At 42.6% G+C, this 72,089-nt stretch overlaps 2 protein-coding genes across 2 annotated transcripts in view; both read right to left on the bottom strand.

The window, feature by feature from the left end:
* LOC138661759 (cytochrome P450 2C8-like) overlaps positions 1–23,981 on the bottom strand; it is a 26,861-nt gene extending 2,880 nt beyond the window's left edge. The window contains exons 1-6 of the mRNA XM_069746655.1: positions 23,611–23,981; positions 13,360–13,522; positions 10,946–11,095; positions 9,166–9,326; positions 1,488–1,664; positions 1,142–1,283 (exon numbers count right to left, since the gene is read on the bottom strand). Coding sequence (XP_069602756.1) covers positions 1,142–1,283; positions 1,488–1,664; positions 9,166–9,326; positions 10,946–11,095; positions 13,360–13,522; positions 23,611–23,790 — 973 coding nt within the window. The 5' untranslated portion in view covers positions 23,791–23,981. The remainder of the gene's footprint in view (positions 1–1,141; positions 1,284–1,487; positions 1,665–9,165; positions 9,327–10,945; positions 11,096–13,359; positions 13,523–23,610) is intronic.
* Positions 23,982–27,211: 3,230 nt separating this feature from the next.
* Positions 27,212–68,005, bottom strand: LOC138661760 (cytochrome P450 2A4-like). Its single transcript, XM_069746656.1, has 9 exons — positions 67,362–68,005; positions 64,586–64,748; positions 62,539–62,688; positions 60,051–60,211; positions 46,728–46,904; positions 46,215–46,356; positions 34,562–34,749; positions 33,895–34,036; positions 27,212–27,991 (listed from the first exon to the last, which is right to left on the bottom strand). Exons 1-9 carry the CDS (start codon positions 67,539–67,541, stop codon positions 27,807–27,809), a joined length of 1,488 nt encoding a protein of 495 aa, XP_069602757.1. The 5' UTR covers positions 67,542–68,005; the 3' UTR covers positions 27,212–27,806.
* Positions 68,006–72,089: the final 4,084 nt, after the last annotated feature.

The following is a 72,089-nucleotide window of genomic DNA, read 5'->3' as shown; positions in this document are numbered from 1 at the left end:
TTTATTGCAAAATAGCCAACCAGCGCTCTTCCCCGAATGTAAACCCCTGAAATGGGTATTATCAGAGGTTCTACTCGTCACCAACAAAGTTCAGACTTACTAGTATAAACCCTTTTGAAACTAATCCCATACATTCATTTTTTTAGATATTTCATGGAGGACCGTTTTGAATTTAATATTTTATTGGAAGCTGAGGTTTTTGCAAGTGGGTGTGAGAATTTCTATGGTCTCTGTTTGGGGCAAAATATGGAATCAATGATATTAGCGACTAGGGAATAAAGGTTGAAACAAGAGTAAAAAGCTGCAAAGTCACCGATATATTTTTTCTATGTGACAAGACCTTGGGCCTTGTCTGACCTCTAGTCTTAAGGTACCGTCACACTTAGCGACGCTGCAGCGATCTAGACAACGATGCCAATCGCTGCAGCGTCGCTGTGTGGTCGCTGGAGAGCTGTCACACCGACAGTTCTCCAGCGACCAACGATGCCGAAGTCCCCGGGTAACCAGGGTAAACATCGGGTTACTAAGCGCAGGGCCGCAGTGTAAATGTAAAAAAAACAAACACTACATACTTACATTTCGGTGTCTGTCGCGTCCCCCGGCATTCTGCTTCCCTGCATTGTGTAAGCGTCAGCCGTAAAGCAGAGCGGTGACGTCACCGCTCTGCTTTACGGCCATCCGGCGCTCACAGTCAGTGCAGGGAAGCAGAACGCCGGGGGACGCGACAGACACCGGAATGTAAGTATGCAGTGTTTTTTTTTTTACATTTACACTGGTAACCAGGGTAAACATCGGGTTACTAAGCGCGGCCCTGCGCTTAGTAACCCGATGTTTACCCTGGTTACCAGTGAAGACATCGCTGAATCGGCGTCACACACGCGGATTCAGCGATGTCTGCGGGAGATCCAGCGACGAAATAAAGTTCTGGACTTTCTGCTCTGACCAACGATGTCACAGCAGGATCCAGATCGCTGCTGCGTGTCAAACACAACAATATCGCTATCCAGGACGCTGTAATGTCACGGATCGCTAGCGATATCGTTGTTAAGTTGTTCAGTGTGAAGGTACCTTTACACAATCTACCCAGGAAGGAAGCTGAGTAATATAGAAATGCATTAGCAAAATGAACTCTGATGATCACCTTGTATTTCTGGATATTTCAAGAGTATAAGAAAACCGTATCTCAACGTCATACTTGTCGTCTCTGTTCCAGCAAAGAATAAGTCTATGATTGTCGCCTCTAGATTTTCATCATGGAACTCGGTGTCCAGATTTTTTTTTTCCTAAAAAAAAAAGTAAATCGTGAATTTTTAACAAGTAACTATAGTCAAAACCCCATATACACATATGGTGTAGACCAAATAGCAGTCTAAACAAGCACAATCAAAATGATAATGTCTTACTTTCAAAGCCAGTAAAATTTTGGATACATGTACGTTCTCTACATACCAAATGGTCCCATAATTTAATATTATCTATACGCTCACCTCTTCCATCTTTATGAGGAAGCAATCTAAGAAGTCGCGAGGACAGTTCTCATCCAAGGTGTCTCGGTGGGTTTTTATCATCTCATTAATAAATAGCTTCAGGCTTTTAACAAGTTTGAAGAACCTTTGATGAGGTCCAGGAATGTAGGGCATTATGCTTGGGAGTGTGTTAAGGAGCTAAATTTGGAAAGAAGCAAAAAAAACCACAATTGGTTCAGTTGTCTTCATCTTCATTATTCATCTTCACAAAACAGTTACAGAAGCACAATTACAAAGTAGCGGGCCCCAACGCAATTAAAAATCCTACCCCCATTTTTTACATTATAAACGAGCCCTTTGACCAAAATTAAACTTTGCTGAGGGTATGGATGGGTTGAAAATAACAAAATCTGAGGTCTTCTTTTGTGAAGATATCACCTTTTTCTTTGATAGGTAAACTGAAGCCTGTGATCACCTGCAGCAGTTAGAAGATTATTTTCTCTGATGATGCAACATTAGGCTCAGGAGAAAAATAATGACGTCATTACCAAAGGAGAGACCTGGCTTGATCCATGGGAGTGAGAGCAGCAGAATCTGCCAGATTTTACTTTTTTCACACAAGTTATATTTTATTTAGGCTGGAAAACTCCTTTAAAATGACACATAAGTATTTTTAATTTCAGTGCACCTCAGTATTTTGAGCAGACCCAAGTATCTCTGAGCAGTTTTTTTTGTTTCTATGGTGACAGACTACAAACAAACCCTGCGTTGTCAGTTCATCATATTTTCTGCCATCTACATCTTACTAACATGTATTTGGTAGAGTAGTTTACCAAGAATTTGGGGGACTGATAGCTCTCCCCACAGCTATACTCCTGTGTGTCCAGGAGGTGTAGACACTAAAAAGTAGGATAATTTTAATTCAAGACTGTCTACAAAGTTGCGTTAACAAATGACTAAGTGGATCTTTGATACATTTTTGTGCCAAGGTTGCAGATATTTGTGATGGAAGCCAAGGTGTCTTGACATACAGTACAGACCAAAAGTTTGGACACATCTTCTCATTTAAAGATTTTTCCGTATTTTCATGACTATGAAAATTGTACATTCAAAACCAGGGATTCAAGCTTGAGGAGGCTAATTTGCATATTCCAGGTGCCTTCTGGGAAAAGCGAAGAGTCTCCCTAAGCTAGAAGATCGTTGGGTACAGCCGGGACCAGCTGCTTGGAAAGAATCACCAAACCAGGGATTCAAGCTTGAGGAGGCTAATTTGCATATTCCAGGTGCCTTCTGGGAAAAGCGAAGAGTCTCCCTAAGCTAGAAGATCGTTGGGTACAGCCGGGACCAGCTGCTTGGAAAGAATCACCAAACCAGGGATTCAAGCTTGAGGAGGCTAATTTGCATATTCCAGGTGCCTTCTGGGAAAAGCGAAGAGTCTCCCTAAGCTAGAAGATCGTTGGGTACAGCCGGGACCAGCTGCTTGGAAAGAATCACCAAACCAGGGATTCAAGCTTGAGGAGGCTAATTTGCATATTCCAGGTGCCTTCTGGGAAAAGCGAAGAGTCTCCCTAAGCTAGAAGATCGTTGGGTACAGCCGGGACCAGCTGCTTGGAAAGAATCACCGAATTTTTGCCTGTAGGACATTAATGCAAGAGAGCTTGGCTGAGTAGATTACACAAGAAGGAAAACACACAGCAAGTCAGCAGGATCTAGGAGCAACATGGCAGATGTGACAACCTACATGGTGAGCTGCAGCATGTGCTACATGTTCACAGATCGACCAGAAGAAGAATTAAATTTCACCTGTCAGAAGTGTAGACTAGTGGCCCTTTTAGAAGAAAAGGTGCGGGGTCTGGAAGAAAGAATAGCAACTTTGAAACTCATCAAAGAGAATGAAGACTTTCTAGACAGAACAGAAGCATCCCTACTGGTCACAGAAGGTGAAAAAAGTGTCAGAGAACCTCCAAAAGCAGATGAGTGGAAGCATGTGACCAAAAGAAGCAAGAAGACCATGGAGAAATCACCAACCACACAACTGAAGAACCGATATCAAATCTTTGTAGAGGATGAAGATGGCACACCTAAGGACGAAGCAATACCAGCAAGCAAAAAAGAAAAGGGCACACAGCAACAAGTGACAGCAAAAAGTACAGCCAAGAAGCAACGAAGAGTGGTGGTGGTGGGAGACTCACTACTGAGAGGCACAGAAGCAGCCATCTGCAGACCGGACATAACTGCAAGAGAAGTATGCTGCCTTCCAGGTGCGATGATCAAGGATGTGACCGATAGGATACCAAAGCTCTTCAACTCCAAGGACGTCCACCCATTTCTTCTGATACATGTTGGCACCAATGACACGGCAAGGAAGGACCTACCGACAATCTGCAAAGACTTTGAAGAGTTGGGGAAGAAAGTAAAGGAACTGGATGCACAGGTAGTTTTTTCTTCTATCCTTCCAGTAGACGGGCATGGCACCAGGAGATGGAACAGGATCCTTGATGCAAACAACTGGCTAAGACGATGGTGCAGACAACAAGGATTTGGAATCCTGGACCACGGTGTGAATTACTTGTACGATGGACTCCTCGCCAGAGACGGACTACACCTCAACAAACCTGGGAAACACACATTCGCCAGAAGACTCGCTACACTCATCAGGAGGGCGTTAAACTAGAAGAAGAGGGGACGGGAAGAAAAACATTAGACTTGAACAAAGAAGATCCAGGAAAACATACTCAGAAGGGAGGTAAGAACATTTCTAAAACAATCCACAGCGAGGAGATTCGAACAAAACAAAATCCTCTAAACTGCATGCTCGCAAACGCCAGAAGCCTGACAAACAAGATGGAAGAACTAGAAGCAGAAATATCTACAGGTAACTTTGACATAGTGGGAATAACCGAGACATGGTTAGATGAAAGCTATGACTGGGCAGTTAACTTACAGGGTTACAGTCTGTTTAGAAAGGATCGTAAAAATCGGAGAGGAGGAGGGGTTTGTCTCTATGTAAAGTCTTATCTAAAGTCCACTTTAAGGGAGGATATTAGCGAAGGAAATGAGGATGTCGAGTCCATATGGGTCGAAATTCATAGAGGGAAAAATGGTAACAAAATTCTCATTGGGGTCTGTTACAAACCCCCAAATATAACAGAAACCATGGAAAGTCTACTTCTAAAGCAGATAGATGAAGCTGCAACCCATAATGAGGTCCTGGTTATGGGGGACTTTAACTACCCGGATATTAACTGGGAAACAGAAACCTGTGAAACCCATAAAGGCAACAGGTTTCTGCTAATAACCAAGAAAAATTATCTTTCACAATTGGTGCAGAATCCAACCAGAGGAGCAGCACTTTTAGACCTAATACTATCTAATAGACCTGACAGAATAACAAATCTGCAGGTGGTCGGGCATCTAGGAAATAGCGACCACAATATTGTACAGTTTCACCTGTCTTTCACTAGGGGGACTTGTCAGGGAGTCACAAAAACACTGAACTTTAGGAAGGCAAAGTTTGACCAGCTTAGAGATGCCCTTAATCTGGTAGACTGGGACAATATCCTCAGAAATAAGAATACAGATAATAAATGGGAAATGTTTAAGAACATCCTAAATAGGCAGTGTAAGCGGTTTATACCTTGTGGGAATAAAAGGACTAGAAATAGGAAAAACCCAATGTGGCTAAACAAAGAAGTAAGACAGGCAATTAACAGTAAAAAGAAAGCATTTGCACTACTAAAGCAGGATGGCACCATTGAAGCTCTAAAAAACTATAGGGAGAAAAATACTTTATCTAAAAAACTAATTAAAGCTGCCAAAAAGGAAACAGAGAAGCACATTGCTAAGGAGAGTAAAACTAATCCCAAACTGTTCTTCAACTATATCAATAGTAAAAGAATAAAAACTGAAAATGTAGGCCCCTTAAAAAATAGTGAGGAAAGAATGGTTGTAGATGACGAGGAAAAAGCTAACATATTAAACACCTTCTTCTCCACGGTATTCACGGTGGAAAATGAAATGCTAGGTGAAATCCCAAGAAACAATGAAAACCCTATATTAAGGGTCACCAATCTAACCCAAGAAGAGGTGCGAAACCGGCTAAATAAGATTAAAATAGATAAATCTCCGGGTCCGGATGGCATACACCCACGAGTACTAAGAGAACTAAGTAATGTAATAGATAAACCATTATTTCTTATTTTTAGGGACTCTATAGCGACAGGGTCTGTTCCGCAGGATTGGCGCATAGCAAATGTGGTGCCAATATTCAAAAAGGGCTCTAAAAGTGAACCTGGAAATTATAGGCCAGTAAGTCTAACCTCTATTGTTGGTAAAATATTTGAAGGGTTTCTGAGGGATGTTATTCTGGATTATCTCAATGAGAATAACTGTTTAACTCCATATCAGCATGGGTTTATGAGAAATCGCTCCTGTCAAACCAATCTAATCAGTTTTTATGAAGAGGTAAGCTATAGGCTGGACCACGGTGAGTCATTGGACGTGGTATATCTCGATTTTTCCAAAGCGTTTGATACCGTGCCGCACAAGAGGTTGGTACACAAAATGAGAATGCTTGGTCTGGGGGAAATTGTGTGTAAATGGGTTAGTAACTGGCTTAGTGATAGAAAGCAGAGGGTGGTTATAAATGGTATAGTCTCTAACTGGGTCGCTGTGACCAGTGGGGTACCGCAGGGGTCAGTATTGGGACCTGTTCTCTTCAACATATTCATTAATGATCTGGTAGAAGGTTTACACAGTAAAATATCGATATTTGCAGATGATACAAAACTATGTAAAGCAGTTAATACAAGAGAAGATAGTATTCTGCTACAGATGGATCTGGATAAGTTGGAAACTTGGGCTGAAAGGTGGCAGATGAGGTTTAACAATGATAAATGTAAGGTTATACACATGGGAAGAAGGAATCAATATCACCATTACACACTGAATGGGAAACCACTGGGTAAATCTGACAGGGAGAAGGACTTGGGGATCCTAGTTAATGATAAACTTACCTGGAGCAGCCAGTGCCAGGCAGCAGCTGCCAAGGCAAACAGGATCATGGGGTGCATTAAAAGAGGTCTGGATACACATGATGAGAGCATTATACTGCCTCTGTACAAATCCCTAGTTAGACCGCACATGGAGTACTGTGTCCAGTTTTGGGCACCGGTGCTCAGGAAGGATATAATGGAACTAGAGAGAGTACAAAGGAGGGCAACAAAATTAATAAAGGGGATGGGAGAACTACAATACCCAGATAGATTAGCGAAATTAGGATTATTTAGTCTAGAAAAAAGACGACTGAGGGGCGATCTAATAACCATGTATAAGTATATAAGGGGACAATACAAATATCTCGCTGAGGATCTGTTTATACCAAGGAAGGTGACGGGCACAAGGGGGCATTCTTTGCGTCTGGAGGAGAGAAGGTTTTTCCACCAACATAGAAGAGGATTCTTTACTGTTAGGGCAGTGAGAATCTGGAATTGCTTGCCTGAGGAGGTGGTGATGGCGAACTCAGTCGAGGGGTTCAAGAGAGGCCTGGATGTCTTCCTGGAGCAGAACAATATTGTATCATACAATTAGGTTCTGTAGAAGGATGTAGATCTGGGGATTTATTATGATGGAATATAGGCTGAACTGGATGGACAAATGTCTTTTTTCGGCCTTACTAACTATGTTACTATGTTACTATGTTACATTCACACTGATGGCATCAAAACTATTTATTAACACATGTGGAATTTTATACTTAACAAAAAAGTGTGAAACAACTGAAATTATGTCTTATATTCTAGGTTCTTCAAAGTAGCCACCTTTTGCTTTGATGACTGCTTTGCACACTCTTGGCATTCTCTTGATGAGCTTCAAGAGGTAGTCACCGGGAATGGTTTTCACTTCACAGGTGTGCCCTGTCTGGTTTAATAAGTGGGATTTCTTGCCTTATAAATTGGGTTGGGACCATCAGTTGTGTTGAGCAGAAGTCTGGTGGATACACAGCTGATAGTCCTACTGAATAGACTGTTAGAAGTTGTATTATGGCAAGAAATAAGCAGCTAAGTAAAGAAAAATGAGTGGCCATCATTACTTTAAGAAATGAAGGTCAGTCAGTCCAAAAAATTGGGCAAACTTTGAAAGTGTCCCCAAGTGCAGTGGCAAAAACCTTCAAGCGCTACAAAGAAACTGGCTCACATGAGGACCGCCCCAGGAAAGGAAGACCAAGAGTCACCTCTGCTTCTAAGGGTATGTGTCCACGTTCAGGATTGCTTCAGGATTTGGTCAGGATTTTATGCAGGTAAAATCCTGACCAAATCTGCACCTGAGGTCACTGGCAGGTCACCTGCGGTGTTCTTGCGTTTTTTGCTCATTGTAACAACATGTTGCGTTCTGAAAAAACGCGCCGCATGTGCGTTTTCGCAGCAAAAACACATGCGTTTTTTCCTGCATAGTGGAGACGGGAGTTCATTAAATCCTCTCCACTATGCTGTAACATCTGGACGCTGCGTTTTTGACGCTGCGGAAAAACGCAGCGTCAAAAACGCAGTGTTTCCTGAACGTGGAAACATACCCTAAGGATAAGTTTATCCGAGTCACCAGCCTCAGAAATTGCAGGTAAACAGCAGCTCAGATTAGAGACAGATTAGGTCAATGCCACACAGAGTTCTAGCAGCAGACACATCCCAACAATAACTGTTAAGAGGAGACTTTGTGCAGCAGGCCTTCATGGTAAAATAGCTGCTAGGAAACCACTGCTAAGGACAGGCAAGAAGCAGAAGAGACTTGTTTGGGCTAAAGAACACAAGAAATGGACCTTAGACTAGTGGAAATCTGTGCTTTGGTCATATTTGAGATCTTTGGTTCCAACCACCGTGTCTTTGCGCGATGCAGAAAAGGTGAACGGATGGACTCTACGTGCCTGGTTCCCACCGTGAAGCATGGAGGAGGAGGTGTGATGATGTGGGGGTGCTTTGCTGCTGACACTGTTGGGGATTTATTCAAAATTGAAGGCATACTGAACCAGCATGGCTGCCACAGCATCTTGCAGCGGCATGCTATTCCATCTGATTTGCGTTTAGTTGGACCTCATTTATTTTTCAACAGGACAACGACCCAAAACACACCTCCAGGCTGTGTAAGGGCTATTTGACCAAGAAGGAGAGCGATGGGGTGCTATGCCAGATGACCTGGCCTCCACAGTCACCAGACCTGAACCCAATCGAGATGGTTAGGGGTGAGCTGGACCGCAGAGTGAAGGCAAAAGGGCCAACAAGTGCTAAGCATCTCTGGGAACTCCTTCAAGGTTGTTGGAAGACCATTTCCGGTGACTACCTCTTGAAGCTCATCAAGAGAATGCCAAGAGTGTGCAAAGCAGTCATCAAAGCAAAAGGTGCCTACTTTAAAGAACCTAGAATACAAGATATAATTTCAGTTGTATCACACTTTTTTGTTAAGTATATAATTCCACATGTGTTAATTCTTAGTTTTGATGCCTTCAGTGTGAATGTACAATTTTCATAGTCATGAAAATACAGAAAAATCTTTAAATGAGAAGGTGTGTCCAAACTTTTGGTCTGTACTGTATGTCAGTCATGTAAGCAGAGGTTGGTATAAGGAGTGAAATCTTTTTATTTTTATAAATTCATGTTGCTAACATTGCACGCTTAGACATTTTGGAATTTACACATGCAATATTTACCTGTCCTGCAAAGGAGCCTGCCAGTTGTAAAATCTCATTAAAATATGATAAAAGGGTCAAGAATTTTTGATCTTCATAGTCATATCTTTCACCAAACACAATGGCACAAATGACATTAGAAACAGTGAGTCGCAATATGTTTTCTGGGTCAATCGGAGTGTCTGTAAGTAAATATAAAGAGACTGTCAGTCACTGGTATCACCTGAGTGTATAGTATAGGGTTAATTTACTGGCTTCATTTGATTCTACCACTTTATTAATCCTATCGTAAGCATTGATTTAGCCTTTTGATACCAGGGAGATAATAGAGTGCACAGTACAAAGGCACCTGCTAGACCAAGACATTCCAAAGTGTTGATCTCAGGATCTGCCAGTAAGACCAGTCCTCTGTGTAGGAAGAGGCTTTAACAAAAAAGGGTTCTTATAAGGTCTCAAGGGTATAAAAGATTTCTTAGGTGAAATTGTAATATGGAAGTTTTGCACTTGAGTCTATCTGGGCCTTGACAGGGAAGCGCTCCCCCAGATATGGTGGCAGTCTAGGCACAGAGGTGTTCCCATGCATGTGAAGGTGGACTTGGCAGGGATTCGCTCCCCCAGATATAGAGGCGCTCTAGGCAGGGAGGTGCTCTCCCAGTTGTGGAGACAGTCTAGGCAGGTAGGCGCTCCTCCAGATGTGTAGACGGTCAAGGCAGGTAGGGACTCCCCCAGATGTGGAGGCAGTCTAGGTAGGGAGGGGTTCCCCCTGATGTGGAAGCAGTCTAGGCAGGTAGGCTTCCCCAGATGTGGAGGGGATCTAGGCAGGAAGGGACTCCCCAGATGTGGAGGCATTCTGGGAAGGAATTTGCTCCCTAGATGTGGAGGAGTCTAGGCAGGGTGATGCTCCCACAAATGTATAGGCAGTCTAGACAGGGAAGGGCTCCCCCAGATGTGGAGTTATGAAGGCAGGGATGCGCTCCCCCAGTTGTGAATTTAGACAAGGCAGAGAGGTGCTCTCCCAGATGTAGAGGTGGTCTAGGCAGGGAGGTGCTCCCCCAGATGGGGAGGCGGTCTAGGCCAGGAGACACTCTCCCAGATGCGGAGGCGGTTTGGGCAGATAGTGGTTCCCCCAATGTGGAGGCATTCTAGGCAGGGAGGGGCTCCCCAAGATGTGGAAGCACTCTAGACAGCTGCTTTCTCAGATGTGGAGGTTGAGTGTAATACAAGTTTATTGTTATTGTCCTTTTTTACATTACTGTATTCATTTTTTATGTCTTGTATGTTTTGTATTGTCTTGTATACATCTTTTGCCAATATATATATATATATATATATGTATATATCCTCTTGTATGTATTTTTTGTGATCATTTCAGTACACTGTATAATTAACCTTTAGCTACTGTGTGTGAATCTATTTGTCTAGCATCTTCAGATCAATTCTAAAACAATAGAGATATCAGCCAAAATATGGACAATGGCAAGACTGCTTCCAAGTGGGACTGCTGATCTGTAGTCCAGTTTGTATAACAAGCTCATATTTTAACCGTAACCATAAACTTTAGTCTATCAGTCCTTGATCTATTGTGTATAAGGGAGGACTGACAGTTTTACCATCATGCAATAAAAAAATATATGAAAGAGAAGGGTTGGGAGTGTTGAATTTCAACATAACTGATCCTTTTTTTCTCCCAGTCCAAGTGTGCATGTCCATAGGGAAGTCTGGATGACTGGTTGCTGCTCAAAAGCCAAAACCGGTATGACTGGCCCAAGAACATCAGGTATATTTCTGACATTGCACCCACCTTTATCCTTCATTAATTTCTCAGTAAGACACTGAGCTTCTCCTTGAATTCTTTCTTCGATGCTTCTCTTTCCCCAACCAAAATTTCTCATAGTTGTCATTGAAAATCGGCGAAGAACTTTCCATCTTTCTCCACTGCTTGCAAAGATCCCTGTAAGTTCAAGCAAATGGTTAAAGAGATTGCTTGCAATTAAAAGACCATGAGTGCTGCTTTCCAAAATTGAAACTTCTAGATGAGGCACTTTAAACGAGAACATTATGAAAAAGTTTCTAACTCTATTTTTTTCAGATATACCTACAAAAGTGTTTGTTTTCTTTAGTAACCCCCATATACTGCTTAGATCTAGTGAGTTAGTTGGTTTTGCAAACTCAAAATATACAATTTATATATTTAAATATATATGCCTCACCATTAAGAAAAGGAAAAAGGAATTTTCAAAATCATAGGATCGAAGACGTGCTAATGACCTGAGAGTGATGAAAAAAAGGAGACAAAATTTTCAAAGCATCTCGATTTATTCAGTACCAAGTTTGAGCACTATGTGCAATAATTCATTTGCTTTAACCCCAAATTTTCAAACATCAAATCAAGACATTTAACGATGCAGGGCTGTTTTGTCACACCTGTCTAAATTGTCAAATTGGAAACAGATGCATGCCACATTGATATTAAAGACTATTGTTGAGTTATCCTTTTTGTCCGTCTTGCCTAGAATTTTGGATTGATTTCACATTTTTACCTGGGTTGAACACAAAATAAATGTAATTCGTGTGTCTGAGATTTATATTAGACCAAAAATGGCACAGGCAATGGACATGGTGGAGTGATAGAAAAAAAATATCAGGAAAAAATGTGAGAGCTGCAAGCATCAGCAACACCACCGACACTGCTGGCAGCAACCGTTCCAGTAGTCATAGTAGTCATACTAAACGCAGGTCATACTTGGCCTTGTTATCCTCTGGCAAATATATTAATGATTAGGAAGTGGAGGGAATAATGGAATGTCTATCAGACCACTCTTTTTAATCACAACAGGATAATGTAGCCTCTGACAGCGACACCATCAGCAGGAGTCAGTGTTTTTCTCAGTTCCTCTCTTCATCAACACTTAAAGGGAACCTGTCACCTGAATTTGGCGGGACTAGTTTTCGGTCAAATGGATGGAGTTTTCAGGTGTTCATATGACCGAAATCCGGTCCCGCCAAATTCAGGTGACAGGTTCCCTTTAATGTTGCATGGAGTGGAAATACAAGTCAATGTATTAGGTCACATGAACATTGTTACATGTGTACAAATAGTCTGCGTGTCAAAAATCACATCGTGGACTACTTTAACTTGAATTTCAGATCAGACTCACCGATTCCCACTGCTCTTTCGCTTATGTTGGACCCATTGGGTCTTAGATTTGAACCCCCGAAAACTGGGATTCAGGCATATAGGCTGGTGGGGCCAGTGACTATAATAGTGCACACAGAGTCAACGTGATTAATGTCATGCATTACTTTCGTACATATACGCCCACTGGAGGTGGACACCTAGACATAGTAGACTGTGTTTGGGTGTCTGCCTCCAGTAGTCAATTATGCCTGAAAATGATGCATGACAGAGTACACAGTGACTCTGTCTGCACCATTATAGTCAATGGCCCCGCAGGCGTATACGCCTGAATCCTGTTATGTGGAGGTTTTTGATGGATCATTTATGGGTTCTCCACCGGACGTCATATGCAAATTGCCTCTTCAGAGAAAAAGAGGACTTAAATTCTATAGCGCCACCTGTTGGAAGTAGTGATCCTACAAGTCACAATCAACCCTTAACAAGTCAGAGGTGGTTTGTCACTCTCCATAAGGAGAAACGTTACCCACCGGATGTCATGAATTTTTCATGAATCCACTACAATCTTAAACATAGGAAACTGTATTTAGCCTTTTATTATTTTTTTAAATTGTTCATGTAAAAACTGGACTCATTACATCTGTGAAAAATGGACAAACAGGTGACATATGAAAAACCGATATTTGGATTGAATACATATATAAAAAAAAGTTTCCCATTCTTCTCAGTCTTCTTTTTATCACAGACAGCTCTACCATTAAAGATCTCACCTCTTTACAGAGCAGTTACAACAGAATCAAGCATTCACAATAGGAAATGTCACAGCTCACCTCCTCCTCTCCTTTTGCACATGCTCATTAGATGCTTCAATACAAAAGATAGTACATTGCTGCTAATGCACATGTGCATTACCTGAGTGTAGAATATCCCCAGCAGCCAATGTGAAAATTGCTAAATTTTTTTATAACAATTAAGATTTGGTCCAAAAAATATCCAAAATATTTTATAAAAAATCCATGTAACATAAACACCTGAAATAGACAGTCATTTTCTTGATAACTATTCCCTTTGGGACTTACCAAAATTCTTTAAAAAGAAATCTCCTATTCCTGTTTCTCCCCTATCACTAAATACGTCGCCACAGTCCACCAATGCTTCCTTCACAGTATCGTATCCAATCAGCATTATTGTCCGATAGCTTGCCAAATAGAAGGTATAGACGGGTCCATATTTCTGGCTCAGCTTAAAAAAAAAAGCATAAAAAAAGGCATACAGTATATAACACATATGTATAACACATCTTGCTCAGTGCAAGAATATTTTACCCTTATAAGATGAAATTATAAACTTTTTCTGGAAAAAGAAGTGGTTATCTGGATAAGGTGAGAAATAAAATGAATGCTCACCTGATACACCTATTAATACATTTATTTTTTATTTTTATTGATACAAATTTTTATTTCTACATAATCTTCATCATCATTTTTAATGGGCATACAAAAATTCTTCACCCCTTCCGGTGGAATTCCTTACCATTGTGGTGGAAGCGCCATCATCTTGTTTTTATTTCCTGTGAGATGAGATATGAATAACATACAGACCCGAATTACGCTAATATTTATTTTAATTAATATAAAAGGTGTTATTTTAGGGCTCCTCTTTCTTAGAGAGTAAAACAGCTGGATATAGCCTCTCCTTTTTTTATTATTATTATTGTTATTATTTATTTCTATAGCACCATTGATTCCATGGTGCTGTACATGAGAAGGGGTTACATATAAGTTACAGCTATCACTTACAGTAAGCAAATTAACAATTACAGACTGATACAGAGGGGCGAGGACCCTGCCCTTGCGGGCTTACATTCTACAGGATGGTGGGAAAGGAGACAATAGGTTAAGGGTTGCAGAAGCTCCAGTGTTGGTGATGTGGTAGCTCCAGTAGTGGTGAGGAGGCAGCGGGGTCTGTGCAGGCTGTAGGCTTACCTGAAGAGGTGGGCTTTCAGGTTCCGTCTGAAGGATCCGAATGTGGTTGAAAGTCGGACGTGTTGGGGCAAAGAATTCCAGAGGAATAAGTGTGGTGGTGAGGTTGGGGAAGAGGTGGGATGGGATGGGGTTGAGTGCACAGGTGGTGAGGTGCGATTTGGAGAGGAGATAGTTAAACCCCCCCTTCAGTGATGTTGGTTAGTGAGGTTATAGGTTTTAGGGATTGGTCTGGTATACAAAGGGGTTGTGGTGGTTGACCAATGAAGACTTGCCTTGTTTGGTCAATCTTATTTTTAAAATGTGTGGCAAAGTCCTCAGCAGAGATGAGGGAGGTTGGAGGGGCAGTGGGGGGTGGAGGAGGGAGTTAAAGGTCTTGAATAATTGTTTGGGGTTGTAGGATAGGGAAGATACGAGGGTTGTGAAGTAGGCCTGTTTAGCAGAGGTGAGAGCAGATTTAAAAGCGAGTGTTGCCTGTTTGAATGCAGTGAAGTCGTCTTGTGAATGTGTTCTCTTCCAATGCCGCTCTGCAACCCTGGACACTTACCGGAGCTTTTTAGTGGTGTTATTGTGCCAGGGTTGTCTATTGATACGTCGCACTCTGCCATGAACGAGAGGGGCAACCCTGTCAATAGCAGATGCAAAAGTGGCATTGTAGAAAGCAGTGGCAGTGTCTGTGTCGTGGAGTGAGGATATGGATGCCAGTGGTAGGATAGAGTCAGAGAGCGTGACGGAGTCTAGGTGTGCAAGGTTTCTGCAGGGGGGTGCATGTTGCTGGACATGGGTGACGTGTGAAGAAGACAGGGATAAGAAAGTGAGCAGATGGTGGTCGGATAGAGGGAGAGGGGAGGTGGTGAAGTTAGAAAGAGAGCAGAGCCAGGTGAAGACCAGGTCTAGTATATGTCCGTCTGTGTGGGTGGCTGCAGAGGACCACTGAGTAAGTCCAAAAGATGAAGTAAGGGACAGAAGTTTGGAGGCTGTAGACTGAAGTGTATCAGTGGGGATGTTGAAGTCACCCATGATGATGGTGAGAATGTCAGCAGAGAGAAAGTGAAGAAGCCAGGTGGAGAATTGGTCAATTAAGGCAGTGGCTGGGCCCGGAGGTCGGTATATGATAGCCACTTGGAGGTTGGAGTAGATGCGGACAGAGTGGACTTCAAAAGAGGGGAGGATAAGGGAGGGTAGAGGTGGGATTGGGTTAAAGGTGCAGTTTGAAGAAAGGAGAAGACCCACTCCTCCACCATGTCTGTTGCCGGGGCAAGGGGTGTGGGTGAAGTGGAGGCAGCCATAACACAGCGCAGCAGGGGAGGTGGTGTCAAAGGGTGTTAGTCATGTTTCTGTGAGACCGAGGAAGGCAAGCTTGTGACAGAAAAAGGTCATGAATCACATGAAATTTATTGCAGAGTGCAGATTGAGCGGGCATACCAGAGTGCTCCAGAGAAAGGGAGCAGGGGGTGGGCGTCAGGGGCATGGGTTTTATGTTTGAAAGATTGCGGTAGTTCATATTAGATAGGGAGAAGTAGAAGAGGTAGTAATGGGAGGTATGAGCTGTGGGGGTTAAGGGTAGGGACATATGTCACCAGCAGTGAGGAGAAGCAGAGAAAGGGAGAGCAGGTGGGAGGAGAGTGGCCGGCTTGTTTTGTGTTTTATTGGGACAGATTTGAGGTTGAGGAGCAGACCAGCAAAGGAGTGCAGGGAGTAAGAGGGAAGGGGAAATGATTATTTGGTTAGAGAGTGCTGGGGTTTGTGGATAGAGAAGGAGAGAGAGGGTTAGTGGAGCAAACACTGTAAGGGCATATGTAAACATGGTGAAGGAGTAAGATGGGTTAATACAAAAGCTATAAGAAGTGCTTATTCGGCAGACATACCCAAAAGAGACAGCTACATAGAGTGTGGTCCTGACTCCTGCCGTGACTAACTGCTGTTGAAATAGCTGCACTTCACGATACTTAGCAGCCGGGATACTTTGCTGTCAGGGACGCGTGCCTGACCCGCACGCGTGCCCCACTAGAATGGTACTAAATTTATAGGACTAAGCAGAGGATCAGGTGAGAGGGATTGTGGAGCTGATTTGGGATAAATTAGCAATTGGCCAACACACCGGGGGAGGCTACATGATCAAAGTCACTGGGCTTGGCTACAACCATATGCTGTAACACATTGCACCCTTGTTGAATTTGAAATATTAGAATCGGGATATATATAGATATATACTGTATATATATATAGATATACATTACTTATATTCAGTGTGGAAAATCAGTATTTGAAACACTGCAAATTTGTCAAGTTTTCCCATCTTCAAGGAGTGAAAGTCAATAATTTTTATCGTAGCTACAATTCAATTGTGACAGACAGAATCCAAAAATGAAACCCAGAAAATCACAATGTATGATTTTTAAATAATTTAATTGCTTTTTATTGCATGAAATAATTATTTGATCACCTACCAACCAGCAAGATTTCTGGCTATCACAACCTGTTAGGTTTTTTTTAAGAAGCCCTCCTACTCTGCACTCATTAACTGTATTAATTCTACCTGTGTGAACTCGTTACCTGTATAAAAGACACCTGTCCATACACTCAATCAATCATACTCCAACCTCTCCACCATGGCCAAAACCAAAGAGCTGTCTAAGGACTCCAAGGACAAAATTGTAGACCTGAACAAGACTGGGATGGGTTACAGTACAATAGGCAAGCAGCTTGGTGAGAAAGCAACAACTGTTGTCACAATTTTTAGAAAATGGAAGAAACGCAACATGACTGTTAATATTCCTTGGACTGGGGCTCCATGCAAGGTCTTGCCTCATGGGGTATGGATGATTCTGACAAAGGTCAGGAATCAGACCAGAACTACACAGGAGGACCTGGTCAATGAAGAGAGCTGGGACTACAGTCTTAAACATTACCGTTAGTAACACACTATACAGTCATGGCTTAAAATACTGCAGGGCATGCAAGGTCACTCTGTTCATGCCAGAACATGTCCAGGACTGTTTGGAGTTTATCAATGACCATCTGGATGATCCAAATGAGGCATGGGAAAAGGTCATGTGGTCAGATGAGACCAAAAAATAACTTTTTGGTATCAACTTCACTTGCCATGTTTGGAGGAAGAAGAAGGATGAGTACAATCCCCAAAACACTGTCCCAACTGTAAATCATGGTGGGGAAACATCTTTATGCTTTTCTGTAAAGGGGACAGGGTGACTGCTCCATATTGAAGGGAGTATGAATGGGGTCATATTTTGCAAGATTTTGGCCAACAACTGCCTTCCCTCATTAAGAGCATTGAAGACAGATCACGGCTGGGTCTTCCAGCATGACAATGACTCAAAACACACAGCCAGGGAAACTAAGGAGTGGCTCCATACGAAGCATTTCAAGGTCCTGGAGTGGCCTAGACCTGAACTTAATAGAAAATCTTTGGAGGGAGCTAAAACTCAATGTTGCACAGTGACAGCCCTGACACCTGAAAGATTTGGAGAAGATCTGTATGGAGGAGGGGGCCAAAATCCATACTACAGTGTGTGCAATCTTGGTGAAGAACTACAGAAAATGACTGACCTCTGTAACTGCAAACATATGTTTCTGTTCCAAATATTAAGTTATGTAAAAATTATACAATCTGATTTTCTGGATTTTAAAAAGATTTTGTCTCTCACAGTTGAAGTGTATCTGTGAAAAAAATTACAGACCTCTTCATTTTTTGTAGGTGGGAAAAACGCAAAATTAGCATTTGTAAATACACCATGCTATGTAAAATGGTGATTGCAATAGATTTAGAGGATAGAAACTTTGATGGGAGAAGGATGAGTGCTTCTTTATTGGCTTGCTTAGGCCTCTTTCACGCTTCCGTTTTTTACAATCAGTCATAATCCATCAAAATGTTGAAAAGACAGATCCTGTGGTGATTGTAAAAAACAGACGCACTGGAGCCATTTTTTGATGGCTCCAGTGCATCCTAGAAGGCTATGTGCACACATTGTGTATGCGTCTTTGCTGCGGTTTTTCGCTGCAAAAGCGCATACACAACACAACCCATGTTAACCATAATTTTAAAAAAAATCGTGATATTCTTACCTTCCGGCAACCCGCGCAGCCTTCCTGATGCTCGCGATGCTCCCTTTCCCAGTAATGCATAGCGAGACAAAGACCTGTGATGACACGTAGTGGTCTCGCGAGACCGCTACATCATAGGGGCATTTCGCTATGCATCACTGGGAACGGGAGCTGCCAGCCGCATCACAAGCATCGGGGGGGGCCGCAGGAAGGCTGCGCCGGAAGGTAAGAATATCACGATTTTTTATTTTTTTAATTATTTTTAACATTATAACTTGTTACTATTGATGCTGCATAGGCAGCATCAATAGTAAAATGAAAGAGAGCGAGAGAGAATTTCCCTGACTGGAAATTCTTTCGCGCATGCTCAGTTTGAAAAGACGGCATCTGTCGCTGGATTCCTGCTTTTCACAGTCAGCGACAGATCCTGCGTCCATAGGCTTCCATTATAGCCAACAATGGACAGTGCAGGATCCGCCGCTGAGCGATTTTCCGATGTACACAAAAAACGTTTCTATGTGCGTTGTCTCCGCCCGACAGACAGCAATTTTACGATGTATCCAGTGCACGACGGATGACACGGGAGGCCATCCATCACAATCCGTTGCTAATACAAGTCTATGAGAAAAAAATGGATCCAGCAGCATCATTTGCTGGATCTGTTTTTTTCACAAAACGACGCTCTGTGGTGGAAAAAGAAAGATGGAAGTGTGACAGAGGCCTGTATAATTTACAGTGATTCTGATTTACTCCATGTAAAATTATGCTGTTCTAGGAGATTTTAATTACATCTCCATAGTTGTATTTTACAGCAAAAGCAATGGATCGTAAACAGCTTGCAACATAGCAAAGGGATCTCATTGTTAAAAGTTATCAGTCACAAGAAAAATACAAAAATGATAGATGTACCATGGAACACTGACGATGTCATCTGTTATGATCTGGTGGCCTTGGAGCAGCATGAGACGGACTCTGGAGAAGGTGGTCCCTGTACTGACCGCAAACCCTGAACCTAGCAGCGCAACTAGAAGTAGCCGTGGGGGGTACCTAACACTCCCTAGACCCCTCGGCACAGCCTAAGATCTAACTACCCCTAAAGACAGAAACAGGAAGCCAATCTTGCCTCAGAGAAACTCCCCAAAGGATAGATAGCCCCCCACAAATATTGACTGTGAGAGGAGAGGGAAATAACATACGCAGATATGAAATCAGATTTTAGCGTAGGAGGCCATACTAGCTAAAAAGAAAGAAAAGAACAGAGTACTATGCGGTCAGTATAAAAACGCTAGAAAATATCCACCGCAGAAAATACAAATCACCACATCTGACTAAAGACATGGGGGGTAAATCTGCATCTCCAGAGAAATAGCTAGGCTGCAAAAAATCCTTCACAGACTAAGCTGGGCACGACAAAAACATGAAAATGCACAGAACGATAAGGTCCACAGCAGGTGGACAGCAAAAACAAAGCCAGGACTTATCTTTGTAGAAAAACACAGCAAACTGGAGAGACCAGCAGGGAAGTGAATCCTTCAAGAACAATGGACAACTGGCACTGACTAAAGGATCCTGCAAAGCTATATACCCCAGTCAGTTTTGCAATTAGTAGATACACCTGTCCACTCCTGCAGTCCAGGCACAACTGCATTACCCTCTACAACCACCGGAGGGAGCCCAAAAGCTGAATTCACAACAGTCATCCAGAATAGGCTTAAATCTGGCACAATAGTGACATTACATAGAATTGGATGTCCCTAAAAAAATGATGAAAAGGCACAAAGAAAATTGGTCTGGAAGGCTGTAAATAGGCCTATAGCAACATTGTAGGAGTTGTAGGAATTTCTGGTACGTACTGGTTATGTACTGGATGTGACAATCATCTCCCGTACTCTTCTTATGTCTGGCCTGTGGCATAAGATTGCGATTTCTACAAAGAAAACATCCAAACCTGGGTATTCCTTGCTAAAACCTACGTCAAGTATGCCAAAGGAATGAGGGAAACATCATGAGATCAAGATTGAACTTTCTGGACATAATTCCAAAAGATCAGCACTACAACGACCCTAAGCATACATCCGAATCAACAAAAGAATGGCTTTTCCAAAAGACGATCAAAGTTTTCGAATGGCACGGCCAGAGCCCATACGGGAATCCAATCTGTGGATGGCCTAGAGAGGGCGCTGTACCCAGGAGTCTCTCTTACCATCTGACAGATTTGAAGCTACTGCGAAGAGAAGTGGGAAAAGTTTGCCAATTCTAGATGTGCTTTGCTGATAAGACTCCTACCCAAAAAGACTGAATGTTGTCAAAGGGTTCTTTCACAAAGTATTAATTTAACCCCTTTCTGACCTCAGACGGGATAGTACGTCCGAGGTCAGAAGCCCCGCTTTGATGCAGGGCTCCGCGGTGAGCCCGCATCAAAGCCGGGACATGTCAGCTGTTTTGAACAGCTGACATGTGCCCGTAATAGGCGCGGGCAGAATCGTGATCTGCCCACACCTATTAACTAGTTAAATGCCGCTGTCAAACGCAGACAGCGGCATTTAACTACCGCTGAAATGACGTCATCGCCGACCCCCGTCACATGATCGGGGGTCGGCGATGCGTCAGGATGGTAACCATAGAGGTCCTAGAGACCTCTATGGTTACTGATCACCGGTGGCTGTGAGCGCCACCCTGTGGTCGACGCTCACAGCACACCTCCATTTCTGCTACATAGCAGCGATCAGCAGATCGCTGCTATGTAGCAGAGGCGATCGAGTTGTGCCATCTTCTAGCCTCCCATGGAGGCTATTGAAGCATGGCAAAAGTAAAAAAAAAAGTTAAAAAAAATGTGAAAAAAATAAAAAAAATATAAAAGTTTAAATCACCCCCCTTTCGCCCCAATCAAAATAAATCAATTAAAAAAAAAATCAAATCTTCACATATTTGATATCGCCGAGTTCAGAATCGCCCGATCTATCAATTAAAAAAAAGCATTAACCTGATCGCTAAACGGCATAGCGAGAAAAAAATTCGAAACGCCAGAATTACGTTTTTTAGGTCGCCGCAACATTGCATTAAAATGCAATAACGGGCGATCAAAAGAACGTATCTGCACCAAAATGCTATAATTAAAAACGACATCTCGGCACGCAAAAAATAAGCCCTCAACTGACCCCAGATCACGAAAAATGGAGACGCTACGAGTATCGGAAAATGGCGCAATTTTTTTTTTTTTTTAGCAAACTTTGGAATTTTGTTTCACCACATATATAAAAAATAACGTAGACATGTTAGGTGTCTATGAACTCGTATTGACCTGGAGAATCATAATGGCAGGTCAGTTTTAGCATTTAGTAAACCTAGCAAAAAAGCCAAACAAAAAACAAGTGTGGGATTGCACTTTTTTTGCAATTTCACCGCACTTGGAATTTTTTTCCCGTTTTCTAGTACACGACATGCTAAAACCAATGATGTCGTTCAAAAGTACAACTCATCCCGCAAAAAAATAAGCCCTCACATGGCCAAATTGACGGAAAAATAAAAAAGTTATGGCTCTGGGAAGGAGAGGAGTGAAAAACGAACACGGAAAAACGAAAAATCCCAAGGTCATGAAGGGGTTAAGGGTGTACATGTTTATGAAACCACATAATCTTAGTTCCTTATTTTTCTTTAGTTTTCACTCTGAAAAGATTGAAGTTTATTTTTCAATCGAATTGTACAGATTATGCGTGACATTAAAGGTGAAAAAAAGTTCTGAAATGATTCTTATTGATATGATTTTATTAAATGAAAACAACTATGTAGACCAATGGTTTCCACGCACTTTTTGACTTGCATGGCCGAGTGTGATCTGAATATCGAAACAAACTCGGACAAGCTATGATTTTTTTTCGCCGGGCTGTGCATGACATGCGAGTGATGACATGTGCATGGCCCCATAAGCTAACATTGGTCCGAGTGTAGTCCAATGTTTTATCAGATTGCATTTAGACCGATAATATGATTGTCTAAGGTATCACTTTGTCTGAGGAATGTTTTGCCTAATTCAATGCACTTTACTAATTGCCGACCAATAATGTCCCAGATGTGCTCCACGGGAGACAAGACTGGAGATACTGCAGGCCACAGTTGCACATTGAGGCCTCACAGTAGCACCAGCAACATGTGTCCTGTGGTTGTTGGGTTGAAAATTGGCTCTTGAGAAACTATAGAGAAATGGCCGTACCACTGGTTCAACAACCAACTTGTGATGAGTGAGTATACTTGTTGCTCGGGTTTTCCCGAGCACACTCGGGTGACCTCCGAGTATTTGTTAGTGTTCGGAGACTTAGTTTTCATTGCCCCAGCTGAATGATTTACTGCTACTAGCCAGCTTAAAGGGAACCTGTCACCCCCAAAATCGAAGGTGAGCTAAGCCCACCGGCATCAGGGTCTTATCTACAGCATTCTGTAATGCTGTAAATAAGCCCCTGATGTAGCCTAAAAGATGAGAAAAAGAGGTTAGATTATACTCAACCAGGAGCGTTCCCGCTGCAGTCTGGTCCGATGGGCATCGCGGTCCGGTCCGGGGCCTCCCATCTTCTTACAATGGCGTCCTCTTCTTGTCTTCATGCTGCAGCTCCTGCGCAGGCGTACTTTGTCTGCCATGTTGAGGGCAGAGCAAAGTACTGCAGTGCTCAGGTGCTGGGAAAGGTCAGAGAAGCCCAGCGCCTGCGCACTGCAGTACTTTGCTCTGCCCTCAACAGGGCAAATCAGTACACCTGCGCCGGAGCCACAGCGTGAAGACAAGAAGAGGACGTCATCCTATGAAGATGGGAGGTGCCGGACCAAACTGCGACGCCCATCGGATCAGACCACCTGCCCAGGTGAGTATAATCTAACCTCTTCTTCTTATCTTTAAGGATACATCGGGGGCTTATCTACAGCATTACAGAAAGCTGTAGATAAGCCCCTGATTCCGATGGGCTTAGCTCACCTTCGATTTTGGGGTGACAGGTTCCTTTTAAGTACATGTGGGGGTTGCCTGGTTGCTAGGGAATCCCTACATGTATTCAAGCTATCTAACAGCCGTAAATCACTCCGAACACTAACAAATACTCGGACGTCACCTGAGCATGCTCGGGAAAACCTGAGTAACGAGTATACTCAATCATCACTACAAGCAACTCAATGCAATGTTAAGCAACCGGGGTCAGAAAATCCCTCCTTTCTTAATACTGTAGGTTCGGTAGCAGATTTTAGGTTGCTGTTATGGCCGTCTGTTTTCAGGAAATTGAACATCAGGTACAGTGTTCTTACCTTAATTAATGACTGTGGTATTTCAGACGTGCTAACCTGAAGGATATTCCCCAGGAGGGGCAGAGGTGTAGGTCCTGGGGGTAGGTCCTTCTGTTTTACCCTACTCCACCATTTAATGAGATAAATGAGGAGAGTGACTCCAGCAGTCAGGAGAAGCGTTGCTGCGATGTTCAGCGCCATCCGGAGCCCCGGTGACTCCAGCTCAATCTGTGTTGTGTCTTTGTATATTTACATACCATCACGTTCAGGGCAGTGTTCCAACATGTAATCAGTGAGAAGAGGTTGGGTGTGTGCAAAGTTCAGAGCTACATCAGGATTGTACAACACTTCCGCTCTCAGTGCTTGCAGAGAGGGCAGTCTCATCTTGGTGTGATGTCAGAGCGCTCTGGTTATGAAACATGAAACCCACCCTGCCATGGGGGAACACTGCAACTGGATCCTCATCCCTTGCACTATGGCTGCTGTACAGATTTGCTCATCACTGAGGACACTTTCAAAAATGTAATATAGGATTGACCCATTTATCTCAAACAAAATATAAGTACTAAGGATTTATGGTTTGTAACAGAAAACTGCATATCAATCAGAAACAGCAGAAGAGGTGGAAAGAGAGAGAGCGTCCATTTATACAGGATCCAGAAAAAAAGATGTGCGCACTATCACTGGGTTTGGTGCAGGCATGAACAAAATAATCCAAGTACAGGAAAAATCAGCCGCACTCAAAATGGTTGAAAGTTCAGCAAACTGTGTAGTTTCTTTATCAACATATACAATAAACATCACCGGGTGCTTTTTTAGGAGGTAAATGGGTGGCGGGCTATTCAATTCGGGTAACGTTTCGACCCCAGCGGGTCTTTATCAAAACCTCACTTATGCCAAAGAGGTAGAGGAGAGGAGAAAGAGCCGAGTTCCCACTAGGCGGATGCGCTTTCACACAACTCCACCGGAGCTGCCCCGGGCTTTCAAACTAGATCCTTTGATCATCTATAAAACACCTGGGCCAATACGCATGTGGAATTGTGGAAATTATAAGGGTAAGTTCACACAGGGCGTTTTTGCCTCATTTTTTGGGGCTAATTTTCAGCTGCTTTTTACAGTAACAGCAATGCCTATGAGATTTCAGGAATCTCATGCACACACATTGGGTTTTTGTGTGGTCAGAATTTTGTGCTTTGCAGCATTTTTTGGGCATAGGGTGTTATGATCCGGTGGCCTAGGAGCAGAATGAGATGTACTCTGGAGAAGGTGGTCCCTGTATTGACCGCAAACCATGAACTAAGCCACGCAACTAGAAGTAGCCGTGGGGGGGTACCTAACACTCCCTAGACCCCTCGACACAGCCTAAGAACTAACTACCCCTAAAGACAGAAACAGGAAACCTATCTTGCCTCAGAGAAAATCCCCAAAGGATAGACAGCCCCCCACAAATATTGACTGTGAGAGGAGAGGGAAATTACATACGCAGACATGAAATCAGGATTTAGCATAGGAGGCCATACTAGCTAAAAAGAAAGAATAGGACAGAGTACTATGCGGTCAGTATTAAAGCACTAGAAAATATCCACCACAGAAAATACAAATCACCACATCTGACTAAAGACATGGAGGGTATATCTGCATCTCCAGAGACACAGCTAGGCTGCAAAAAATCCTTCACTGACAAAGCTGGACTAGACCAAATATGAATATGCACAGAACTATAAGGTCCACAGCAGGTGGACAGAAAAAACAAAGCCAGAACTTATCTTTGTTGAAATGAACAGCAGAACAGAAGAGACCAGGTATGGATGTGAATCCTCCAAAAACAATGGACAACTGACACTGACTAAAGGATAAAGCAGGACTAAATAGCCCAGCCCAAATTGCAAAAAATAGAAACACCTGATAAATGCTGCGATCCAACTACTGCAGCACTACCACTCATAACCACCAGAGGGAGCCCAAGAGCAGAATTCACAACAATAGGGCATGTCACTTCTTTCAGCGTTTTTCCAGCAGTTTTTCAGCGTTTTCCACCCATTGACTTGAATGTATGGTGAAAAAACGCTGCAAATACGCAAGGTTGACTTTTATTGCAGCGTACTTGCTGCAGAAAAGCCAAGGACAGCCGGATGTGACACTCAGCTCTGCTACATCTAGGTGGCAGGCTGCATGATGCGTACATGCAGCCTGTCATCCAGCAGAGCAGACCTATTCCCATTCACTTGAATGGGGGTCTGACATTACAGTGTTTGACATGCTGTCATATGTCTGATTGGAGGGGAAATCCTCTCCTCCGGTCAGAGAGCCTCAGTTCCCCGCTGTCAGAAGACAACGGGAGCGATCAGCTGTGATCAGAGGTGTAAATGTTACCTCCGATCACTGGTGACAGCTGATGGGACTACTGCTCCCATCATCTGACACCTACAGCCGCTAATTACAGTGAGAGGAGGATCGGCGGAGGGGAGTTTTCATCTGCCGCTCCTGCGCTATAAATAAATATTTTTGTTTTTTAAAAGATGTGAGTTCCCCCCTAATTTTGATAACCAGCCAGACAAAACTCACAGCTGGGGGCTGCAACCCTCAGCTGTCAGCTTCAGCAAGGCTGGTTATCAAGAATAGAGGGATCCTCATGCTTTTTTTAAAATTATTTAAATAAATAATTTAAAAAAAATAGTGTGGGGGTCACCCCCATTTTTGACAACCAGCCTTGCTAAAGCTCACAGCTGGGGGCCGGTATTCTCAGGCTGGTAAGGTGCCAATGATATAGGCCCCCCAGCCTAAAAATAGCAGCCCGCAGCTGCCCGGAAAAGGTGCATCTATTAGATGCGCCAATTCTGGCACTCTGCCCGCGTCTTCCCACTTTTGGAGAAGCTTTTTAGAGATTTTGGAGAGCTTTGTGCAAACATTTGAACGTAGTCCTGGACTTCTCTTCTGCTTATCACCCTCAGTCTAATCGCCAGATTGAGAGAGTCTACCAGGTTCTGTCTAACATCCTGCGGGGTTTCACAAATGTGCACCACAACAACTGAGTCAAGCTGCTGCCTTGGGCGGAGTTCTCTTATAATAATCATGTAAGTGAGGCCTCCGTGAGATCATCATTCTTCATCGTCTATGGTCACCAGCCTGGTATTTCTCTTTTGGTGTCCCTGCAGCCGACGCTCTCACTGAAGAATTCTCCAAGATCTGGAGTGATACCAAAGTCACTCTGGAGAAGTCATCTGAACTGATGAAGACGTTGGGCAAAAAGTGACGTCTGGATCCACCCACCTTCCAGTCAGGAAATAAGGTGTGTCTCTTCTCAAAATACATACGCCCGAAGATGCCATCTTACAAGTTGGGTCCCTGCCTCATTAGTTCTTTCGAGGTCCTCAAGCAGATCAATGTGGCATCCTACAAGTTGAAGCGAAAAGCTTCATTGCACGTGCCTAACTCCTTTCACACAACAAAACTGAGAAAGAAAAAAACGCAATAGGGTCTTAACTGGTAGAAAAAAGCATGTAACTGGCATGACATAGCTATTAGCTTCTGCAAGGACATTGGTCACTAGAAGGCCCAAACAATACAAAATAATCCGGAAGGAGATGTCACTCCTGCGCTGCTGCTGAAGAATACACAATGGTTTCCAAAGGATAACATTTATTCATAAAACAGGTTTACAAGGTCAACGCGTTTCAAAAATGCACAATGAAGTGCTAGCTCTTGTACTTTTCCCGGGCTATAATTAAGCCATATTTCAATGTTCAATATGAGGGAGTCACTTCTCATCTCTAGAGATGGCTTTACAGATTTTACCACTACATCTATGACAGTGTCTATCATTATACCAGTCCAAATGCACATGTGAACAAAGCTAAAGTTATGCAACTATGTTCCAAAAAGTAGTAGATATCAGACAAACCTCAATATAAGAAATAATTGTGAAAACAGAACAGAAGATGTGCAATAGACACAATTAGTGACAATAGACACTTTATGGTCCAAGATTTTCATCAACATAAAATAATTAGAGATGTTGAAAATTGTATTACATTGTGTAGAATAATATTATGGCATAAGAACACTTAAAATACAAAAAATAATATAAATGTTATTTTTTGTGTGAAGAAAACTCTCAATAGTGTTTTATAAGTTGGCATCCTTGCAATTTTAGAGAAGCTTTCTGTGTTAGTTCTGGATCTTATAAGTTTCCATTGTGCAAGAAGTTCATCCTCAGCTCAGAAACGAGGGACGACATTCATTTGATATGACTGAGGTCTTGAAGCATTGGTGTTGGGCTCGGGTCTTATGCTCAGATTCTTTCTGTCTACAGTGGGTTCCAAGGTGAACTTCTGCAGTATGGTGGTTAGAAAGAGGAAGAGCTCCATGCGAGCCAGGCCTTCTCCCATACACGTACGTTTGCCTGAGAAAACAGATTAAGCGTGCAAAATAAGAAGTCAAGCTATGCTTAAAAAGTTGTGTGGTGTAAAAAAAATATTTTCAATTGTCTTTCAAATAAATTTTGTAAGAGCAGGAGGTCCCCTTTAAGTTTGCAATACCCCAGAATGAGTAGTGATTTCAATCAGATTGTAATGATTACCGTATATACTCGGGTATAAGCCGACCCGAGTATAAGCTGAGGCACCTACTTTTGCCACGGAAAACTGAGTAAGCTTATTGACTGGGTAAGCTTATTGAAGTATAAGCCGGGTATGCATTGACCCCTCATCCCTGTCCTGCTATGCATGGCTCTCCCTTACCTGTCCTGGTCTGAATGCCTCCCCGGTTCCGTCCCTGTATGCATGCCTCCTTATACCCTACTAGATGGTGGCCCGATTCTAAAGCATCGGGTATTCTATAATATGCATGTCCACGTGGTATATTGCACAGCCAACGTACTATATTGCCCAGGCACGTAGTATATTGCCCAGCTAAGTGGTATATTGCCCAGCCACCTAGTATATTGCCCAGCCACGTAGTATATTGCCCAATCACATAGTATATTGCCCAGTCACGTAGTATATTGCCCAGCCATATAGTATATTGCACAGCCCACGTAGTATATTGCCCAGTCACGTGGTATATTGCCCACCTAAGTGGTATATTGCCCAGCCATGTAGTATATTGCCCAGCCACGTAGTATGTTGCTCAATCACATAGTATATTGCCCAGTCACGAAGTATATTGCCCAGCCATATAGTATATTGCCCAGCCACGTAGTATATTGCCCAGCTACGAAGTATATTGCCCAGCCACGTAGTATATTGCCCAGCTAAGTAGTATATTGCCCAGTCACGTAGTATATTGCCCAGCTAAGTAGTATATTGCCCAGTCATGTAGTATATTGCCCAGCCACGTAGTATATTGCCCAGTCACGTAGTATATTGCCCAGTCACGTAGTATATTGCCCAGTCACGTAGTATATTGCCCAGCAACGTAGTATACAGCACAGAGCCACATAGTATACAGCACAGGGCCACGTAGTATATTGCCCAGCCACGTAGTATATTGCCCAGCGATGTAGTATACAGCACAGAGCCATGCAGTATATTGCCCAGTCATGTAGTATATTGTCCAGTCACGTAGTATATAACACTGCCCAGACAGTATATAACAGTGGCCATGTAATATCTAGCACAGTCCACGGAGTATATCTCACAGCCCACATAGTATATAACACTGCCTATGTAGTATACAGCACAGAGCCACGCAGTATCTAACACAGTCCACGTAGTATACAGCAGTGTGGACACCATATCCCTGTTAAAAAAATAATTAAAATAAAAAATAGTTATATACTCACCCCTGGGATCCACCGAAGCTCCAGCGATAGGCGCGCGGCTATCGCCATCTTCCGTTCCCAGGATGCATTGCGAAGTTACCCAGATGACTTAGCGGTCTCGCGAGACCGCTAAGTCTTCAGGGTAATTTCGCAATGCATCGCTGGGAACGGAAGATGGCGGCAGGCGAGAGCAGCTCGGCGGACTACGGAGGGTGAGTATAGCAGGTTTTTTGTTTTTTTATTACTTTTAACATTACATTTTTTTACTATTGATGCCGCATAGGCAGCATCAATAGTACAAAGTTGGGGACACACAGGGATAATAGTGGCGGTAACGGAGTGCGTTACCCGTGGCATTAACCCTGTGTGAGTGGTGACCGGAGGGCAGTATGTGGATGCCGGGCACTGACTGCGGGGACTAAGGAGCGGCCATTTTCTTCCAGACTGTGCCCATTGCTGATTGGTCGTGGCTGTTTTGCCACGACCAATCAGCGACTTGGATTTCCATGACAGACAGAGGCCACGACCAATGAATATCTGTGACAGATAGAAGGACGGACAGAAGGACAGACAGACGGAAGTGACACTTAGACAATTATATAGTAGATCCCTGTGTGCATGTTTCATATTGAAGCAAAACATCATACTCACCTACCTGCGTGCCCTGGGTGCTGGCACTGCATCTCGTTCCGGCCGCCGGCGCCTGCCTGCAACTCTTCCTCTGCTCAGCGGTCACGTGGTACTGCTCATTAAGGTGATGAATATGCGCTCCATGCCTATGGGAGTGGAGACACGTTCATATTCATCACCTTAATGAGCGGTACCACGTGACAGGAGAGGAGAGCTGCAGGCAGGCGCCAGCTGCCGGAACGAGATGCACTGCCAGCACCGAGGTGAGTATGATGTTTTGTTTTTTTTTTCTAAGAAAAAACGAACTAATAAACCATATCCCTCACCTGTCTGATGATCATCCAGGCTGAAAACCATGGGGTAATGAGCTGCTGTGATTGCAGCCTCAGTGACTACTGGTGATGTCATCGAAGTAACAGCAGGTCATTGCAGCTGAGTTCGCAGCCAGGCCAATGATCTACAGTGACCTCAGAAAGCTCACTGCTAGCACTGTGAGAAAAAGTCTCATGGTGCAGCACTGAGCTTCAGTGAGTTCACCATGAAAAATTTCTTATTTTGAACTGCAGCACTCTGACTAGTGGTATTGATCTTACCCCTGATCAGAGCCGCCGGTGTTCCTCGTGCTGTCATGCAGATGATAGCAGGAGAAACACCCAGTGTTTGGGGTGGCGAACTTTAACATTAACACTGACTTCATTGGGAAGTTCAAGTTTGGGGGCTGGGCCCGAACAGTTCAGGTTGGTCCATCTCTGCTGCTGATATCATCTCTTGGGAGAGAAATGGGAAAGCCTCATATACAACAGATGGCTATCTGATGTCACCTAAATCAGTGGGTTTGGCCATGTTTCTTTTAATGACCTTTAGTTTTTTTGTCCTATCTATCATAATGTCAAATCAGAAACTTTCTCCTAAGGCTAGGTTCAAATTGCGTTAGTGCAATCCGTTTAGCAGATACGCTAACGGATTGCGCTAACGCAATGTCCATAAAGGGATTGCGTTCGTCAATCCCGCTAGTGCAGATGCCCGATCTGCGCTAGCGAGGAACGGACCCTGAACGCTGCAAGCAGCGTTCGAGGTTCGTCCGAAACTAACGGCACATTGCAGACACATGCCAAAAATGGCATACGTTTGCGATGCGTTAGCGATCCGTTTGCACATTGCAGTCAATGGGTGCGCTAACCAATACGTTACACAGCGTTAATTGCAACAATTGCGCTATGTAACGAAGTCCGTTAGCGGACACCCACTAACGCAATGTGAACCTAGCCTAAGAACAAAAGCTCAGACCTCTTGTAAGATGTTGCTTAAAAATTGCACATGTTCAGTCTCGAGACATGATGCCATAGGAAAACTGCAGATCATAACTGTTATGGTTGTAACATTAGAACCATATTGGGTTTGTAAAGACAAAGTCATATCAAGTCATACCTTTGTTCTTCCTTAAACCAAACCTATATCTACCAACCATATCAAGGTAGACTAGACCCATATTCTAAACTCCAGATAATTTGAAGCTTGAATTCAGTTATATATTTACAGATAATTTTTTTCCTGTTTTTTAGTACAAGACATGGTAAAACCGATGGTGTCGTTCAAAAGTACAACTCGTCCCACAAAAAATAAGCCCTCACATGACCATATTGACGGAAAAATAAAATAGTTATGGCTCTGGGAAGGAGGGGAGCAAAAAACGAAAACAAAAAAACGAAAAAGGGCCGCGGTGGGAAGGGGTTAAAGATGCTATTTTGCTGCAGATACGATCTTTTGATCTCCCATTGTTGCATTTTAATGCAATGTTGCAGCAACCATAAAAACGTAATTCTGGCATTGTGACTTTTTTCCTCTTTTCTCGCTACGCCGTTTAGCGATCAAGTTAATCTTTTTTTTACTGCTAGATAGGGCGATTCAGAATGCGTTGATACCAAATATGTATATGTTTGATATTTTTATTGCTTTATTTTGAATGGGGCGAAAGGGGGGTGATTTGAACTTTTATATTTTTTTTAATGTTTTTAACATTTTTTTTTTTTACTTTTGGCATGCTTCAATAGTCTCCATGGGAGACTAGAAGCTGCCACAAACCGATCGGCTCTGCTACATACAGGCAATGATAAGATCGCCTCTATATAGCAGAATTGCTCACTTGCTATGAGCACCGACCACTGGGGAAAGAAATGCGAGCCGGACAGAACCCATGACCTGGGGAGAAGGGAAGTGGAAAGCAGGGGAATGAGAGAGAGTGTAGAGAGAGAAAAGGCAGAGAGTTCCCGATGGAAAAGAGAGAAGGCAGGGGACGGCTGCGCTCTGAAAAGTGAGGTGAAGCGTGGAGCAGAGACCCGGGAGGGGTTCAGTGAGGGCTCCCGAGTTCCAGTGAGCATGCAGAGAGACGGGCATCGGGCGAGGCAGCGCGGCACGGGTGTACTGAGGAAGGAGCGCTAGGAGCAGCATCATGGGGTACCATGTGTCCAGCTATCGTCGGGTGCGCAGCGGAGCACACGCCGAGTAGAAACTTGTACAGAGTTCCACACTTCATCTCTGCAGTTTATTGGACTAGGGGCACAACGGGCAAAACCAGTGACGGCCCGTTTCCTCCAGAAGAAGGACCATGTGTTGGGCAGGGAAACCTGAAGAAGCAGTGTTGGCCACCTCCGGCATTCCGTCATCCACTGGACCACAAGCGACTAAAGGACAGTGGAGTCACGATAAGTTAAATTTGACAGCAAGACTGTTGGGTTGCATCACAATTACACTGTTTCCACCAGCTTTCCCCCTTCCTGTTATTATTATTATTTATTTATATAGCACCATTAATTCCATGGTGCTGTACATGAGAGAGGGGTTATATACAGGGTTATCGATATCGTTCACAGTAAACAAATTTACAATGACAGACCGGTACAGAGGGGAGAGGACCCTGTCCTTGCGGACTTACATTCTACATTCTGCTATCTCCCTGTTATCTCCCTGTGAGGAGTTTATTACTGTAAATTAAATCACACTCTTGTTAACCCTTGCTCTGCATCTCAGCGTTACTGCATCTGTATACCTGCCTACAAACCAACAGTGACAGAGGGGTGAGGACCATGCCCTTGTGGGATTATAGTCTGCAAAATAATGGGAAAGGAGACATTAGGTTGAGAAGATTGGTAGTGGTGAGGTGGCAGCGGGGTCATTGCAGGCTATAAGCTTTCTCGAAGAGTTGGGTTTTCAAGTTCCGCAATGAAAGTTCCAAATGTTGCAGATAATTGGACATGTTGAAGCACAGAATTCCAGAGGATGGGGTATATTTGGGAAAAGTTTTGGAGGCAATTGGGTGAGGAGCATATGAGTGCACAGGAGAGAAGCAGGTTTTGGACGGACCGCAGATTATGCTTTGGAAGATATTGGGAGATTAGTTCGGCGATACATGGAGGAGAGAGATTATGGACGGCTTTGTAGGCATATATAAATTAATACTTCCATCAGGGGCACCTGCTCCAGCCATTATCAGCGACAGTAGGTGTATGCTGATAGGAGCTGTAGTCACATCCGCAGATGCCTGTGACCGGAGATAAACCTTTTACCTCCTGTCACAGCTGCGAGCTCAGTCCGTTATCTGATAGATCGACAATGACAACCACAGGGGCTTTTGACATTCGGTTACATTCGTTGAACAAGTCGGCATTTAAATCTTTCCAAACCGAATGTCAAGAGGTTCACTAATCTCTCGCAGTAATATTATGAATAAGGTGTGTTTGTAAAAACAAAGGCATATCAAGTCATATTTTAGACTTCTTTAAACTCAGACTGTATCTACGAAGCATATCAAACTAGGATAGTCTCACATTCTAAACCTCAGATAATTTGAAGCTTAAATTCAGTCACAGTTTACAGATGATTTTTTTTTTTGCCATAATCAAGAAATAGTTTCTTACCTGCAGCGAATGGCATAAACCCATCACTTTTCTGAAACTCGCCTTTCTCATTAAGGAAGTTTCCAGGATCAAACTCCACTGGGTTTTTGAAATATTTGGGGTCTTTTAAGACAGATGTCAAGACTGGAAGCAATACGGTTTTCTGAAAGGAAATATATAGATATAGAAAACTGAAGTGTTAAAAGTGAGATCTAGGTAGCAGCTGATAGGAAGAGACATTAAAAAGATCAAAACAACTTTTTTCACAAGAGATAACCTTGGTTTCTCTGAGTTACTGTATAAATAAGAGTAGAGTAATAGTTAAATAAGAGAACATGTGAAATGTTGAGCATGGTTCATAAACATAAGAGATAGAAACAGCTGATGAGATAAGAAGTCATACTTGCCAAGTTTCCTGGATTGGTCAGTACGTTCGCGTAAAATCAGTAAACTGTCCAGACTCGTGGAAAAATAAGCAACTGTCGTGGGAACTAAAATGTTTAATTTTTTCTCACTGTGTGAGAAAGACGAGGACCAAGGGTTGGAGGGGTGGAGAATGAGTAGGAAAATGCATGGCCCCTGAAATAATGTTGAACTATGACCGAAAATTTACAATGGCACACACTTAAACTGATGCCAAATAGAAAAATAATTGTCAGATGTGATCGATAAGAAAAGTATGTTGTACCTTAGGAATGTGATATCCTCTGAAGGTTGTGTCCTTGCTGGCAGCATGGAGAACTCCAATAGGTACGATATCAGCAAATCTCTGGATCTCGTGGATTACGGCTTCGGTATATGGCATTTTACTCCTGTCTTCTATTGATGGGCAGCGATCTTTCCCTATTACACGATCAATCTCTTTGTGGATCTTCTCTGAAATTTCCAAAATGGATCAAAGAACATGTTTTCATACTTTTCAGTATAGTGCTATTTCAAAACCAAAAATTAGTTCTTTTGAAAATGTCACCATGCCAAGACCAAGAAGTACAAGGTAACACATCTTCTTGGTAAGATACCGGTAATATGTATAGTAAATGATTAGTTGTGACTCAACTTGGAGTCGAATTTTGCAGGTCCCGGTATAATCAAACAATTACAATTTGATTCAAACGAAACTATTTTACAGAATGCAGATGGCTCCTTCAGTCAGAAAAGTTACCTCAGGAGTGGCCAGGTGTGCTTCCCAATAATGTCTCACAGCCATCATATAGTATAAGAGATTACATAATATAGCACAACATATCTGTTAACCCCTGTCCTGGATCAAAGCTCACACCAGTCAGCTAAATCCTGTTGTGCTTGATGTTGGGCTTTTCAGATGGCCCAGCATTAAACCTTGTGATTATCTCCCTTGGCCTATATAAGGACCACCAAAATAGACACCTTGGTCAAACATTGTCATTGTCCTGTTGGCCCTGAGAGGGTACACTGTCAGCCTTCCCTGGTTATCAGTAAGGTGTCTGTTCACCATGGATCCAGAGCTACCACGCACAGGGATGCCACCCCAATCTTATGGAGCATTGCGTTCTGGTAGGATGTGTGGAGACGTGGGATACTGTACCTCCCACCAATTTCACTGCCTGGGGAACATGTTACGCTGTGAGCCCCGGTTTCCAGGCAATGCAAGATGCTGCCGTGTCTGGTACTAGGCAGTTGTGGGATTGTGTCCATTTTGATGTGTAAGTTAGCAGGGATTGGTTGTCAGGGGGTGACTAGGAAGTATTCAGATAATTTCCTTCAGAATCAGGCGGGCAAATTTACCCTGTTCCCAGCTCAGGACTTTGCTGTTTTTTGCAATTCATATGAGTTGTGGCGGTGAGCTGTGCTTGCAGTTTTGGTTGCTCTCTTTTGGGGTAGGTCTTAGGAATCGCTTCCTTTTCCCTTTGTGCTACACTCCCAGGGTTTCTCACAGAGACACCTACCTCGACCAGGCTCTGGCCTCGTCACCAAGCACCAGCTACCTATCAACAGTGGGTTTTGGAAGGGCTCTGCCCAAGCCCCACTCCTATTTACTGTGATCAAGATAATAATAAAATATATAGCTTTAATTGGACGTCAGGACACAAATCCACAAACAATAAAAACAATTAAAACCAAATATACATCATGGTGGTCAACCCGCACCCCTCAATATTAAACGGTGACAACCTGTCAGTTTTCATAACCGTGTGTTGAATCGACATTACAACACTGGCAATAAATAATAGGCTTGCTAAGATTGTCTGCGATTGCTCATAACACAAACAGCTAGCTAAATAGCCAGGGAATATCTCAGAATAGAAAACACCTGCAGGAAACCCAGCAGACACCAACCTTTATTGGGCAACTGGATTGTCACTCACAACACTAATAGCTCAGCACACCTCAGCCCCACATTGGCCGGCCGAGCTATCACATTACTGACCACTCAGCATGCCCGTATCCAAGATTGTACGACTGAGCTACCACTCACCACACTGAGTGGAGAAATAATTTCCCTTTAGTGTAGCTTTCTGCTGTCTGTACCTCAGCTACCTGTTCCCAGTTTCCTGTCCTCTTGCGGTCTCTAGTACCTCTGTTATGTGTACCCCACATTCCTCACCTGCTGCATCAATGCTCATGGTCCATGTGCCCACTCAGACCTTAGCCTCCAGATCCACCTCAGCAGGTGAAGTTAACCACATCATAGTCTGCATAAAAGCTGAGGCAGGGAATATAGCAACCAATTTGGAGTGAATCTGTTTAGTGAGAGGATGTTACAGATTACAGTTTAGCACTGCATGTAGGGAGATAAAGCCAAAAATTTCTGAATATTCTGTACAGGAAGTTTGTGTGACAAAACAGCAGTAAATTGGTTACCACCTATTGTCCAATGGCCATATAATGTATTTGAAAGTCATTTTGATATTGCTAAAGTTGTGTTTGAGTTTAAGAGCTTGAAAAGAGTTGAATATAGTCCTAAAAAACTATAAAGAAGCTTCCAAACACATGACATCATCATATGGGCTGTCCAGAATTGTTTAAAGGCTTAGTAATGTTAGTGTATGTAAACTTTTGACTTTGCAGTAAGTAATAAAAATACTCTAAAACATTATTTCTCTCATTATTCTGGCATTTGGCAAATATTAATTATTATGGTAATCCTAATTGACCTAAAACGGGAAAGGTTTATTCTGATTTCATATCAGATATTGCAAATGTGTCTTTTTATATAGAGTATGTAGACTTCTGGTCTCAACTGTATCTATCTATCTATCTATCTATCTATCTATCTATCTATCATCTATCTCATTCCTTCTATTTATCTATGTATCTATTATATATCTATCATCTATCTATTTATCTATCATCTTTCTATCATCTATCTATCTATCTATCTATCTATCTATCATCTATCTATTATCTATCTATCATATATCTATCTATCTATCTATCTATCTATTATCTATCATCTATCTATCTATCTATCTATCTATCTATCTATCTATCTATCTATCTATCTATCATCTATCTATTATCTATCTATCATATATCTATCTATCTATCTATCTATTATCTATCATCTATCTATCTATCTATCTATCTATCTATCTATCATCTATCTATTATCTATCTATCATATATCTATCTATCTATCTATCTATCTATCATCTATCTATTATCTATCTATCATATATCTATCTATCTATCTATCTATCTATCTATCTATCTATCTATCTATCTATCATCTATGTATCTATCTATCTATCCATTATCTATCTATCTATTATCTATCTATCTATTATATATCATCTATCTATCTATCTATCTATCTATCTATCTATCTATCTATCTATCTGTCTATCTATCATCTATCTATTATCTATCCATCATATATCTATCTATCTATCTATCTATCTATCTATCTATCTATCTATCTATCATCTATCTATTATCTATCATATATCTATCTATCTATCTATCATCTATCTCATTCCTTCTATTTATCTATGTATCTATTATATATCTATCATCTATCTATTTATCTATCATCTTTCTATCATCTATCTATCTATCTATCTATCTATCTATCTATCTATCTATCTATCTATTATCTATCATCTATCTATCTATCTATCTATCTATCTATCTATCTATCTATCTATCTATCTATCTATCATCTATCTATTATCTATCTATCATCTATCTATCTATCTATCTATCATCTATCATCTATCTATTATCTATCTATCATATATCTATCTATCTATCTATCTATCTATCTATCTATCTATCTATCTATCTATCATCTATCTATCTATCTATCTATCTATCTATCTATCATCTATGTATCTATCTATCTATCTATCTATCATCTATCTATCTATCTATCTATCTATCTATCTATCTATCTATCTATCCATTATCTATCTATCTATTATCTATCTATCTATCTATTATCTATCATCTATCTATCTATCTATCTATCTATCTATCTATCTATCTATCTATCTATCTATCTATCATCTATCTATTATCTATCATATATCTATCTATCTATCTATCTATCATCTATGTATCTATCTATCTATCTATCTATCTATCTATCTATCTATCTATCTATCTATCTATCTATCTATCATCTATCTATCTATCCATTATCTATCTATCTATTATCTATCTATCTATCTATCTATTATCTATCTATCTATCTATCATCTATCTATCTATCATATATCTATCAATTATCTATCTATTATCTATCTATCATCTATCTATCTATCTATCTATCTATCTATCTATCATCTATCTATCATCTATCCCATATCTATCTATCTATCTATCTATCTATCTATCTATCTATCTATCTATCTATCTATCTATCTATCTACTGTATCTATCTATTATCTATCTATTATCTATCTATCATCTATCTATCATCTATCTATTTATCTATCATCTTTCTATTATCTATCTATCTATCTATCTATCTATCTATCTATCTATCTATCTATCTATCTATCTATCATCTATCTATCTATCTATCATCTAGCTATTATCAATCTATTTATGAATCTATCTATCATCTATTTACCTCCGTGCTTGCAGAAGGAAATGGACATGTCTACATGTGTGTCACATGGATAAACGGTTTGTGTGAAAATATGGACATGAGCGCTTCCTCACAGATTATAATGGGTGTGCAGTGCGCGTGTACGTGTCTCCAGTACTTGTGAAAACAGAAGCCACATGTACCGTAATTATGAATGTGTGGCCGTAGAAACTGATTGATTGAAGACGTTTTATCAGAATTTTAGCACAAAATAATCTGAACTGACGACTTTTGGCATTTTTACTCCTGTCCCATCTGTAAAAGTAGGTAAAATCTGACCAACAATTTCATCAGTTTATGCACAAAAGTGGAGCAAATTACAATAGAAATATATGCCAGGCCGTGTATGCAGTAACACTACATAGGGGGTATAGCTCAGTGGTAGAGCATTTGACTGCAGATCAAGAGGTCCTTGGTTCAAATCCAAGTGTCCTGTATGCACTTTTTCAACAGATTAAACATGCTTTTCACCTGTCAGAAGTGTAGACTAGTGGCCCTTTTAGAAGAAAAGGTGCGGGGTCTGGAAGAAAGAATAGCAACTTTGAAACTCATCAAAGAGAATGAAGACTTTCTAGACAGAACAGAAGCATCTCTACTGGTCACAGAAGGTGAAAAAAGTGTCAGAGAACCTCCAAAAGCAGATGAGTGGAAGCATGTGACCAAAAGAAGCAAGAAGACCATGGAGAAATCACCAACCACACAACTGAAGAACCGATATCAAATCTTTGTAGAGGATGAAGATGGCACACCTAAGGATGAAGCAATACCAGCAAGCAAAAAAGAAAAGGGCACACAGCAGCAAGTGACAGCAAAAAGTACAGCCAAGAAGCAACGAAGAGTGGTGGTGGTGGGAGACTCACTACTGAGAGGCACAGAAGCAGCCATCTGCAGACCGGACATAACTGCAAGAGAAGTATGCTGCCTTCCAGGTGCGATCTATTATCTATCTATCATATATCTATCTATCTATCTATCTATCTATCTATCTATCTATCTATCTATCTATCTATCTATCATCTATGTATCTATCTATCTATCCATTATCTATCTATCTATTATCTATCTATCTATTATATATCATCTATCTATCTATCTATCTATCTATCTATCTATCTATCTATCTGTCTATCTATCATCTATCTATTATCTATCCATCATATATCTATCTATCTATCTATCTATCTATCTATCTATCTATCATCTATCTATTATCTATCATATATCTATCTATCTATCTATCATCTATCTCATTCCTTCTATTTATCTATGTATCTATTATATATCTATCATCTATCTATTTATCTATCATCTTTCTATCATCTATCTATCTATCTATCTATCTATCTATCTATCTATCTATCTATCTATCTATTATCTATCATCTATCTATCTATCTATCTATCTATCTATCTATCTATCTATCTATCTATCTATCTATCATCTATCTATTATCTATCTATCATCTATCTATCTATCTATCTATCATCTATCATCTATCTATTATCTATCTATCATATATCTATCTATCTATCTATCTATCTATCTATCTATCTATCTATCTATCTATCATCTATCTATCTATCTATCTATCTATCTATCTATCATCTATGTATCTATCTATCTATCTATCTATCATCTATCTATCTATCTATCTATCTATCTATCTATCTATCTATCTATCTATCCATTATCTATCTATCTATTATCTATCTATCTATCTATTATCTATCATCTATCTATCTATCTATCTATCTATCTATCTATCTATCTATCTATCTATCTATCTATCTATCTATCTATCATCTATCTATTATCTATCATATATCTATCTATCTATCTATCTATCATCTATGTATCTATCTATCTATCTATCTATCTATCTATCTATCTATCTATCTATCTATCTATCTATCTATCATCTATCTATCTATCCATTATCTATCTATCTATTATCTATCTATCTATCTATCTATTATCTATCTATCTATCTATCATCTATCTATCTATCATATATCTATCAATTATCTATCTATTATCTATCTATCATCTATCTATCTATCTATCTATCTATCTATCTATCTATCTATCATCTATCTATCATCTATCCCATATCTATCTATCTATCTATCTATCTATCTATCTATCTATCTATCTATCTATCTATCTATCTATCTACTGTATCTATCTATTATCTATCTATTATCTATCTATCATCTATCTATCATCTATCTATTTATCTATCATCTTTCTATTATCTATCTATCTATCTATCTATCTATCTATCTATCTATCTATCTATCTATCTATCTATCATCTATCTATCTATCTATCATCTAGCTATTATCAATCTATTTATGAATCTATCTATCATCTATTTACCTCCGTGCTTGCAGAAGGAAATGGACATGTCTACATGTGTGTCACATGGATAAACGGTTTGTGTGAAAATATGGACATGAGCGCTTCCTCACAGATTATAATGGGTGTGCAGTGCGCGTGTACGTGTCTCCAGTACTTGTGAAAACAGAAGCCACATGTACCGTAATTATGAATGTGTGGCCGTAGAAACTGATTGATTGAAGACGTTTTATCAGAATTTTAGCACAAAATAATCTGAACTGACGACTTTTGGCATTTTTACTCCTGTCCCATCTGTAAAAGTAGGTAAAATCTGACCAACAATTTCATCAGTTTATGCACAAAAGTGGAGCAAATTACAATAGAAATATATGCCAGGCCGTGTATGCAGTAACACTACATAGGGGGTATAGCTCAGTGGTAGAGCATTTGACTGCAGATCAAGAGGTCCTTGGTTCAAATCCAAGTGTCCTGTATGCACTTTTTCAACAGATTAAACATGCTTTTCACCTGTCAGAAGTGTAGACTAGTGGCCCTTTTAGAAGAAAAGGTGCGGGGTCTGGAAGAAAGAATAGCAACTTTGAAACTCATCAAAGAGAATGAAGACTTTCTAGACAGAACAGAAGCATCTCTACTGGTCACAGAAGGTGAAAAAAGTGTCAGAGAACCTCCAAAAGCAGATGAGTGGAAGCATGTGACCAAAAGAAGCAAGAAGACCATGGAGAAATCACCAACCACACAACTGAAGAACCGATATCAAATCTTTGTAGAGGATGAAGATGGCACACCTAAGGATGAAGCAATACCAGCAAGCAAAAAAGAAAAGGGCACACAGCAGCAAGTGACAGCAAAAAGTACAGCCAAGAAGCAACGAAGAGTGGTGGTGGTGGGAGACTCACTACTGAGAGGCACAGAAGCAGCCATCTGCAGACCGGACATAACTGCAAGAGAAGTATGCTGCCTTCCAGGTGCGATGATCAAGGATGTGACCGATAGGATACCAAAGCTCTTCAACTCCAAGGACGTCCACCTATTTCTTCTGATACATGTTGGCACCAATGACACGGCAAGGAAGGACCTACCGACAATCTGCAAAGACTTTGAAGAGTTGGGGAAGAAAGTAAAGGAACTGGATGCACAGGTAGTTTTTTCTTCTATCCTTCCAGTAGACGGGCATGGCACCAGGAGATGGAACAGGATCCTTGATGCAAACAACTGGCTAAGACGATGGTGCAGACAACAAGGATTCGGATTCCTGGACCACGGTGTGAATTACTTGTACGATGGACTCCTCGCCAGAGACGGACTACACCTCAACAAACCTGGGAAACACACATTCGCCAGAAGACTCGCTACACTCATCAGGAGGGCGTTAAACTAGAAGAAGAGGGGACGGGAAGAAAAACATTAGACTTGAACAAAGAAGATCCAGGAAAACATACTCAGAAGGGAGGTAAGAACATTTCTAAAACAATCCACAGCGAGGAGATTGGAACAAAACAAAATCCTCTAAACTGCATGCTCGTAAACGCCAGAAGCCTGACAAACAAGATGGAAGAACTAGAAGCAGAAATATCTACAGGTAACTTTGACATAGTGGGAATAACCGAGACATGGTTAGATGAAAGCTATGACTGGGCAGTTAACTTACAGGGTTACAGTCTGTTTAGAAAGGATCATAAAAATCGGAGAGGAGGAGGGGTTTGTCTCTATGTAAAGTCTTGTCTAAAGTCCACTTTAAGGGAGGATATTAGCGAAGGAAATGAGGATGTCGAGTCCATATGGGTCGAAATTCATGGAGGGAAAAATGGTAACAAAATTCTCATTGGGGTCTGTTACAAACCCCCAAATATAACAGAAACCATGGAAAGTCTACTTCTAAAGCAGATAGATGAAGCTGCAACCCATAATGAGGTCCTGGTTATGGGGGACTTTAACTACCCGGATATTAACTGGGAAACAGAAACCTGTGAAACCCATAAAGGCAACAGGTTTCTGCTAATAACCAAGAAAAATTATCTTTCACAATTGGTGCAGAATCCAACCAGAGGAGCAGCACTTTTAGACCTAATACTATCTAATAGACCTGACAGAATAACAAATCTGCAGGTGGTTGGGCATCTAGGAAATAGCGACCACAATATTGTACAGTTTCACCTGTCTTTCACTAGGGGGACTTGTCAGGGAGTCACAAAAACACTGAACTTTAGGAAGGCAAAGTTTGACCAGCTTAGAGAAGCCCTTAATCTGGTAGACTGGGACAATATCCTCAGAAATAAGAATACAGATAATAAATGGGAAATGTTTAAGAACATCCTAAATAGGCAGTGTAAGCGGTTTATACCTTGTGGGAATAAAAGGACTAGAAATAGGAAAAACCCAATGTGGCTAAACAAAGAAGTAAGACAGGCAATTAACAGTAAAAAGAAAGCATTTGCACTACTAAAGCAGGATGGCACCATTGAAGCTCTAAAAAACTATAGGGAGAAAAATACTTTATCTAAAAAACTAATTAAAGCTGCCAAAAAGGAAACAGAGAAGCACATTGCTAAGGAGAGTAAAACTAATCCCAAACTGTTCTTCAACTATATCAATAGTAAAAGAATAAAAACTGAAAATGTAGGCCCCTTAAAAAATAGTGAGGAAAGAATGGTTGTAGATGACGAGGAAAAAGCTAACATATTAAACACCTTCTTCTCCACGGTATTCACGGTGGAAAATGAAATGCTAGGTGAAATCCCAAGAAACAATGAAAACCCTATATTAAGGGTCACCAATCTAACCCAAGAAGAGGTGCGAAACCGGCTAAATAAGATTAAAATAGATAAATCTCCGGGTCCGGATGGCATACACCCACGAGTACTAAGAGAACTAAGTAATGTAATAGATAAACCATTATTTCTTATTTTTAGGGACTCTATAGCGACAGTGTCTGTTCCGCAGGATTGGCGCATAGCAAATGTGGTGCCAATATTCAAAAAGGGCTCTAAAAGTGAACCTGGAAATTATAGGCCAGTAAGTCTAACCTCTATTGTTGGTAAAATATTTGAAGGGTTTCTGAGGGATGTTATTCTGGATTATCTCAATGAGAATAACTGTTTAACTCCATATCAGCATGGGTTTATGAGAAATCGCTCCTGTCAAACCAATCTAATCAGTTTTTATGAAGAGGTAAGCTATAGGCTGGACCACGGTGAGTCATTGGACGTGGTATATCTCGATTTTTCCAAAGCGTTTGATACCGTGCCGCACAAGAGGTTGGTACACAAAATGAGAATGCTTGGTCTGGGGGAAATTGTGTGTAAATGGGTTAGTAACTGGCTTAGTGATAGAAAGCAGAGGGTGGTTATAAATGGTATAGTCTCTAACTGGGTCGCTGTGACCAGTGGGGTACCGCAGGGGTCAGTATTGCGACCTGTTCTCTTCAACATATTCATTAATGATCTGGTAGAAGGTTTACACAGTAAAATATCGATATTTGCAGATGATACAAAACTATGTAAAGCAGTTAATACAAGAGAAGATAGTATTCTGCTACAGATGGATCTGGATAAGTTGGAAACTTGGGCTGAAAGGTGGCAGATGAGGTTTAACAATGATAAATGTAAGGTTATACACATGGGAAGAATGAATCAATGTCACCATTACACACTGAATGGGAAACCACTGGGTAAATCTGACAGGGAGAAGGACTTGGGGATCCTAGTTAATGATAAACTTACCTGGAGCAGCCAGTGCCAGGCAGCAGCTGCCAAGGCAAACAGGATCATGGGGTGCATTAAAAGAGGTCTGGATACACATGATGAGAGCATTATACTGCCTCTGTACAAATCCCTAGTTAGACCGCACATGGAGTACTGTGTCCAGTTTTGGGCACCGGTTCTCAGGAAGGATATAATTGAACTAGAGAGAGTACAAAGGAGGGCAACAAAATTAATAAAGGGGATGGGAGAACTACAATACCCAGATAGATTAGCGAAATTAGGATTATTTAGTCTAGAAAAAAGACGACTGAGGGGCGATCTAATAACCATGTATAAGTATATAAGGGGACAATACAAATATCTCGCTGAGGATCTGTTTATACCAAGGAAGGTGACGGGCACAAGGGGGCATTCTTTGCGTCTGGAGGAGAGAAGGTTTTTCCACCAACATAGAAGAGGATTCTTTACTGTTAGGGCAGTGGGAATCTGGAATTGCTTGCCTGAGGAGGTGGTGATGGCGAACTCAGTCGAGGGGTTCAAGAGAGGCCTGGATGTCTTCCTGGAGCAGAACAATATTGTATCATACAATTAGGTTCTGTAGAAGGACGTAGATCTGGGGATTTATTATGATGGAATATAGGCTGAACTGGATGGACAAATGTCTTTTTTCGGCCTTACTAACTATGTTACTATGTTACTATGTTACAGTGACATTAGTGGACTAGGTCAATATGAAGGAAAAAGATAGCAACAAGAGAAAAAAGTTGCAAAAAATCAACCAGTATGTTGGATAGAAGATGATGGGTGGCACTCCGTAGACACTGATCGGTGAAAAAAAACTTCTTAATTAGTTGCATAAAAAAGGCAAGGAGGCCGGAGAGCGCAGGCGATAGCGTAGACTATGGTGGTTTCGCGTACACACTACGCTTCAACAAGGTCATCTGCCGGGATGTTTAAATGCACCTGTGAGTCTTCAGAAGCAATCTGTCCGCAAGCCAAATCCTATGCTCGAGTGGAGGTATGTGAGTTTGTTAAGTGCCGGTTTTCCTTCTCCTTTCACAAAAAATCCACCATTCTTTTAATCCAGGTGTATGTCTATGAAGCAGGATTTCGTCCCCATACAGAGCATGACTCCTGCACAGTCTACCCGGGGAGCATATTACGTAATATGAAAATGCATTCATTAAATTAGTTAAAATCATCACCTTGTATTTCTGGATATTTCAAGAATATGAGAAAACCGTATCTCAGGGTCATACTTGTCGTCTCTGTCCCAGCAACAAATAAATCAATGATCGTGGCCTGTAGATTCTCCTGATGAAATTCTGTGTCTGGATTCTTTTTTTCCTAAACATTTAAATTTATAATTTTTTTTAATTAACAAAAAAGGTCAAAAGCCTTTACACACGCTTTGGATGTGTTCACAGTGATATTTTTGGGGTGAGATTTTGAAGCAGAAATTCTCCCATTCTCCAATCGAAACATGTGATTTTTGCACAGTTTCTTCTCCAAAATCTCGGCAAACAACCTCAGTGTGGACCCTTAGAAGACCATATAGGAGTCAAAACAAGTACAATCAATACGATGACTGATCTTATGATGATTTATTTCAACAGCTAATTTTCAAAGCCAGTTGCATTTTGGTTATTATGAACGTTCTCTACACACAATATGTGACCCTTCAAGGTCTAATAATCTAATACTATCTGCACACTCACCTCTTCCATCTTAATGAGGAAGCAATCTATGAAGTCACGAGGGCAGTTCTCATCCAGGGTGTCTATATGGGTCTTCATCGTCTCTTTAATAAATTGTTTCAGACTGGCTATAGTTTTGAAGAACCTCTGATGAGGACCCGGAATGTAGGGCATTATGGTGGGGAACATGACAAGGAGCTAATTATGTAAAAGCAATAGAAAAGAAACAATATTGCGATTAATTTGAGGCTTCAGTGAAATTTTCATTATTCACCAGGGCAAAACTGATTTTTTTACATTGCTTTGAAAAATGAGACAACAATACCGTATTGAGACTTCTGTTTTGTGCCTAAAGTTCCATTAAAGGGATATGTGTCTCCATGGTCACAGACTACAATCTAACCCAGCATTACCTGATCCAGTTTCCATACCCCTACCACTGATTATTATTTGCTGATTGGATCTAATTTTCAAGATCAAGAGGAGGTTGCAATTACTTATCACTAGTGTTGAGCGATACCGTCCGATACTTGAAAGTATCGGTATCGGATAGTATCGGCCGATACCCGAAAAATATCGGATATCGCCGATACCGATATCCGATACCAATACAAGTCAATGGGACCTCAAGTATCGGAATGTATCCTCATGGATCCCAGGGTCTGAAGGAGAGGAAACTCTCCTTCAGGCCCTGGGATCCATATTAAAGTGTAAAATAAAGAATTAAAATAAAAAATATTGTTATATTCACCTCTCCGGCGGCCCCTGGACATCAGCGGGAGGATCCGGCGTCCGACACGGCTTCTTTCTTCAAAATGCGCGCCTTCAGGACCTGTGGAATGACGTCCCGGCTTCTGATTGGTCGCGTGCTGCCCATGTGACCGCCACGCGACCAATCAGAAGCCGCGACGTCATTCCTCAGGTCCTAGAAGGCGCTCATTCTAGGACTTTAGCTGAGAAATGACGTCGCGGCTTCTGATTGGTCGCGTGGCGGTCACATGGGCGGCACGCGACCAATCAGAAGCCGGGACGTCATTCCACAGGTCCTGAAGGCGCGCATTTTGAAGAAAGAAGCCGTGCCGGACGCCGGATCCTCCCGCTGATGTCCAGGGGCCGCCGGAGAGGTGAATATAACAATATTTTTTATTTTAATTCTTTATTTTACACTTCCGATACCGATACCCGATATCACAAAAATATCGGATCTCGGTATCGGAATTCCGATACCGCAAGTATCGGCCGATACCCGATACTTGCGGTATCGGAATGCTCAACACTACTTATCACACCTTTCATACAGGCTTATAGAAAATCTGGCTCATCCTTGGGTACAATTTCAAGATACCTGACTGAAGGTGCCTTGTTCATCTTTACAAACAATTATATGCAAATATAAACAAGATGAGAATACTCAGACATCATACCGTTCAAGAAGGAGATGGGTTCTGTGTCCCAGAGATGAACGTGCTTTTTGTTGTGAATTCTGAGGCAGAGCTCCCTCCTGTGGTCACAAGTAGTACTTCGGCTGATTCTCCCTGTGAGCTTCTGTTGGTGGAGGGAAGTGGTACTGCGGCTTCTGAGTTTCCTCCCTCAGGTGATCTGGTGAGGTCGTTAGGTACTGCTCTACTTAACTCCACCTAATGCTTTGATGCTGGCTTCCAGTCAATGTTCCAGTGTTGGACTTGCTTTTCCCTGGATCATTCCTGTGGCCTGCTGCTCTGCATAGCTAAGTTCTTCTTTGCTATTTGTTTGCTATTTTTTCTGTCCAGCTTGTCTAATTTTTTGCTGGAAGCTCTGGGACGCAAAGGGTGTACCTCCATGCCGTTAGTTCAGTACGGAGGGTCTTTTTGCCCCCTTTGCGTGGTTTTCTTTAGGGTTTTGTGTAGACCGCAAAGTTGCCTTTTCTATCCTCGCTCTGTTAAGAAAGTCGGGCCTCACTTTGCTGAATCTATTTCATCTCTACGTTTGTCTTTTCATCTTAACTCACAGTCATTATATGTGGGGGGCTGCCTTTTCCTTTGGGGTATTTCTCTGAGGCAAGGTAGGCTTATTTTCTATCTTCAGGCTAGTTAGTTTCTCAGGCTGTGCCGAGTTGCATAGGCAGAGTTAGGCGCAATCCACGGCTGCCTCTAGTGTTGTTTGGAGAGGATTAGGGATTGCGGTCTGCAGAGTTCCCACGTCTCAGAGCTCGTTCTATGATTTTGGGTTATTGTCAGATCACTGTATGTGCTCTGACCGCTATGTCCATTGTGGTACTGAATTCCCTTTCATAACAGTACAGGAAGCCAAAAGTACTAATGATTCTCAATAGAGGGAAAAAAGAAGTTCTGATTCTCATTTTTTTCTTTGCACTGTGTTTTGCCTTTTTTTTCCCCTAGACATTTGGGTGGTTCAGTACACAGGTGTAGCGATGGACATTAGAAGTCTGTCTTCATCTGTGGATCAGCTCTCGGCAAGAGTACAAAAGATTCAAGACACTATTGATCAGAAATCTATGTTAGAACCAAGAATTCCTATTCCTGATTTGTTTTTTGGAGATAGAACTAAGTTTCTGAGTTTCAAAAATAATTGTAAATTATTTCTGGCCTTGAAACCTCGCTCCTCTGGTGATCCAGTGATCCAGTTCAACAGGTTTTGATTGTTATTTCTTTTTTGCGCAGCGACCCTCAGGACTGGGCATTTTCTCTTGCGCCAGGAGATCCTGCATTGAGTAATATCGATGCGTTTTTCCTGGCGCTCGGATTGCTGTACGATGAACCTAATTCAGTGAATCAGGCAGAGAAAAATTTGCTGGCTCTTTGTCAGGGTCAGGATGAGATAGAGGTATATTGTCAGAAATTTAGAAAGTGGTCCGTGCTCACTCAATGGAATGAATCTGCGCTGGCAGCTATGTTCAGAAAGGGTCTCTCTGAAGCACTTAAGGATGTCATGGTGGGATTTCCTATGCCTGCTGGTTTGAATGAGTCTATGTCTTTGGCCATTCAGATCGGTCGACGCTTGCGTGAGCGTAAATCTGTGCACCATTTGGCGGTATTACCTGAGCTTAAACCTGAGCCTATGCAGTGCGATAGGACTTTGACCAGAGTTAAACGGCAAGAACACAGACGTCTGAATGGGCTGTGTTTCTACTGTGGTGATTCCACTCATGCTATCTCTGATTGTCCTAAGCGCACTAAGCGGTTCGCTAGATCTGCCACCATTGGTATGGTACAGTCAAAATTTCTTCTGTCCGTTACCTTGATCTGCTCTTTGTCATCATATTCTGTCATGGCATTTGTGGATTCAGGCGCTGCCCTGAATTTGATGGACTTGGAGTATGCTAAGCGTTGTGGGTTTCTCTTAGAGCCCTTGCAGTGTCCTATTCCATTGAGAGGAATTGATGCCATGCCTTTGGCCAAGAATAAGCCTCAATACTGGACCCAGCTGACCATGTGCATGGCTCCTGCACATCAGGAGGTTATTCGCTTTCTGGTGTTGCATAATCTGCATGATGTGGTCGTGTTGGGGTTGCCATGGCTACAAGCCCATAATCCAGTATTAGATTGGAAATCCATGTCGGTGTCCAGCTGGGGTTGTCAGGGGGTACATGGTGATGTTCCATTTCTGTCAATTTCGTCATCCACCCCTTCTGAGGTTCCAGAGTTCTTGTCTGATTACCGGGATGTATTTGATGAGCCCAAGTCCGATGCCCTACCTCCGCATAGGGATTGTGATTGTGCTATCAATTTGATTCCTGGTAGTAAATTCCCAAAAGGTCGACTGTTTAATTTATCCGTGCCTGAGCACGCCGCTATGCGCAGTTATGTGAAGGAATCCCTGGAGAAGGGGCATATTCGCCCGTCATCGTCACCATTAGGAGCAGGGTTCTTTTTTGTAGCCAAGAAGGATGGTTTGCTGAGACCTTGTATAGATTACCACCTTCTAAATAAGATCACGGTTAAATTTCAGTACCCCTTGCCATTGTTATCTGATTTGCTTGCTCGGATTAAGGGGGCTAGTTGGTTCACCAAGATAGATCTCCGTGGTGCGTATAATCTGGTGCGAATCAGGCGAGGAGATGAATGGAAAACTGCATTTAATACGCCCGAGGGTCATTTTGAGTATCTAGTGATGCCATTCGGACTTGCCAATGCTCCATCAGTGTTTCAGTCCTTTATGCATGACATCTTCCGAGAGTACCTGGATAAATTCCTGATTGTGTACTTGGATGACATTTTGATCTTCTCAGATGATTGGGAGTCTCATGTGAAGCAGGTCAGAACAGTTTTTCAGGTCCTGCGTGCTAATTCTTTGTTTGTGAAGGGATCAAAGTGTCTCTTTGGTGTGCAGAAGGTTTCATTTTTGGGGTTCATCTTTTCCCCTTCTACTATCGAGATGGATCCTGTTAAGGTCCAAGCCATCCATGATTGGACTCAGCCGACATCTCTGAAAAGTCTGCAAAAGTTCCTGGGCTTTGCTAATTTTTATCGTCGCTTCATCTGCAATTTTTCTAGTATTGCCAAACCATTGACCGATTTGACCAAGAAGGGTGCTGATTTGGTCAATTGGTCTTCTGCTGCTGTGGAGGCTTTTCAAGAGTTGAAGCGTCGTTTTTCTTCTGCCCCTGTGTTGTGTCAACCAGATGTTTCTCTTCCGTTCCAGGTCGAGGTTGATGCTTCTGAGATTGGAGCAGGGGCTGTTTTGTCGCAGAGAGGTTCTGATTGCTCAGTGATGAAACCATGCGCTTTTTTTTCCAGGAAGTTTTCGCCTGCTGAGCAAAATTATGATGTGGGCAACCGAGAGTTGCTGGCCATGAAGTGGGCATTCGAGGAGTGGCATCATTGGCTTGAAGGAGCTAAGCATCGCGTGGTGGTATTGACTGATCATAAGAACTTGACTTATCTTGAGTCTGCTAAGCGGTTGAATCCTAGACAGGCTCGTTGGTCGCTGTTTTTTGCCCGTTTTGACTTTGTGATTTCGTACCTTCCGGGCTCTAAAAATGTGAAGACGGATGCTCTGTCTAGGAGTTTTGTGCCCGACTCTCCGGGTTTGTCTGAGCCGGCGGGTATCCTCAAGGGAGGAGTAATTGTGTCTGCCATCTCCCCTGATTTGCGGCGGGTGCTGCAAAAATTTCAGGCTAATAAACCTGATCGTTGTCCAGCGGAGAGACTGTTTGTCCCTGATAAGTGGACCAATAAAGTTATCTCTGAGGTTCATTGTTCGATGTTGGCTGGTCATCCTGGAATCTTTGGTACCAGAGAGTTAGTGGCTAGATCCTTTTGGTGGCCGTCTCTGTAGCGGGATGTGCGTACTTTTGTGCAGTCCTGTGGGATTTGTGCTCGGGCTAAGCCCTGCTGTTCTCGTGCCAGTGGGTTGCTTTTGCCCTTGCCGGTCCCGAAGAGGCCTTGGACACATATCTCTATGGATTTTATTTCTGATCTTCCCGTTTCTCAAAAGATGTCAGTCATTTGGGTGGTCTGTGATCGCTTTTCTAAGATGGTCCATTTGGTACCCTTGTCTAAATTGCCTTCCTCCTCTGATTTGGTGCCATTGTTCTTCCAGCATGTGGTTCGTTTACATGGCATTCCAGAGAATATCGTTTCTGACAGAGGTTCCCAGTTTGTTTCGAGGTTTTGGCGAGCCTTTTGTGGTAGGATGGGCATTGACTTGTCTTTTTCCTCTGCTTTCCATCCTCAGACTAATGGCCAGACCGAACGAACCAATCAGACCTTGGAAACATATCTGAGATGCTTTGTTTCTGCCGATCAGGATGACTGGGTGTCCTTTTTGCCTTTGGCTGAGTTCGCCCTTAATAATCGGGCCAGCTCGGCTACCTTGGTTTCGCCATTTTTCTGCAATTCTCGGTTCCCTCCTCGTTTCTCTTCAGGACAGGTTGAGTCTTCAGACTGTCCTGGTGTGGATACTGTGGTGGACAGGTTGCAGCAGATTTGGACTCATGTAGTGGACAATTTGACCTTGTCCCAGGAGAAGGCTCAACGTTTCGCTAATCGCAGACGCTGTGTGGGTTCCCGACTTCGTGTTGGGGATCTGGTTTGGTTATATTCTCGTCATATTCCTATGAAGGTTTCCTCTCCTAAGTTTAAACCTCGTTTCATTGGTCCGTATAGGATTTCTGAGGTTCTTAATCCTGTGTCTTTTCGTCTGACCCTTCCAGATTCTTTTTCCATACATAACGTATTCCATAGGTCATTGTTGCGGAGATACGTGGCACCTATGGTTCCATCTGTTGATCCTCCTGCCCCGGTTTTGGTGGAGGGGGAATTGGAGTGTATTGTGGAGAAGATTTTGGATTCTCGTGTTTCTAGACGGAAACTCCAGTATCTGGTTAAATGGAAGGGTTATGCTCAGGAAGATAATTCCTGGGTCTTTGCCTCTGATGTCCATGCTCCTGATCTTGTTCGTGCCTTTCATGTGGCTCATCCTGGTCGGCCTGGGGGCTCTGGTGAGGGTTTGGTGACCCCTCCTCAAGGGGGGGGTACTGTTGTGAATTCTGTGGCAGAGCTCCCTCCTGTGGTCACAAGTGGTACTTCGGCTGATTCTCCCTGTGAGCTTCTGTTGGTGGAGGCAAGTGGTACTGCGGCTTCTGAGTTTCCTCCCTCAGGTGATCTGGTGAGGTCGTTAGGTGCTTCTCTACTTAAATCCACCTAATGCTTTGATCCTGGCTTCCTGTCAATGTTCCAGTGTTGGACTTGCTTTTCCCTGGATCATTCCTGTGGCCTGCTGCTCTGCATAGCTAAGTTCTTCTTTGCTATTTGTTTGCTATTTTTTCTGTCCAGCTTGTCTAATTTTTTGCTGGAAGCTCTGGGACGCAAAGGGTGTACCTCCGTGCCGTTAGTTCGGTACGGAGGGTCTTTTTGCCCCCTTTGCGTGGTTTTCTTTAGGGTTTTGTGTAGACCGCAAAGTTGCCTTTTCTATCCTCGCTCTGTTAAGAAAGTCGGGCCTCACTTTGCTGAATCTATTTCATCTCTACGTTTGTCTTTTCATCTTAACTCACAGTCATTATATGTGGGGGGCTGCCTTTTCCTTTGGGGTATTTCTCTGAGGCAAGGTAGGCTTATTTTCTATCTTCAGGCTAGTTAGTTTCTCAGGCTGTGCCGAGTTGCATAGGCAGAGTTAGGCGCAATCCACGGCTGCCTCTAGTGTTGTTTGGAGAGGATTAGGGATTGCCGTCTGCAGAGTTCCCACGTCTCAGAGCTCGTTCTATTATTTTGGGTTATTGTCAGATCACTGTATGTGCTCTGACCGCTATGTCCATTGTGGTACTGAATTGCCTTTCATAACAGCTTTTAGTCCAACAGGTGCATATCAACCCAAGGACAAAAGCAAAACACCTTGTGAAGATGATGGGGTAAGTTGGCAAGATTCTGTCAATATCCACAGTGAAATGAGTGCTATATCAATATGAACTGAAACGTCACTATGTCAGGAAGAAGCCATTACTCCAAAAGAAGCATAAAAACCTGATTAAGACCTTAATTTTTGTAGACATGCCCTTTGGTCCGATGAAACTAAAATTGTAAATTTTGGGCATAATGACCATTGTTACGTTTGGAGGAAAAGGGTGGAAGTATGGAAACCTAAGAACACTATCCCAACTGTGAAACATGGGGGTGGCAGCATCATGTTGTGGGGCTGTTTTGCTGCAGGAAGGACTCGTGCACTTCCCAATATAGATGGCATCATGAGAAAAGAAGATTATGTGGCAATACTGAAGCAACACCTCAAGACATCAGCCAAGAAGTTACAGCTTGGGTGGAAATGGGTCTTCCAAATCTACAATGACGCAAAGCATACTGACAAAATGGTAACAAAGTGGTTTAAGGATAACAAAGTCAATATTTTGGAGCGGCCATCACAATCTCAATAGTATTGAAAATTTATAGGCAAAGTTGAAGAGGCAGGTGCGAGCAAGACGACCTACAAACCTGGATCAGTTAAACGAGTTTGTCAGGAGGAATCTGCCCAAATTCCGACCAACTATTGTGAGAGACTCATGGAAGGAGATCCCAAACGTTTCACCCAAGTCATTCAGTTTACGGGCAATGGTACCAAATACTAATGAAATGTATCGAAACTTTTGACTTTGCAGTAAGTATTAAAATGCCTTAAAACATTATCTCTCTCGCATTATTATGACATTTGTCAAATATTAATATTTATAGTTATCCTAGTTTACCTAAAATGGGAAATAATAATAATAATAATCTTTATTTATATAGCGCCAACATATTCCGCAGCGCTTTACAGTTTAACAGTTTCAAACACAACAGTCATAGGTAACAATGTTAACAATACAGTAATAAAGCAAAATAAGACAAAATAAGACGACCCTGCTCGTGAGAGCTTACAATCTACATTGAGGTGGGGGAGATACAAAGTACAGGTATATATTTACAATGATGTATTTACAATGATGGCCACTAGAAAGGTTTATTCTGGTTTTATGTCAGATATTGAGAAAAACATGCAGATGTGTATTTTTTTATAGTGTATGTAAACTTATAGTTTCAACTGTATGTTTTGGTTAATTGAATTGTTGCTAGGTTTCCCCTAAATAAATATAAAATTGGCATTAACAAAATATTCTGCATCTTTAAAATTACAAAAATAATAATGTTTCAAAGTACTGAAACTTATATGCATTCATTATATGTAACAATAACAGGAAAACTCTCTGATATCATAGAGAGAAGAGCCAACTAAAAATTTTAATTGTCAGATTTGAATTCAAGAGGTCAAAATCATTAAGAAATGGCTCATTTCATAACTGAACCTGACGAGTTTTTTAAAATATGTGGAACAGTGTTATTCATCCAATTCTTGCCAATCAGATAAGCAATTGAAGTTTAGTGCGAAGTATAGAAGAGGTGGGAGTAGGATGGGACAACATAGGGTTTCATTGTAGTCTGTGACCATGGAGACAAAGAAATCTGCATACAGAAGTGTAACCTGAAAGTACAGCCCCACACCCCCCATCTTTGCCATTTTAAAAGAGTTGTCCGACCTTAAAAAAAAACCAAGCATCAAGAAGTCCTGACTAGGGGTGAGCGAGTATATTCGCATCAGAACTGTCATTTTCCCATGCTCAAGAGTTCACCTCGGATCAGGCTGTGAGGCAGCGCAGCATCAGTGACGTCACCGCTAGTCACTGATTATTGACCCCCTATTACCCCATATGACACTGCTACAGGGCTGTGGGAAGAGAGAGGCTAAGTGCCAGAATTGGCGTATCTTACAGATGCGCCATTTCTGGGGTGGCTGTGAGCTGGTGTGTTATGGCTGGCAATCAGGCAACACAGCGTGCAGTAATCAGCGCACATACAGAGATCTGGCAATAACCAAAAACAATAGGACGAGCTCTGAGACGTGGAATCTCTGTAGACTGCAGTACCTGATCTATCCTCACACAACTATAAGCAGCAGTGGATTGCGCCTAACAACTACCTATGCAACTCGGCACTGCCTGAGGAGCTGACTAGCCTGAAGATAGAAATACAAGCCTGACTTACCTCAGAGAAATACCCCAAAGGAATAGGCAGCCCCCCACATATAATGACTGTTAGCAAGATGAAAAGACAAACGTAGGAATGAAATAGATTCAGCAAAGTGAGGCCCGATATTCTAGACAGAGCGAGGATAGCAAAGAGAACTATGCAGTCTACAAAAAACCCTAAAACGAAAACCACGCAAAGGGGCAAAAAGACCCACCGTGCCGAACTAACAGCACGGCGGTGCACCCCTCTGCTTCTCAGAGCTTCCAGCAAAAGACAATAGCAAGCTGGACAGAAAAAAACAGAAAACAAACTAGAAGCACTTATCTAGCAGCGCAGCAGGCCCAAGGAAAGATGCAGTAGCTCAGATCCAACACTGGAACATAGACAAGGAGCAAGGAAGACAGACTCAGGTGGAGCTAAATAGCAAGGCAGCCAACGAGCTCACCAAAACACCTGAGGGAGGAAGCCCAGAGACTGCAATACCACTTGTGACCACAGAAATGAACTCAGCCACAGGATTCACAACACTGGTGTTTGTAGCCGGGGAGCAATAATCATGGTCCCTTCCTAGGCTATGAATATCAGCCCTTACACACAAGAGAGAAAAAAGAGCACAAAAAGTCCCAAATAAAATCAGATTTATAATTTGTTCAAAATTTCATGTAACGCAAACAAATAATAACAACAAAAATTCACAGACAAAGTAGAATAACTGATTTCACAGGTGTTACCCCAAAGAAACACAAGTGAAACGTGTGTTGGGGCTGCACACTTAGGTTACCACAGTGGAGACCATGGGTGAGAGCTTTATCTGGCACTCTCAGTGATGTTACCAGTGTTTAAAGTTTGTCTGTGATATGTGTTATTATTAATTTGTTTGCTTTACATGTAATTTTGAATAAATTATGATTCTGATTTTATTTGGGACTTTTTGTGCTCTTTTTTCTCTCTTGTGTGAAATGACTATTTGAGAGCGTCCTGTGCCACTGTAGCACCCCTACCACTTGGTTTAAGGGAGATATCGAACTAAGAAATGGTTTTGTTTTGAAGTTTTTGTTTATGAATATCAGCCCGCAGCTATCTGCATAGCCTTTTCTGGCTATTAATTGTAGGGGGACCCACGTCATTTTTTGGGGGATCCCCCTATTTTAATAGCCAGAAAAGGCTAAATATACAGCTGCGAGCTGAGATTCATAGCCTGGGAAGATCTATGGGTATTAACTCCTTCCTAAGCTATAAACATCAGCCCCCAGTCGCTGGCTTTCCCTCTCTGGCGCAGATAATTGCGCAGGAGCCCACGCCATTTTTCCCCTGAAAAGATTCTTTTATTAAATGCATACAAATCCCATAATTTGCACACACACTATACTAATTGTATTGGTCACTGACAACTATATATCAAACTATTCAGCATGGATTTACTGTATGTAAACCATGTCTCCTGTCGGCTTCTGCATTGATTTTACAGAAGCCAACAAATTAATTACTGGCTATTCTTCTATCTATATCTGTATGCAATATAAGGATATATATATATATATATATATATATATATATATATATATTGTGGTGCAGTGACCAATGTTACAGCCAGGGGGCGCTGCGTGTGCACTTCAAGATGCACTTGGAGGCATAATTGTGATGAGACAAAGTCTGGCAGAATTGTAGATGGCCGGTATGTGTGTCGCAGAGGAGGACACTGCGCTGTCAGTCTAAGTTATGTTGTGGTCTGGGACCTGTAGTCCCACATGTAAATGTGTAAGTTCTAATGGGAGATTGGCAGGGCTAGTCATGAGAGATGGGAGGGTCAGGCTAGCCACACACACACACTACCACCCAGGGGAGTGGTTACAGGTATGTAATGTGACCAGGGTGTGGGTCACATGTTCCTGTGTGGTTCCTGTGTTTGGATCTGAATGGTGCAAGTGCAAGGCCCTGGAAGCCTGTGTTGGAGAATCCTGGGATTTCCTGAATAGCACATGGTTGGGCTTTGGCACTGAGTAGCCTGTCTGAAGGTCCTGAAGTATGTGTTGGATTTCCTGGGAGGAATCCTGAATAGCACATGGTGGGACTTTGCTACTGGTGGCCTGGGTATTGGACGGTCCCAGCTGGGGATGGACGTCCTAAATAGTACCCGGACTGGCCACCTGCGTGATCCTGTGTAACCTGGGTGTTGGGAGGTCCTGGGAGTAGGATCGGATCCCTGAATAGCACGAGGTGAGGACCGGGATCTGCAGAGCCAGTGACAGCTACTGTGTGGGGAAGCTATAGTCCTTCGGTGGCTCTGGACTGACTGATGTGTGCCGACCAGGCAAGTTGGTGAACCCCGTAAGGCAGCTTTCCCAGAGGACTGACAAAGAGTAAGCAGGTGGAGCAGGAGCTCCCGTCAGGTACCTTCATAAACTGTAGGTGCTTGTTGTATCATGGAATGTATTGCAATGGACTGTACGTCATGTGGTTTATGAAGTTTAATAAACCAGATTTATGTGAGATATCGTGCCTGAAGTGTTTATCCTGCTGCCAAGCGAGTGTTCCCCAACACACTCAGGTAGCGTAATCTCACTATATATATACAGTATATATATATATGTGTCACTGATATATACATATTCTATGTGTATATATTATGTATTCTATCTATTCTATTCTAACATGTTGTTAGGAGTCGAGTTCCCGCCGCTGCACAGGGAGAATCTCGAATTATGTCCACTGCGGTCTCCCATTCTCCTCCAGCCGCAGTGGAGCCTGCTCAGTGGAGATGTCGGTCCCAGCCTCTGGCTCAAGCTGATACTGTGCGCTTGGTTACTGCTGCCTTTCCAGGCTCTGCCTTTGTAGCCAGTACTGTTCAGCAGCGAGCAGGTGTTTCAGGGACTAAGTCCTGCTTTTCCCATACTGAGCATGGGACGACCACAGGACGACATCCCATTGGAGGTCGGGAGTCACACGCTCAGGTCCTGTAGCAGCTCCTATTGGACCACTAGGAAGGTCCTTGAGTGCTACAGCTTTAAAAGGCTCACATGGCTGCACGGCCATGCGCTAGTATAAACCTATTATCGTGTGTGTGTGGATGTGTGCTTGTTCTGGTGATTGCTCCTTAATCATTTCCATTCCTTCTGTTGTTGAATGTTCGCGAATGTTGGAGCTACCTAGCGCCTGACAGTGCTATCCTACACCAGAGCATGATCTATACTGCGTCAAACCAGCAGTGTCCGCCTGCATGGCACTGCACGCACTCTGTGCTGTAATCTTAACTTATCCTGACAACCGGTCAGTGTAGGGTGGGAATTCCCACTTGATCTCTGCATGTGACTCAGGGTGTCCTCAGGCGCGGGCTCAAAAGCCACCGAGGATCAGGGCAGGGTCAATCACCAGCTTAGTGGGGGTAAGTCTCAGGGATCCCACGAGCGTTCATCTGCTGCATCCCAGTGGACCCGGGGCTGCAAATGCAACTTTACCATCTTTAATCTATTTGGTGCGTTCCGGCAGCCGTAACACCTGTCAGTGTGATTTTACTGAAGCTGTATGTGAATTGCCGGCTATTCAAAGGACACCGGTGCGTATTAATCGGACAGCACTCGCATGGTGCAAGTGCTGTGCGATTTTTTTTGTCGCACCCATTGACTTGCATTGGACTCGCTACTTGGTACGCATACCCGAGTATTAGGACCTTCTCGTTACGAGTATAGCGAGTCCGAATACTTCACTACTCGCTCATCCCTAGTCCTGACATATGCTAGTCATGTGGGCAGAAATAGGCATAGGGTGTGAAATCCCTTTCTTGTTGTAATAATTTCATATTAGTTAAATTACACCCTAAAATATTTTAGAATACACATTTTGTAATATTTACCTGCCCTGAACGTGAGTTTGACAATAGGAGAATATCTTCAATATATTTCAAGAGAGTCAAGAATTTTTTGTCTTCGTAGTCATATCTTTCACCAAACACGACAGAGCAAATGACATTAGAAACAGCAAATCGCATTATGTATAAAGGGTCAATGGGAGCATCTGTAAGTAAATATCAAGAGGATGTCAGGCATTGGTTTAACTATACAATACACTAGAGATAAGAAAATATAAATCATGTCAATTGTTATGTATGGTGAGCAAATGTTAATGTTGACTGTACCCATCAATTTTAGTAGATCAGCCACTGACCTAATTGGTATAGAGGCAGCCTGACAGTTACACCATTGCAAATGTTGGGGAAAGAAAAGACACGGAAATGTTGAATTTCAATATGACCAATCCTTTATTTACCCAATCAGAGAATGCATTTTCATGAGCAGCGTCGGACTGGAACACCTTGGGCCCACCAGAGAAAATCATTCTTGGGGCCCACTATGTAGCTACATAGAAATAGATGCAAGACCACCAATTGTGCTGTAAAAAGCATTAACATCAGGGTATAATAAAAGGTTGTACACGTCTTAATTATGTAGCAAGGGTTGGGGTAGGCCCCTCATAGAATATAATGTTGCCCCCCTCATAGAATATAATGCAGTCCCCTCTCATAGAATACAATGCAGCACCCCACAAAATATAATGCAACCCCCTCAGGTATAACGCAGTGCCCACCATAGAATATAATGTAGCACCCTCATAGGGTATAATGCAGCCCCCCTTATATAGTATAATGTAGCCCACCACAGAATATAATGCAACCCCCATAGAGTATACTGTAGCCCCCTCATAGGGCATAATGCTGCCCCCCTCTTATAGTATGATGTAGCCCCCCAGAATATAATGTAGTCCCCTGAGAGAATGCAGCCCCACTACAGAATATAATGGAGCCCCCCATAAAGTATACTGTAGCCCCCTCATATAGTAATATGTAGCCCCCATAGTATAATGTAGTCCCCTGAGAATAATGCAGTCCCCCCACAGAATATAATGCCTCATAAAGTATAATGCAGCCTCTCTCCACCCCATCATTGTTCTCATCACCACCTCCATTATTGCCTTCTCCCCCATCACCCCTATCAATCTCCCCACCACACCCATCACTGCCTCCTCCCCACCATCATTGTCCATTTCATCACCTCCATCATTGCCTCCCCAACCACCATCATTGCCCATTTCATCACCTCCATCATTGCCTCCCCCCACCACCATCATTGCCCATCACTCCATCATTGCCTCCCCCACCACCATCATTGCCTCCCACTACCACCATCATTGCCCATCACCTCCATCATTGCCTCCCTACCATCATTGCCTATCACCTCCATCATTGCCTCCTCACCATTGTTGCCTATCACCTCCATCATTGCCTCCCCCACTATCATTGCCCATCACCTCCATCATTGTGTCCCCATTATCATTGCCCATCACTTCCATCATTTTTTCTCCCACCATCATTGCCCATCACTTCCATCATTGCCTCCCCTCACCCTCATTGCCCATTATCTCCATCATTGCCTCCCTCACAATCATTGCCCATCACCTCCATCATTGTCTCCCCCACCACCATTGTCCATCACTTCCATCATTGCCTCCCATCATCTCCATCATTGCCTCCACGCCACCACCATCATTGCCCATCACGTCCATCATTGTCTCCCCCCACCACCATTGCCCATGACCTCCATCATTGTCTCCCCCACCACCATCATTGCCCATCACCTCCATCATTGTCTCCCCCCACCAATATCATTGTCCCTCACCACCACACACACACACACAGCACAGCTCACCTCCCCGCAGCAGCAGCACATCCCAGCAGCCTCTTCCTCACCGGCAGCTTTCTGTCTGATACAGCGCACTGGACGATGACGTCATCCAGCTGGGCTGTCTCAGACAGGAAGCAGGACACCAGGAGGTGAGCTGCTCTGTGAGTCTGTGTGCCTGCGTGTGTGTATGTGGTGCAGTGCTTTGTGTGTGCGTTTGTGTGGTGCGGTGGTGGGGCTTTACATGCGGGCAGTGTTAGCTACAGCCTGCGGCAAACGCTGCCCACCTTTAAAGAGAAATGATATTCACGCCTCTCCACACCAATAGGGGCGTGGGGAAGCATGAATTTTCATTTTGCTTTAGCAGAAGGGACAGGATCCAGTCTCCAGCTGCTGCTAGACTGGCACAGGGCAGGCCCCCTTGTCTCAGGGGCCCCATAGCCACTGGCTGGAGGCCCCTGGAGCAGTGGGGGCCCTAGGCAGCTGCTGGCCAGAATGCAAGCAGGTGTCAGTGCCTGGGCCCACCCGAGAATCCTCCGGTTTTCCGGTGGGCCAGTCCGAGCCTATTCATGAGGGATTCCGGACTGATAGTTATTGGCCAAAAGCAATTTAATAGGTATGGCTGGCCTAAAGGAGCATGATGTAAATTTTTTACATTACATTCACCTTTATCCTTCATTAATTTCTCGGTAAGACACTGGGCCTCTTCTTGAATTCTTTCTTCAATACTTCTCTTTCCCAATCCAAAATTTCTCAGAGTTGTTAGAGAAAATCGGCGAATGATTTTCCATCTTTCTCCACTGCTTGCAAAGATCCCTGTAAATTCAATCAAAAGGTTATTAAAGACTGCATGGGATTTTAAAAACATATTTTTTGTAAAAAAAAAACCCAAAACATATAAATATATATATAAATTTAAAAACATCCTCTTTTGGGCACAAAGGCATCACTACAAATAAACAGTTCATTTCGCAGGCATGATCCCACCAGTCTTGGCATCACCTTTAGCCTGAGCTCCAGCAACTTTCATTGCCAAATAGGAGTATTCACCTCTATGCATAGTTCCCACTGAACAGTCTTCAGCTTGCACACACAGACTGCTCAGCTTTCCTAGCTGACCCTTGCAGTCTCCATTCAGAGAGGGACTCTAGCATGTCTCTCTCCCAGCTACAGTTCGCATTTTGGCTGGTTACTTTCTAGCAGCACTCTCAACTGCTTCATTCAGCAGACTGACACACCTCTAGTGAACACAGGCACTGGTTCAAAGTTGAAACTAGTCAGGCGTATCTAATCAAGACCTGTAGTGCTAGGATTTAACCATGCCCTACCTAGTTTTGGTACAATATATGTTATATGAAAGAAAAATAAAAAATGAAAATAATGTGGTTGCAGTCAAAAAAGCACACCCTTAAACTAATCCTTTGTTGAATTACCTTTTGAACTACATTTATTCTTTTTGGGCAGGAGCCTATCAGCATGGCACAAATAAATTGGTAATCTTTGCCTGCTATTCTTTGCAGTATCTCCAAATCTGTCAGATTATGCAGGCATCTCTGGTCTACAGTGCCCTCTACAAGTCACTAACAAATTCTCAATTAGATTTAGTCCTGGTCTTGGCTCGGATTTTCTAAAATTTCTTCTGGCTAAGCCATTATTATGCTGATTTTCGAGGTATACTTAGGTCATTGTCATGCTGAAAGGTGAAATTCCTCTTCATCTTGATCTTTCTAGCAGAGGCCTGAAGGTTTTTATTCAAAATTGATTGATTTTTGCAACTGTTCACAATTCCCTCCACCTGGGCTAAAGCCCCTGTTTCAGCTACTGAAAAACAGCCCAAAAACATAACGCTACTTCCACCATGCTTTACTGTGGGAAGGTGCTTTTCTCATGATGCACAATTTTTTATATTCACCAAAGATACCTTTTGGAAATATGGCTAAAATATCAAACATTCGTCTTATCATACCGCTTATCAGACCATAACACATTTTCCCACATGCTTTTGACAGACATGATGTAGGTTTTGATAAACATAGCCAGGTTTGGATATTTTTCTTTAAGAAAAGGCTTCAGTCTTATAGTCACATAGAGCAACTGCTGATTTGTCGCCAAAAGCCGGACAACCCTTTTAATGTTACCATAGGCCTCTTAGCAGCCTCTTTCTTGGAGCCTTTCAGAAATATTTTCTTTTTGTCTTTTCAACAGTCTTTGAGGGTCATCCAGTTTTAAGTAATGTCACTTTTGTGCCAAATTTAAGCCGATTCTTGATGATTGTCTAAGTCCATGGTACAGCTAATGCCTTGGAAAAAGTTTTGTACCCCTCACCTGGCTGACAACTTTCAGCTTTGAGATCCCTTTGCTGTGTTGTAAGCTGCGTATGGACCATGGCTTTTTGTGTAAAATGCAACTATGGAGCTAATGAGAATCACTGTAAATGATGGCAGCTGTGTACTGACTACTACTTCACATGAGTTCACATATAATTGACTTAATCTGAACACAAGCACATTTTAAGAGGGTGTTAACCACAACCACATTATTTTTGCATTTCTATCTTCTCTGTCAAAATTATTTTAATTTCAAGATTTCTATTTGTTTTTTTTTGTTATAACGATTGTGATTTGAAAAAAAAGTCAACTTTTTTTAAAGAATTCATATAACACAGACACCTTAATTAGACAGTTGGGTCATTTTCGAATTAAATATTCCTTACCAAAATCCTTTAGATAAAATTCTCCAAATCCTGTGTCTCCCCTATCACTAAATGAATCGCTGTAGTCCACCAATGCTTCCTTCACGGCATCGCAGCCAATCAGTATTATCATCCGAAAGTTTGCAAAGTAGATGGTATAGACGGGTCCATATGTCTGGCTAAGCTGGAGAGACATTGAAAAAAATGATGTATGTAACATTTTTGGCAATTTTCACATGAATGTATAAGGCTGGGTTCACACTGCGTTGTGGTGGTCCGTTAAATGGACTACGTTACACCGTGGCATAATGCGGTGTAACGTAGTCCGTTAACGCCACCATTGAAAGCATGTTGGACACATCGCTAGCGCATGCCAACAATGGGAATGCGCTAGAGATGTGCCGTCATTGAGTGACGGACCCTGAGATGCGGGCTGCAGCGTTTCCGGGTCCGTCACTGCTAGCGCAGATAGAGCTAGCAGATGCTCTATCTGCGCTAGTGTGATGTAAACCCTGGCCCTTGCGTTACAGCAACCCGTTAGCGTATGTGCCGAATGGGCTGCTGCTAACGCAATGTGAACCTGGCCTAAGAAATGTGCTCAACAGTAAATGGGGTTCCCACAACCCCTCTATACTCTCTTAGGGGTCCCAGCATACCTCAGAAAAAGTTTTCATGCAAATTGCGCAGTCTGGTCAAATATAGATCGCGCTCAGCACTGCTTGAGTCCCTTCAAACATCCCTCTTTTTTTTTATGGCAGTGGATGATATCTCCTATATCATCCTCACAGCGCTCACAGTTGAACGGTGAAATCAGAGTCCCGAACAGTTGTGCCTAACTCTGCCCTATTGAACAGCCAGAGAGCAGTTGACATATGCACGAGACTGCGCGCACTGTGTGGATGATGCCGGAGAAGTCATCCACTTTCATCAATTTAGAAAGGGTGGCATTTGAAAGGGCGGCAATGAGTGTGATCTGGACTCTCCCATTGGACCGGACCGCACAATTTGCATGCAGCATGGGGCGGGAATAAAACAATTTTTTTCAGAGGTATGCATAAGCACCTACGAGAGTATAAAAGAGTTTTAAGAAGCCTATTTACATGCATTGAAAGGTGGTTTCTAAGGTATAAAAGTGCTGATAGGTTCCTTTTAAAATAGTATGATGTGATGCTTCAATGATCCTGCCGGGGGTGCTGTAGTCACATTGAAAACACGATGCAACAGATAACTGCTGACTGGTCATGGATCCAGTGGTAGACACTTTGTGAATTTCATGCTTTTAAGGGATCTAAGTCACTAATTTTAGATAGCGAAACAATTGTTATAATTTACACCAGTCTCAGCACTTGGCAAACCCATTCAAGTGTCGGGGGATTTCCATTTTTTACTAGTGTGTACTAATCCTGCTACTTTGGCCTACAGAATATTCAGTCTCCCCTCAAGAACATCTGGGACGTCAGTGGTCGGTAATTGCTCAGGAAGCTGCCAGCAGCGGATCTTGATGATTTTTGTGCCCAAATGCATTCGGCAGCAAAACATTCCTCAGACAACAATTAATATCCTCACTTATAGGAGCCAAGGCTGTAAGTGCGGGATTTCTGCATCAGGCACTCATACTCCAGAATTAATAAATCGAGAAGTTTTGAAAAAAAATAGTTATATTTTTTCTCATTTCCATATCATTAACATGTCTATCCATCATGGGATTTACAGAATTTCTGTTGCTGCTTATGGCCATCTGTAATCAGACAATTGAATAGCAGATGATCCAGCATGTCAATAAAATGTAAAACTTTCAATTCTTCATTTCAAAAGCAAAGGTCACAAAAGAAATGTTTGGACATCACCCGTGTAATGGCTAAAAAAACATTCAAGGAAAAAGTCCAAGAGAGCCTATAATTCAGGTTAAAAACTGAATTCAACAAATTCAATCCTTGTATGTTTTTTATCATTAGGCCAAGATCACACATGCGAGAAACACGTCTGTGTCTCGCATGTGAAATCCAAGCTCTGGCGCAGGCACTCCAGAGCGGAGCATGCGGCTCCATGTGTTGCTATGCGGCCGCACGCTCCGCTCTTGAGTGCCGGCACCAGAGCTTGGATTTCACATGCGTGACACGGACGTGTTTCTCGCATGTGTGATCCCGGCCTTATACTGATGATGTCCAAACGTTTTTAGTGTGACATATGCTTTTAAAATGAAGAAATAAAAGTTTTTCATTTTATTGAAGTGCTGGATCAACTGCTATTCTTGGACTGCTTCTCCTTTGGAATTGGGATCCTCTGTAGTGACGAGTAGGCTTGAGCGAAACGGATCGGACAAATTCAAAAGTCGCCGACTTTTGGCAAAGTCGGGTTTCATGAAACCCGACCCGATCCTAGTGTGGGATCGGCCATGCGGTCGGCGATCTTCGCGCCAAAGTCGCGTTTCGTATGACGCGTTTGGCGCCATTTTTTCAGCCAATGAAGGAGCATGGGCAGAGTGATGACATAGGTCTTAGGGGCGTGGACGCCTATCGCCATCTTGTCGCTTGTGCGCTGTAGCGATTTGCAATGTGTAACACCAGCTTTTCTGGGACGGAGGAGAAAGAGAGAGAGAGAGAGAGAGCTAAATCTCCGAGCACTAAAAAATACTCGGAGGACCCCCGAGCGTGCTCGAGAAATCTCGAGTACCGAGTATATTCGCTCATCACTAATCTTCTGCACTCACGGATAGGGGAGCCGATCATTTTCTCTATTCTCCCATTTCAGACTATTAAACAGTAGGCACAGATGGTCATATATTATGTAATCTTACCTTCACTAATGACTGTGGCAGTTCCGTATTGCTGATTTGAAATATATTCCCCAAGAAGGGCAGAGGTGGAGGTCCTGGAGGTAGGTCCTTCTGTGTGACCCTTTTCCACCATTTAACGAGATAAATAAGGAGAGTGATTCCAGTAGCCAGGAGAAGCGTTGATGAGATGTTCAGAGTCATCCTATGCCACAGCCTCTACAGCTCAATCCGTATTGTGTCCTATGTACTTATATACGATCAGGTACGGGGCGATGTTCCTACATGTAAACAGTGAGAACCAGATGGGTGTGTGCAAATCGCAGAGTTGAACACTTCCGCTCTCAGTGCTTGCAGAGAGGGCAGTCTCATCTTGGTTTGATGTCAGAGTGCTCTGGAAATCAGACATGACGCCCACCCCTCTCACACCAGACTCTGTGATGGGGGGATACTGCAGCTGGGTCCTCCTTCCCCCTTCTCTATAGCTACAGTACAGGTTTATTTTTTCTGAGGATCCTTCTAAAGTATAGCCATTTATCGCAACCTAAATATGAGTACTGTGGGAGCCTGGATTTCTTTTTTGGAACAGTAAATTGTATATCAATCGTAAATAGCTGAAGAAGTGGGAAGACATTGAACGTCCATTTATATGGGATGATGTTCTGCTCATGTAATCGTTCCAAAACATTCCACTGATCATCGGAAGAATAAGCAAAAATCTGCTTTCATGGAGAATTATGAAAATTACAAGAACGAGAAGCATATTAATGACAAGCAAATGAGGTGCTCATACTCCATACTGAATAAATCGAAATGCTTTGAAAATTATATTTCCATCTTTCCATCATTTGCAGATTAGAAGCATGTCTATCCATCCAGTGATCTCCATAATCCCATGACCTTTTCCTTCTTGGTGTTGCAATTTCAATGTTGAGTGGTATATACAGTGTTCATCATTAGGGTTGAGCGAAACGGGTCGGTCATTTTCATAAGTCGCCGACTTTTGGCAAAGTCGGGGTCCATGAAACCCGACCCGATCCCTGTGTGGGGTCGGCCATGCGGTACGCGACTTTCGTGCCAAAGTCGCGTTTCAATGACGTGAAAAGCACCATTTCAAGCCAATGAAGGTGGACGCAGAGTGTGGGCAGCATGATGACATAGGTCTCAGTCCCCACCATCTTAGAGAAGGGCATTACAGTGATTGGCTTGCTTTCTGCGGCATCACAGGGGCTATAAAGGGGCATTCCCGCCGACCGCCATCTTACTGCTGCTGATCTGAGCATAGGGAGAGGTTGCTGCCGCTTCGTCAGAGGCAGGGATAGCGTTAGGCAGGGTCCATTAACCCCCAAACCGCTTGTGCTGTAGCGATTTCCACTGTCCAACACCACCTTTTGTTTGCAGGGACAGTGGAGGCTACTTTTTTTTTTTCCTCAGCGCTGTAGCTCATTGGGCTGCCCTAGAAGGCTCCCTGATAGCTGCATTGCTGTTTGTACACCTCTGTGCAAACCAACTTCTTTTTTCAAAGCACAAATCCTGTTGTTCCTTCCTTTCTGCACAGCTTTCTTGTTTGTTTGTCCACACTGTTGACTTATTTTGTGCAGCAGTCCACTCCTTGTTATTGCTGGCTGCCATACATTGCTGAGATTACTGCAGGGAGATAGTGATTGTAGTACAGTCCCTTTTTTTTGTTTCGTTATATCTCTTCAAGCCACTTTCTGCCACAGAAAATAGACTCTAATACAGTGGCCCAGATTTATTCACTAGTCTCCCTGAAGAAAAAAAAAAGGGTGCAGATTAAAATTGGCAAATCTGTATCAGTGGCAGTCCAGTGTGTGCCACCTGTCTCAAATTGTGTGCCACATTAAACCTAGTGTGTAATACTGGGTCAGATTTCTTTTAGATTCTCCCTGAAAAAAAAAATTGTGGGAGATTAAGATTGGCATTTCTGCTTCAGTGCCACTCCAGTGTGTGCCACCTGTCTCAAATTGTGTGCCACATTAAACCTAGTGTGTAATACTGGGTCAGATTTCTTTTAAATTCTCCCTGAAAAAAAAATTGTGGGAGATTAAGATTGGCATTTCCGCTTCAGTTCCACTCCTGTGTGTGCCACCTGTCTCAAATTGTGTGCCACATTAAACCTAGTGTGTAATACTGGGTCAGATTTCTTTTAAATTCTCCCTGAAAAAAAAATTGTGGGAGATTAAGATTGGCATTTCTGCTTCAGTGCCACTCCAGTGTGTGCCACCTGTCTCAAATTGTGTGCCACATTAAACCTAGTGTGTAATACTGGGTCAGATTTCTTTTAAATTCTCCCTGAAAAAAAAAATAGTGGGAGATTAAGATTGGCATTTCCGCTTCAGTGCCACTCCTGTGTGTGCCACCTGTCTCAAATTTTGTGCCAAAAAACATATACTGTATGAGAGTGGGCCACATTTCTTCAATATTGTCCCAGAAAAAAATAAAAAGGGAGAGATTTGAATTGTTAGTGTCTGCATCTGCGTCAGTCCTGTTAGTGGCATATCTGTCTGCCACTGAAGCTGTGTACTGTTATACATTGGGCCTGATTTTCCCTGCAGTCTGACCCACCTATAAAGGGATATATAAATCCAACAAAAGTTTGAGTTCACCTTGTAACAGGTTTTGCAGTAACAAATACAGTTAGTTTGCTTACGTTTTTAAAACAATGAGGAAGTCTGGTGGAAGAGGTCGTGGCCGTGGGCGGTCATTGCCAGCTGGTAATGATGGTAGTGGTGGTGGAGCATCAGGTGGTCGTGAGAAAAGCAATATAGCACCTAAGTCTCAAGTTGTTGAGCCAGGTTCGTCGTCTGGCTACACAAGGCCTCGAACGCTCCTTTTTCTAGGAGTAGGAAAACCGCTTTTAAAGCCGGAGCAGCAAGAACAAGTTTTGGCTTTACTTGCTGACTCAGCCTCTAGCTCTTTCACCTCCTCTTCTGAAACTGCTAAATGTAAAAGCAGCGCGTCGTTAGTGGATGTTCACGGTCAGGGACAAGTCGCTTCCTTGTCTTCTTCACCAAGAACAACAGAGAAGGATGCGTCAGGCGACACAACGGGTTACTCCATGGAGCTCTTTACACATACCGTTCCTGGGTTAGAAAGTGAAGCAGTTAACAGGCCATGCCCATTACAAGTTGAATCGGACATGGAGTGCACAGATGCACAGCCACAGCCAGATTACTATGCTGTTCCTTTGACTCAGACCACAACATTGCCCTCGCAGTGTACTGATCCAGAAGCAGACCCTGATGAGACTATGGTGCCCCGTCACGAACGCTATACCACCGGCTTACACGGTGACACAGACGAAGTTGCACACGAGATGGAAGAGGAGGTCATAGATGACCCAGTTGTTGACCCCGATTGGCAGCCATTGGGGGAACAGGGTGAAGGTGGCAGTAGCTCTGAAGCGGAGGAGGAGGAACCGCAGAAGGCATCAACATCGCAACAGGTTCCATCTGCCACGCCCGTATCTGGCCAAAAACGCGTTGCAAAACCAGTTGTAGGACAGCGTGGACATACGTTTAAAGAAGCTCAGTCTGCAATGCCTGAAAAGGTATCCGATAGTAGAAAGAGTGCAGTCTGGCATTTTTTTAAACAACATCCAAATGATCAGCGCAAAGTCATCTGTCAAAAATGTTCAACTACCTTAAGCAGAGGTCAGAATCTTACATGTCTAAATACAAGTTAACCACCATGCATTTGCAAGCCTGGACTCAGTACCAAATGTCCCTTAAGGTTGTAGCACCCTCGGCCAATGAAGCTAGTCAGCACACGGCTGGTTAGTGCAGACAACGTCATAATAAGCATTAGCATCCCCCTAATGCGTCTGCTGATGCAAAGTTTGACGCACATAAAGGAGCAGGCGTCTGCAGCCGAGGAAGAGGGAAGCCTTGATGACGGTCAGCCATTGTCAGGGCAGTCTACAGGATGAGGTAGCGGGTGAAGAGGAGGAGGACGAGGGGGATGATGGGGATGAGAATTTTTTGAATGAGGAAGCTGCTCCAGGGCCAATAGCAACTGGTGGCGTTGCAAGGCCGGGTTCAGGTTTTTTTAGGGAGACAAGTGACGTAGATTTGCCTGAAACTGCCCCTCAACCCAGCACAACCGCAGATTTGACAACTGGAACTTTGGCCCACATGGCGGATTATGCCTTACATATCCTCAAAAGGGACCCACGCATTATTAAAATGATGAACGATGACGATTACTGGTTGGCCTGCCTCCTTGATCCTCGCTATAAAGGCAAATTGCAAAATATCATGCCACATGAGAACCTCGAACAAATATTAGCAACCAAACAAGCAACTCTTGTAGACCGTTTGATTCAGGCATTCCCAGCACACAGCGCCGATGATGGTTCTCACACGAGCTGCAGGGGGCAACAGGGCAGAGGTGTTAGAGTTGCACAAATCAGAAGTGGCGCTGGACAGAGGGGTTTTCTGACCACGTTGTGGAGTGATTTCGCAATGACCGCAGACAGGACAGGTACTGCAGCATCAATTCAGAGTGACAGGAGACAACATTTGTCCAGCATGGTTACTAACTATTTTTCATCCCTTATCGATGTTCTCCCTCAACCATCATTCCCATTTGATTACTGGGCATCCAAAATAGACACCTGGCCTGAATTGGCAGCATATGCATTGCAGGAGCTTGCTTGCCCAGCAGCTAGTGTGCTATCAGAAAGAATATTCAGTGCTGCTGGTTCAATATTGACCGAAAAAAGGACTCGGC

The sequence above is a fragment of the Ranitomeya imitator genome, chromosome 2 (genome assembly GCF_032444005.1).
Source record: "Ranitomeya imitator isolate aRanImi1 chromosome 2, aRanImi1.pri, whole genome shotgun sequence".
NCBI classification, from domain to species: Eukaryota; Metazoa; Chordata; class Amphibia; order Anura; family Dendrobatidae; genus Ranitomeya; species Ranitomeya imitator.
The sequence above is the reverse complement of the archived record's forward strand: the minus strand, read 5'-3'. Positions and strand labels throughout refer to the sequence as shown.

Excerpts from the sequence above, each read along its gene's own strand:
- LOC138661760 (XM_069746656.1), bottom strand. The coding sequence starts at position 67,541 with ATGACTCTGAACATCTCATCAACGCTTCTCCTGGCTACTGGAATCACT. Across the intron at positions 62,689-64,585 it reads ATTTTATCTAAAGGATTTTG|GGATCTTTGCAAGCAGTGGA; the intron begins GTAAGGAATATT and ends TTGAATTTACAG. Across the intron at positions 46,905-60,050 it reads CAAACTCACGTTCAGGGCAG|CTCCTTGTCATGTTCCCCAC; the intron begins GTAAATATTACA and ends TTACATAATTAG.